We start from the raw sequence: 72,089 nt of genomic DNA, 5'->3' as shown, positions 1-72,089 counted from the left end.
ATTTAAAATGAGCATCCATTAAAAGAAAATCGTTTGAAAATAGTTATTATTTAATAAATTCTCAGTAAAATATAAGCGTAAGTTCATAAACTGGATTGTATATAGGATATATTATATGCAAAATGCTGCGTATTACATATTTTTTCAACCCCAAAATGCTTTGCACTGGTCAGGAGGTACTCGGCTGAAAGAAATATTTCCCAGGGGTTACATAACTCAAAAAAGGTTGAGAACCATTGCTCTTAGAGGGGTATGTGATATTTAAAATATATATATTTAAAATGAGCATCTATTAAAAAAAAATCCTTTGAAAATTGTTATGAAAATAGAATTCTTTTAATGATATATTATATGCAAAATGCTTTTTTCAACCCCAAAATGCTTTGCGCTGGTCAGGAGGTACTCGGCTGAAAGAAATATTTCCCAGGGGTTACATAACTCAAAACAGATTGAGAACCATTGAACTAGAGTAAAGAGTTATAACACCCTCTGATGTCAGTTTACCATCATATAAACCTGTATAAACACTTTGGGACGCTCTGCTGGCGTGACATGCCACCTACTGTAGACGGTGAGCTTGACGGGCGTGCTCCTCATGCTGCTGATGAGGTTCTCCACCGTGCACACGTACACGTCATCGTCCGACATCACCACGCGCGACACGGTCAGCACCTTTTGGTCGTGGGAAAGCTGCAGACGCGTGTCATTGGCCAGCACCTTGCCGCCCTTCAGCCAACCGTAGACGGGCTTCGTGCCGTTGTCGTGGGAACAGTGGAGGTGAAAGTGCTCGCTGTACTCCAGGACGGAGGAGGCGATCATCTGGATGTACGGTCTGGACACGGGCACTGAGGAAGGACGACAGGACGGACCGCTCAAAAGTTTGGGGCCACTTCGAAATGTCCTTATTTTTCAAAGGATAGCATTTTTTAATGAAGATAACATTAAATTAATCAGAAATACACTCGAATCGCCTCAGAAGACTTATGGATGATTAGAAAACCCTGGTGCGATGACGTGAGCGCAGCTGAAAACAGTTACGCTGGCGAGAGAAGATATAAAACTAGCCTTCCTCTGAGCGACACGTTTGAAGCGCAAAATTAATATTTAAAATAAAAATTATTATTTCTAACCTTATCAACGTCTTGACTATATTTTTTATTCATTTTGCGATTCATTTAATAAATAAAAGTCTGAGTTTTCATGGATAACACAAAATGATCCGGGTGACCCCAAAACTTTTGAACAGTATTTAGAGACAAACACATGGGCAGCTTAACAAAAACATGACGAGGCAAGGCCAGATAACTGTATTTTCAACCTGCATTGATATTTTCTTTTCGCTCATGACTCCTCACAAAGGTCTTTCTGCGTACCGTCCACGGTGAGCCCGATGTAGCGCTCCCCGGTGAAGGTGTCATCGGTGATGGAGATCTCCACCTCGTAGGCCCCTTCGTCCGACAGCTGCAGGCTGTGGAGCAGCAGCGAGCCGTTCTCCAACACCAGGATGCGGTTGCGGTACTCCGGCCTCAGGTTCCCGATGATGTCGGTCCCGATGGACTGCACCACGGTGATGGGTTTCTCTTGGTCCCTCTTGAGCTGCCACTTGATCACGGGCTTGTCCGCGCTGCTGCTGGAGTAGCTGACGGACAGGAGGGCCTCTTTGCCCACCGTGCCCCTCACCACCTGGGCGTGGCTGGTCACGTTCACCCCGGACGCCTCGCCTGGGGAGAAGAAAAGGCCCCAAAAAAGACGGCAGTGAGGTCTTGAAGTGAGAAGAACTTAACGCGATGAATAAACAGAACTAAAGTTTACTTTCAAAACAAATCCTCATGACTCATTTGGCTTGATTTTGAGTGAGCGGGTCAATGTGACCCTACACAGCACCTGTCTCATCATTTGTTTAGATCATCCCATTAAAAAAATATATTTAAAAATACAAATAAAATTTAGGAGAAAATACATGTTATGGTAGATGAATGAAATTTAGATTTATATTTTTCCAATGTACCTAAAGAATTGTTTGAACTTGTATTTTTTATTAAAACGAGTGAGTTCTCCTGATTGAACTCTGACCTATGAAGGGGTGAATAACTCCATTCCACCAACAACTAATTTAATTACCAGTAATGGTGTCGGTGATGAGACACAAAATATATTCCTGTTTTTCTGGGGGTTTCTGACAACTTTTGGAGGATTCGACATTCACCACTTAGGGTTAAGGGGTCATTTGGGGTCCCTTTGGGGCCCGTGATGCTCCAGCAGCCAGTAAAGATCATGTGAATCACTCCAGTATCCACACTTACGCGACCCTTTTTCACTTTTAACCGATAATTTAGCCTGTGTTATATGTTTTATTTATTTTAATTTATTTTAAAATGTCCTGTTTTAAATTAGAAATGTTTTGACCTTACTGATGAGTCGCCAAATTAATTTTGTTGTTTGTTTTTACAATGTCAATAAACTTCCTTACCTCCTTACCTCCTTACTTCCTTACCTGGACACAATGGAGTGGATACATTTACAGAGTGTAAATACAACATTAAGGAACTTAGCTCCTAATGTTAAGACCTCACAGCTTCCACCACTGTTGAATTACAGTCTGCATTAGCGTTTGTACTTTTTACTCTATTTATTAGATTTTTTCTTATTTATTTTCACACGTTCATTTTCCAATTTTGGCTCAATCTGCAAAACTATTTTGTTACAACAAGCTCGAAATGTGTCCCATATTTCTTTTGAGGAACTTTCTTGTTTTGACTGTTTTATTTAGTCTTAATCTTACATGCTGATGCATCCATTATGTTCAAAGTCAATCCTATTTTATTGTTCTTTGCTGATTTACTTCAATGGTTATCTTTTTTAACAAAATCATAACACTCAGGCCTTAATGCAAAGATGCAAAGAAGGTCTAAAACATACCATGTGGAAAACTCTGCACCAACGAGGTCCAACGAAAGCATCTAATTTATTGATCTAATTTTTAACTTGCGTTCAACCTGAGTGGGCATTGAGTTCATGAAAACATTGCTTTTCCAGTAGATTTTCCACCACTGCTAAAAACGTCATATTAAGTATAACTTTATGTGTAAAAATCTACTGTTTTTTTACAATTTTTACATTCCATGCTTATCATGTACAAACTGACTTCATAGAGGTGTACTTTACATTTTTACATCCATAACTGCACTCATATGTGTTGGATGTTTTCTTCTTGGTTGCAGACTGGAACTCAGATGCATTACACTAAGGTAAGGAGGTAAGGAGGTAAGGAGGTAAGGAGGTAAGGAGGTAAGGATGTTTATTGTCGTTGTGAAAACATTCACCGAAATTTAATTAGCGACTCATCTGTCGTATTCATTGAATGTGTTTATGTGACTCTGTAACGCTTCATTCTGGTCACATGACATCTATTGTTCTGTCCATCCTGGAGATGGATCCTCCTCTGTTGCTCTCCTGAAGGGTTCTTCACTTTTTACCCTGTGAAAGTTTTTTTTCTTTCTATTTCTTGGGAGTTTTTCCTGATCTGATGTGAGGTCAAAGGTCAGGGATGTCGTACGTGTACAGATTGTAAAGCCCTCTGAAGGGGGATTGTAATTTGTGATATCGGGCTATACATAATAAACTGAATTGAATTGAAACGTACAGCAGTAACAGGTAAAAACACGTACACTACCGTTCAAAAGTTTGGGGTCATCCAGACAATTTTGTGTCTTCCATGAAAACTCACTGTTATTTTTCAAATGAATTGAAAATTGAATATAAAATATAGTCAAGACATTGACAAGGTTAGAAATAATGATTAATATTTGAAGTATTAATTTTGTTCTTCAAACTTCAAGCTCAAAGGAAGGCCAGTTGTATAGCTTATATCACCAGCATAACTGTTTTCAGCTGTGCTAACATAATTGCACAAGGGTTTTCTAATCAGACATTGGTCTTCTAAGGCGATTAGCAAACACAATGTACCATTAGAACACTGGAGTGATAGTTGATGGAAATGGGCCTCTATACACCTCTGGAGATATTTCATTAGAAACCAGACGTTTCCACCTAGAATAGTCATTTACCACATTAACAATGTATAGAGTGTATTTTTGATTCATGTTATCTTTATTGTAAAAACAGTGCTTTTCTTTGAAAAATAAAAACATTTCTAAGTGACCCCAAACTTTTGAACGGTAGTGTATAAAAAACAATATCAAGACATTTTAAGATAAATAAAACATGGAAACACAGCCATCAAAGGCTTGAAAGTGAAAAAAGTGTCACGTTGCTTTTCACTAATCTCTGATCTCTTTCTCACAAACACCCCCAGGACCTCTCGCCGTGAACAACTAATACTCTAATTTTGATTTGTGCCCCCCAATTATTCCCCATAGGGACTCAGGGCTATACGGTAGTACAGTGGGGGGCCACATTTCATCTTTTATAACAGAGCCGTGTCCTGGAAACCGAACGCTGGCGAGGCCATGACGTCCCCAGCGGAGGTTTCCTATAACTCAGCTGTTGGCCGGACACATGGAGCTCTGAACATTGGCTGCATCCCACTGTTAAGGCCTCAGTGATGGAGAGATCAACCTAGAGGAGAGGGAGGAGACAGAGGGTCTGCACTGTTCACTATTCTCTCTGCGGAGTTAGCAGGGCATCGCCTCATTGCCGCGGTAACCATTGTGTTGCCGAGGCGATGAGACAAAGGGCCCGATTGTTGGGACTAGCTTTCCTCCGATTGAAAAAGAGGGAGAGAGAGAGAGAGAGGTCTTTGTGACCGGTGAAGTTGGAGATGGACACTGGATCAAGTGATTCTACCTAAACGGACCTGGTTTGTGTAAACTGGTTAAACTGGGTACGTGATACGGTCATTAAAATGTAATAAATACTTTTTTTTAAAAATAAAAATAATCCCCCACATGCTAAACTTCTTAGCCCTCAAATGGACTCATCCCAAGAAGCTGGCCGTGCCCTATTCAACCTGATGTCATCACACTTAACCTACACGCCCCCCCCTCACACGCCTACAATGGAGGCTCCGGGCTCCTTTGAGATGAGGGTGGGGGCCCGATGGAGAGCACCACCCGTGAACTCATCCATGATGTCGCCAATCGAACACGAGAAGGAGAAGAAGAAGAAGAAGAAGAAGAAGAAAGAGGAGAAGAAGAAGAGGAGGAGGAGGAGAATAAGAGGAATAGGAAGAAAAAGAAGAAGAAGTAAAAGAAGAAGAAGAAGAAGAAAGAGGAGAAGAAGAAGAGAGAGGAGAAGAAGAAGAAGAAGAAGAAGAAGAAAAAATTGAGATGAATTTAACCTGGATTAATTTGAACGAGGATTAGATTTTCTTTTTTTACAAGATGAAAGTCACCAAAAAACTTTAAAATAAGGTCAATTCTAATAAAAAAATGTTTTAAATAATAATTACGAGGCAGTCAGGTTTTTTTTCTTTCATAATTTAACAATTTGATTGAAATGCATTTGATTGGTTGTCTTCTGAATTGATAGCAGAGGGTCAGGGGGGAGAGGGAAGGGGGGGGGGATTTTAAATCTTCCAATCGAATGTTTGAGCTTACCTGTGAAGAGGAGGAGGAGGAGGAGGCCAACGGGCGTCAGTAGAGGAGGAATGTCAGTAAAAGCGTTGCGTGAAGAGGAGGTCTTCCTCTCCACCTTCATCGTGTGTCCTGGGCAGAGTCTCTCTCCCGCTTGGCGAGCATGGTGTATCCACCCCGGGCACGTCTCCGCGGCTACAACCCTTTCCCCACCGCCTGCCTGCCGGCCTCTGCCTGGTCCCACTGAGCCCCGCTCGCCTCACAGCACCCCGTCACACAGCCAACAAACAGCCAACTGTGTGTGTGTGTGTGTGTGAGTGAGTGAGTGTGTGTGAGACAGAGACACAGTGTAGATGAACCCCTCTCTCTCTCTCTCTTTCTGCTGCGAGTTGCCCTTTTTCAGAAAGTATAGCTCAAAAGAAATAGTGTGATAGCTTCTTTTTTTCCTATTTTTGGGTCATGATATTTATATATTTTTCTTTTTTGGTTGTTTAAAAATAAAAAAGCTTTATGGGTCAAAAATTACAAAAAATCTTTTTTTTTCTTTCTTGTTACACATTACAAGTAAACCATTAAGAGGTTACAATGTGTTATTGGCCTTCAGCTACTTTGCGAAAATTCCTATTGGTGGAGAGAAACGACTTCAGCTCTGAGAGGAGAGCCCTCTTAAAGCGGCCAAACGTCTGAAAAACAACCCCCCCCCCTCTTTGTCCCACTTTTGTCACATTGTCCAAACTCCTCTCTGCACTGGAGCCTCACAATAAACTCAACAATTTGTTGCCGGGGCAACCAAAACCTCGCTGTTGACCCCACACACACAAGCATGAGCAGCCTCGAAGACCCCTTTATTTTTTTTGGAGCCGGCCAGGTGCGTATGATCCATAATCCATACCTGCAGGTGAGAGCTACACTGACCTTATTGCAATAAAGATATATATATATATATAAAGATCTATTATTATTATGAGGAAAATCCCAGTTCATTTGTGTTGTGTAATTGATAGTAAAACGAGAAATATAAAATAATTAGACACAATACTTTACTGTTGAAGAGTAAAGATGTAGGTGACGTGTTATTGTAAAAGCTATACTGTTAAAACAAACTAATATTAACCTTTCATAACGAAAACAATAAAAGGAACAGAACGTGTTGTTCATACTTTGTCCTCTAGGTGGTGCACGTGCTACATTCAGAGGGAGACAATGTATATACATGTTTATTCTTTGTAATCAAACTGTGTAAATGAACATATGAATATAACAACATTTCCATGACTTTTTCAAAACTTTAGGGATTACATTTTTTTTCACCGACTTTTCCAGGCCTGGAAATAACCATAAAGAAATTCCATGACTTTTCCAGGTTTTCCATGACCGTACGAACCCTGCATTGTTTTGACTTATCTACCATAAACATGTCTTATTATATCCGACACGATGTTGACGTCGTCCGTCACTGTATTTTTTTTCTCGCATGCATTGTTAACAAATCATCTCTCCCACTTCAGGAAAGTCTTTCATTCAGTTTTTTTTCTCTCTTTTTAAATTTTTTAAATATTTTGTTTGACGAACAAAGAGATGTTTTATGCAGAGGAGGAAGCATGGATGGATAGAAAAGCTCCAGGAATGTGGGAACAGATTGTTCCACCACCACTTACTCTCCAGGCCTCAGACTTCTGTGTAGCCCTTCAAAGCCTCCACCTCTCACCCTCCACCTCTGCCCTCGATAAAAAGCAGCGCCTCCCTCTTCCTCTCATCTTCTAACGCACTTTAAATCAAGGCAGGACTCTTTTACAACGGGGCCTGTGTGTGTGCTCGTGTTATGACAGAAACCGTTCACCGTCAACCGGAGTGATGTCATCCTTTGTGACTCAGACGTACAGATTTGACTAAATGTACACTACCGTTCAAAAGTTTGGGGTCATTTAGAAATGTCCTTATTTTTCAAAGTAAATCACAGTTTTTTTCAATGAAGATAACATTAAATAAATCATAAATACACTTTATACATTGTTAATGTGGTAAATGGCTATTCTCTGCTGTTTAATGAAGTCTCTACATAGGTGTATAGAGGCACATCTCCAGTGTTCTAGTGGTACATTGGGTTATCGCCTTAGAAGACGAACAGAGGGGTAGAAAACCCTTGAAAACCCTTTTTATGTGAGCGCAGCTGAAAACAGTTATGCTGGTGAAAGAAGCTACAAAACTGGCCTTCCTTTGAGCCACAAGTTTAAAGAACATTAATATTTACAATAAAAATAATTATGTATAACCTTGTCAATTTATTAACTATATTTTCTATTAATTTTTCAATTAATTTGATAAATAAAAGTGTGAATTTTCATGGAAAACACCAAATTGTCTGGGTGACCCCAAACTTTTGAGCTGTAGTGTACATTTACAATGTGACATCACATCTTTTAAATGTGCCTCGTAATTGGTGAATTGATGGTAATAAATTAAATGTGGTTTATTTTAATCCTCTCATAACCTCCTTGGATGACAGTCAGTGGCCGTAACCGTTGGAAAGCAGCGCCCCCTGCTGCTCGGCCATGGCTAATTCATCTCTAATTATCACCCAGGAGACCAGAAGGATATTATTGTTTCTTCTCTGACAAGCTTGTCTGAGAAAAGAGCATCAAACCCACCGAGCAGATGTGTCACGTGATCTCCTCCTACAATAGTCCATCCACAGCTTAATTACAAGTCACATGACTCACGTGAGGATCAACTAACACCCGAACAGCTGGATTTTCTCAGGGTGTATTTATTTCTGTGTCTTCACTCTCAGAATTCAATTTAAAGCACAATGGGTGTTGCGCAATGTCTGTGAGGTCTGAGTAGAAGAAAAGAGAGTCAGTCTGTCTACACAAATAAATACAAATAAAACCCAGAGAGTATGTTTATGAGAGCGTGGCGGAGGAGGAATGTCAAGCTGAGGAGGAAGTGGCTTTTACAAAACACCACTGATGGTGTATCGACAGTTTGTGACACAATCAACAACGCCTGTGTGTGTGTGTGTGTGTGTCGTATGAGTGACTTGAGTGGGATCTGTTTTTTTTCTCCCGACATGTAGAGTTGGAGTTAGTGCTGAGGCTCAGATGTGCGTAGGTGGGCTGAGTGGGAGCGCTGGGACACTGAAGATGTGCTCGAGTGTTTCTCATCAAGAACAAGACTGATGAGCCAAGGGAAGGGAACAAATGTGCATCAGGCGTATTGCAATAAAGGTATAGAGACCCCAAAAAAAGACAGAATAGTTGCACATCACTCAAGGTTCAAGGTTCAAGGTCGTGCGTAGACCACCAGTCCAGACACATTGGACTTGTGCAGGGGTAAAAACACACGATAATTAGATTATATTAGATTAAATATTCCTTTATTAGTCCCACAGTGGGGACATTTCAGGATCACGGCAGCGAAAAATAATAAATAATAAGAAAAATAAGAAAAATGTAAAAACACACAATACACAAGGTGGCAGTATTAAATACAGTTTTAAAAACAGGTTCTTAACATTTAAAGGGAGATCTTAATAAATAGGCTCGTCCTCATGCTGTTCCTAGCTTGTGAGAGAAAAGAGGGGGAATGGGACAGTCATGTGGGGGTATTGCACATTTAGAGAGGTGGAGGAAGGTCATGTGAGGATACTGCACAGATTGGAATATTGCACATTTTTCACAGATAGTAATATTTCACAAAAGCGAGCTGAGGTGGTGTTGGGTTATTGTTTACACTTTTTTCAATACTTTTGTTTTGCCATCAGTCTGACTGTGAAAAACCAACGTGTTCTGTGGGCGGCGATGCTGTCTGCGGCTCAGGTTGTGCGTGTGCAGTGTGTGAGCTGCTGGAGTGAGTCTCCCACGGTTCCCTCTGCTCTCCTTCTATGGGAGGAAGTCGTGTCCCCGTGGTTCTCTCCGCATCCCTTGTGACTCTTTGTCCTCCTCTCTGCCTGTGTGGTGTCACCGTACCAGACAGTGATGCAACGACACACTACCTCATTATTTATATTGGCCCTGACTGTTATTATTATTATGAGTAAAAGCCCAATTAATGTGTCTTGTGTAGTTGTCAGTATACAACGAGGAATACGAATGAATTCTTAAGTCACTTTCTTAAACTTCTTAGACCGTTGCACTGTTTGTTTTGTACTGCACTGTTTTGTTTCCTTCGCATTGAAAATGCGGAAGGTTATGTTTTGATCGCCGTGTATTTATTTATTTATTTGTATGCGTGTTACTCGCATAACTCGAAAATTCTGAAACCGAATCGCATGAAATTTAGTGGGATGATTGGTTATTATCCGCGGACCATTTGATTAAATGTTGGGATTGATCGGGTCAAAGGTCAAGGTCAAGGTCATGAAAAGGTCAACATCTTATTTTTACCGCACGGTCAATTTCTATCCAATTGGCATGCAACTAATGCCAAAATGTTAGTTCAATGCCCAATCTTGTGATATGCGAAGGTATGCGCTCTACCGAGTGCCCATTCTAGTTTTTGTTTTGTATTGTATTGTGTTGTCATTTTGTGTAAGCACACTGAGAGTCACTTTACCAAGTCAAATTCCTTGTTTGTGCAAACTTACTTGGCCAATAAAACCTGATTCTGATTCTGATTATACACAAGATTTATTGTGCAAGAGAGACACAAATGAGAGAAAACATTGGGATATGATGACTTGAGTCTTAGTTTTAGTTTGACTCATGCTGTGATTTCAAAAACATAATATTCTTTTTTTATGGTCTATCACTGTTTTATGTCGTTAAACTATGTTTAATGTGCTATACTGATGTCTCGGCCAGGACACTCTTGTAAAGGAGATTTTTTAAAATCTCAATGAGGCTTTTCCAGGTTAAAAACATCTCAATAAATATATAATTCTGCTTTATGGGAACTGCCCTCTCCAATTAGCATCCCTGCTAATGTAATAAACACAAATCATAACTTTACTCTTGAAGAATACAGATGGAGATGACATATTATTATAAAACTGTTTAAAACAAACACATACTTAACCTGGATTAGTGAAGTTCAAAAACAAGACATTTCACTGTATAAATTTAAGATTTATTTATTTGTATGAGGACATGATAAAGTTCAGCGAGGTGCTGTATTCAATTAGATTTAAAGAACGTATCTGCAGACTTTAAATATTTCACACATCTGATTTAACACATTTCAAAAACCCACCAACACGACATCCGAGCGTATGAAGCAATGTCTCATGAAGTAACGCTGTACTAAATGCATCTGGAGACGTGTAAATTAAGTGTAATTACGGCATGCTTACTGTTTCTGCAAGATCAGATTTATAGAAAAAATGCTTGAAAAATTCTAATTTTGAAAAAAGATAAATCGAGGCTAATGCAATCTGAATTACACCTCGTACGAATAAATAGAAGATCATTTTTATAATTTTTTGTAAGCAAGTCAAATAGTCAAGATGCATGCACACCGTGAACAAAGCAAAAAATAACAAATAATTTAAGCCGTTAAATATGCAACAGTCTAATGCTGATGCGTACACGGTTTTATACACAGATGGTTATGAACTGATCCATCAAAAAAGAAGAAGAAGAAGAAGAAGAAGCCCTGTTTAGCATTTAGAGGACATTCATTTTCACGTTCACAGATTAAAAACTAGCACGCCACCAGACAAATGTCACAAGTACATGCAGTGAGTTGCAAATTCTGGGTCAAAGACATTCGTACTGATGAGAGTGTTAAAGTTCACAAGTTTCACATCACGCACCCTCAAAAACTCTCTGTTCATCTTTCACTGCTAATGTGGTTTTCGAAGAAAAAGAAAGAAAGAAAAAGACTTCACGAGGGTAGACGAGGTGAAAGCCGGCCCGGCCCATCTAACGCCAGCCGTCCCCCTCAATACCTTTACGTCGCCGCCTCTCTCTCTTCATCCAGACGCGTGTCCTCCCTCTACTGTCCCTCCTCCGGTCTCTAGAAACATAATTTTTTTTATTCATGTATTAATCTGTTAGATAAACAACAGTTTGGGCACTCTGGTTTCTGCCTACTCACCAAATCCTTTTGTCATTTTTAATTTCTGTATTCATTGAACTTGTGTGATGTAATGACTGTGTAGTTACTGTGTAGTAGTGATGCAGGTGTGTCTACAGTGTGTTTAGGTACATATGTAGACGTCTGGTGACCTCTTGTTATCTATTTTTTATGTATTTATTGTCCTGTACTCTAGGTGGGTGTACCAGTGGGTGGGTTTGTTCTCTGTTTGTATACGTCAACAAAAAAGATGAAAACAATGGAATTGGAATTAAACACTGCGTAGCTTGGAAAAGTATTGTCCTCAGAGGGCTTTACAATCTGTACACATGCGACATCCCTGACCTTTGACCTCACATCTGATCAGGAAAAAAACCTTTCAGGTGGAAAACAGTGAAGAAGCTAAAAGAACAAACAATTCAGTTGTGGAAACGGGGTCTACCCACCAAAGGGAGGGAATATATATATATATATATATATACAAACATATACATAAGTATATATATATAAATGCTGTATATATATATATACAGTATATATGAATATATATATATATATAAATGCTGTATATATATACAGTATATATGTATATATATATAAATGCTGTATATATACAGTATATATGAATATATATATATAAATGCTGTATATATATATATACAGTATATATATATATATATATAAATGCTGGATATATGTATATACAGTATATATATATATATAAATGCTGTATATATATATATACAGTATATATATATATATATATATAAATGCTGTATATATATATATATATATTTACATATATATATGTGTGTGCTGTACCTAATGCACCGGGCGCTATAAATACTGTACATCTCCTTCAAAGGATGCAAGGAAGCCAAAAAAGTGGGTTAGGGAGATTCACTGACGAGCATCCCGTGTGTCAGAAGACAATAGAGCTTTGTTTTTGAGAGAAAGGTGAAATGTTGAGGGAAAATAAACCTGTTTCAGAAAAAACTATTTGGATTTGAGTGGATATCTGATGTCAATATGTGGAGTTGTGAGTAAAATATTCTACTGTTAAAAAAAGAAGAAGAAGTAGTCATCAATTAGACATTTACATGGATGTCTTTCCGACAATTGACATTGCATGTGCAGATTTTTTAGATGATGCTCATTTTAGTCATACATAGTTATACTAAGAAGTGTACAACATAGGATAAACAACAACAAAAGAGACAGAATTTTAAAAAAACATAAAGAAAACAACATTTAAACTAGGGAGTCATATATCCTCTATTGTACATTCATTCATTTATGAAAATAAAATCAGGTCTATGAGGTGTTGCATATGTAACCCATTTATTCCCCATTATATACCGTTTAGTACTACGAGGACTTTGTTTGATTTTATTCATTTCAGAGTAAAACAACTCAACATCTTATCGAAGTGCAACTTTCGGTGACATTTTGGGCTAAAAACTGAATTATGAAACCATTTTCGTCTTCGTAGTCGTATGAAATACAAACTAGGAAAACACATGTTTACCATGGAGAGAACTTTCCAGGTCAACTGAAGATTTATATTAACGCGAGCGTCTTTTCTCTCTCGTGATTTATCAGAACATGCACGAGCAGATCCATTAATAACTCCAACAGGAGAATTAAAATGAACGGTTTAATCATCTGTTGCACGCAGAGCCGACGTGGTAAGTAAATGAGTCGCAGTTATGCGTTGCATTAATCACACGTTGGATAACCCACGGGGGGGGGGGGGGGGCTCTAATAGGTGTATTTAATTATGTTTGACTTTTAAATGGCTTCTTCTCCATGTGTGTATGACGGATAATTAGTTTATGTTCTCGCGTGATGCCTTCGGCTCTGGGAAAAAGCTTTTAGTTACAACAAATATGATAATAACATCTTAAAATAGGACACCTGAAGAGGTCTAACTTTTATCTAACTATATCCTATGTGCATATATATATCACAGGATTCATACACATTGGATTTCCAGGACTTTTCCAGTCCTCTAAATTAAATTTCCATAACCAAACATTTTGTGAAATCTCAAGTTTATACATGAAAAAGTGACAAAATGTCATATTTAAAGTAACAATCTCAATTCTAAAGCATATCATATATATATTGTGTAAATAAACATCTGAATATAGCAACATTTCCATGACTTTTCCAAAACTTTTGGGATTTAATTTTTTCGCCCAATGTCTTTTCCAGGCCTAGAATTAACCATTTAAAAATCCCCTGACCTTTTCCAGGTTTTCCATGACTAACATTAACTTTACGTCAAATGAGCAACGGATGCTCTCGTTCACTTACCTTACACCAGCCTGTTGTCATCCCTACAGTCACTACCCATAATGCCTTGCATGTGACCTATAGTCTTATCCCATGGTTCTACACCGCTGACCCCCCCCCCCCCCTGCCATTGAGCTGCTCACCTCCTCCGCTTCCGCTTTGTCCTCCGGCTTCATCTTCTTGCGGGTCATGTGACCACGGAAACCCGCCTGGATCTTGGCGGCGGCCCTGTTGGCCTCGGGGTCGTCCAGGGGGATGTCCATGATGTCCTCCTCCTCCTGGGGCCGGCTGCACTCCTTCTGCACAGAGGGACCACAAAGGCAGAGTCACGGAGGGCGTGGCACATTACATGATCATCGGTGGAAGAATCTATCCCTCAGCGGATTGTAAAACCATATTTTGATAACTGTATACACGACATCGCTGTTGTTTTTCGACGGTGAGGGGATGAGTGCTTGTTTCCGAGTGTCTTACCCCAATTAATGACTTCACCGAAGCTCTCAGGGGGTCACTAACCCACATTGTCTCCTTTTTTTACTCGCCCCGTCTCCTCTCGATGTTTGAGTCGGCCTATTTTTTTGTAATGAATCAACATCTGCTGTCTTATTTTCTCATTTCACCATGGAAAATAAATATATGTTTTAAAAGCCAGAAAAGAGCGTCGGTTATTTTTCATGACACAAAAATAAAGCACTTTTTTTTTTTAGGGTTAAAATGAAAATTCCTTCATTTTCTATAATGTATTTAATGATAATACTTCTTCTTTCACTGAGAAAAGTATTCATTTTTGAGTGATGAACTAATTTCGGCCCCCCCCCCAAAAAACAAGCAGGCGAACATGTAGACAACACGAGAAGCTGATTCACTGAAATCACAGCGAGGAAACATGAGGTGGGCGGAAGAGAAAATCTGGCTTGTCATAAAGTGTCATGAGAATAAAAACACGGTGGAAACATTTCAGCTACACACCATTGCTTATATATAAATATATATATTTACAGATTGGCATCTCGCGCAAAAGGCGACCCACTGAACGAGCCTCTCCTGTCATCCCACTGTCGTCTCCAGTGAAACCCCTCCAGTGTAGGAGTGAGACCACCCACCTGTTCAGCCGGCATTCATTAGCCCGGCTGTCTGACTGCTCGCCGAGCGGGGGTGGGGGGGGGATCCCAATACATGTCTGTGTGGCTACACACTCTGTCAGGGGGGGGGGGGGGTCTTCATCGTCGCTCATTTTCTCAGGGTCCTGACACACATTTATTTTGAAATATTCCAATATTTATTCACTTATGAGGGCGAAAAAGTTTGAATTTGAAGTATAACGCGTGAGCCTTAAATTATTCAAACGGTGAACATCATTGGAAGCTTTTAAAGGGCAACACAAAATGCTCTTAAAAATGACCGGTAACTACAAAAAAAACCCTGTAATAACCAATTAACTGATTCAAAATAAAGAATTAAAATCATAATAGTCATTCAAAAAGTTATTGTGACGCTTCTACTCACAGTGTGACAGTCCATGTCTTACTCTCAGAGAGGATTTCAGTCTTCAGGCGATGCTGACCTCTTTAAAATGAGTCTCCGGTATAATACAGATGCCTCACTGGCTCTCACTAACAGTCCCTGTGTATGTTCAGTAACAGTGAGAGAGAGACATACAGTCAGAGAGAGAGAGAGAGAGGGAGAGAGAGAAAGAGGGAGGGAGGGAAAGAAAGACCTCCTACAAACATGACAGCATGCGTTCCATCTTTTCTGTCCCACTAAGAGGCTGCTGACCTATAAGTCCGAGGTAACGTTCGCCGAGCACAACCCCCCCCCCCCCAAAAAAAGACTGAAAAACAGGCTAAATATGAAGATTGTTTCATTGATTTTAAAGTTTTTGACAGTTTTGAAACGAGTGAAAATGATGAATCTGTCAGATGTAAACATGGGAAACCACAAAGTGACCAACGCATGCACCACATGCATCATACACATTCACACGTGTTGGTGTTGCAACAACAAACTCCACGAACGAAAAAAAAGAAAAAAAGAAGAGATGACTAACAGAAATACTATGTAAAAAGCCAGATGGTCATAAAACAATCAATCGCTGACTTTCGGATTCTACTAATAGCGTGAAAATAAAAAAAAACCCTGTGTGTGTCAGCATCTTGGGTTGTTTTACACTAGTGGGTGTTAAACATTTATTAGAGGCAGAGTGAGCTAACAACCCTCTCTCCATCCCTCTGATCCCAGCTGGTATGGCCGCCCACACTCTTCTGCCAGCCTCAGAGACAAGACGGAGGGAGAGAGAGAGAGAGAGAAACAAAGAATATCCATTTATCTGAGTTATATATCGGACACACAACGCAGTGATATAAAATGTCAAATTGTCCCCTCACACCTAATTTCACAAAGCTGACGGGCTTTAAAGATCAATTCACCGCTGAGGGAACGATAACTCCAGAGTAAATTAATGCGCCGTCGTCAATCACGGTTCGGATATAATAATTTATATATCCAACGCACTATTTATTCTCCTACGCGGAGAATAAAAGAACAACCTTGCAGGCATGTTCGTTAAAATAAAAAAAAGACACCTGACATACGTACAGATGGCCTATTTATTGTCGTCGTGTGGTAGCTTTGTTTCAGTGGAAGCAACTTCTGCCACTGAGCAAGGGCACGACGAAACATCCCTCTACTGTGTGCATAAATTACTGTGTAATCACTCCTTTAAAAAACAACAACTGCTTTTAAAAGGTAGATTACTGACACAGATGGTGCCTAGCAACTATCAGCATCGCCGTCTCCTATTAATTCCATGACGACCCAAAGAGAGAGAGAGAGCAGGATGGCGAGGGGTTACCATGGTAACGTCCTTAGTACCCCCTTCCGACACTCCAGACGAAATCAGACGGGGCTAACGGTGACGGCAGGAAAAACAAATGTTAAAGGTCCTAATTTCGCGAGACAAATTGTCCGGTCTGTCTTTTTTTTAATGATGACGGATGACTGAATCGACTTTCAATCTGCGGAGGCTGTAGCGCCTCCCGAGAGGAGAGAGAGAGCGGATACAGCACTAAAAAAAGCTCAGCGTTACAGTTTGGTGAGCATGCGGCAGAGCAAAGGCCTCAGACTGCATCTCCAACACAAGACACAGCTGTTGGTGGAAGGAAGACGCTGGAACAACAGCCCCCCCCCCATGCACCAACGGATGAGCACACCGGGAAGATATTTGGTAATATCCTTTATTTATATATCCTGTGCCTCTGCTCTCCTCTCGGTCGCTCCTCAGTTCCTATACGGCTCCTTTATGGGGACAAACACACACACATCGATTAGCCCGAGCTGCGGCTGATTAACAATTAACCACCAGCTGAGGCCGATTAGACCTGGTCCCGACGCCATTCCCTGAACCCCACCCCCCCCCGCTCCACCCTCTCTGCAGCCGAGCCTACCCCCCCTCGCTGCCACAATGACATTGAAAGTTTATTGGAGCAAAATATGAACTATTTTTGGGGATATTTTCTACCACCTCCCCCCTGGAGAGTCCAAGGGAAGAAACTGAAGGCCACTGTAGATCGGACTTGTCCTTGAAGGGTTGTACTGCGTGAGACAGGAATGAGAGCAGTCTGAACTCATGGGGTGGAGGAGATGTGGTGAGATGCAACAGCCTCAATTAAACTGCCTGTGTGTCTTTATCATGCGGAAAAGTTTCGGAAAATACTTCTCAGGACTTCCTGATGATCAGAACGGAAATGGAAAAAGGGCTTTGTGTACTCAGCACCTTCTTCCTGGAATATGTTCCAGAATAATACATTTAAAAAATCAACGAACTGACACCTCTTACTGCTTTTAAATATAAAATGAAAGAACTGGAGGCAGATTCCCAAAAAATGTCACGTTGTAACAGTTTAGCTCCACGCCTTCCTTTTACTACTAGTTGTTTTCATCCTGTCTCACGAACTATCACGTCATTCCAGATCCTGCTTCCCATCTCGTCAGTCCAACTCCCTTCACCTGCCTCTGGTCACTCCCTCGTTAGTCCCTCATTACCTTCACCTGGTCTTCATGCTCATCTCACCTGTTGCCCATTCCCTCGTTAGTCCCCGTCTACTTAGGTTCCCTCACTTGTCCTCTGCCAGATTGTCTTGTGTTTTCATGCCAAGTTCTCCAGTGTTATTAGAGTATATTCCGGACCTGCCTGTTCTGACCCTGCCTGCCTACCCTGACCTCTGACTCTCTGCCCCGCCCCTTTTTGGACTTGTTTGCTTGTTGGACTGATCTCCTGGTTCTGACCCAGCCTGTTTTCAACCAAAGACATTCATCTTTGTTACTCCTGTCTGAGTCGTGCTTTTGGGTCCACTCTAATAGCACCGTGACACACGTCTTTTAAATTTTAGTTTATTTTAACTCGTCTTGTTCCTGTGTTTTGTTTGTAACTTTCTTGTGTTTTTATGTTTGTGACTATGGGTTTCATATGTTTTTTAGTTTGTGACTTTCTTGTTTTTTTAGTTTGTAACTATGTGTTTCATATGTTTTTTTAGTTTGTGACTGTTTTTTTTAGTTAGACTTTCTTATGTTTTTTTAGTTTGACTTTCTTAAGTTTTCTAGTTTGTAAATATGTGTTTATGTTTTCTAGTTTGTAACTGTGTTTCTTATCTTTTCTAGTTTGTAATTGTTATGTTGCAGCTCGTCTTGTCCAGGTCATCCTCGAAAAAGACATTTTCAATCTCAATGGGACTCACCTGGTTAAATAAAGGTTTAATAATACAAAACAATAAACTAATATCATACAAGCCCCCGGCCATGAATGTTAAACAATCGGATCTCTGTTCTCACAACAAAAAAAGTATCATCTTTAATGTTAAGCGATTTCAAAATGTGTGCAATATGATGCATCACTGGTTCATATATTCCGTATTGAGAGGAATGCTTACGGGTATATTTACCTGGCCTTCAGTCTCCGTGGAATCCTGTTGACCTGCAGCCGGCTGACCTGAGCTCCCAGTGGGGATGATGATGGTGCCCTCTTCACACATTGCATCCCTCTTCTTTTCTATTCCAGAATCAATCTTTCCTTCTTCCACAAGGTCCTCTGGTTCTGAACTTCTCGCCCTTGACGTGGCGACCTCCGTTTCTACCGCCGCGGCCCCCGGCCGTGACTCGACGGCTGTTCTCTGACCCTCCTCGGTCTCCTCTCGTAGACGTCGGGCCTCTAAAGTTTCCCCCTCCGTTGCAGAAGTTGATACATTTGACCCGGTGACTCGTGACGAATGACCTCCCCCCTCGCTATGACCTTCTGCCCCATCGTCTCCTCCAACCGTGTCCGTCGCCTCATCTTCTTTGTAGTCAGGGTTGTCTGACTTTGACTCGTCTTCAGAACCCTCCTTCTGGTGAAATGTGCCTCCTCTTATCTCCTCGTTATCTTCATTCAGATCGTCTTCACCCTCTGGGTTCTCTTCATCTTCACAATCTGGGTTCTCTTCGTCTTCATCCTCTGGCTTCTCTTCATCTTCACCCTCCGGTTTCTCTTCGTCTTCACCCTCTGGCTTCTCTTCGTCTGCCTCGGTGGTGGGTTGATGTGATGAGCTGGTTTTAACACCTTTGCGCTCCTCCTCCTCCTCCTCTTCATCATCATCACTATCATTTAAATTTAAATAATCTATTTCATTCTGACTTTCCTCCCCTTCGGAGTGAACTGCATTTTCATCTCCCGTACTTTCAAGTTCATCTTGGTCTGTTGCCACACCAGTAACCTCTTCAGAGTTTTCCTGTTCTTCCATTTCTAATATCTTGCTCTGTGAGACCTCTCCTGAGCCCTCTTCCTCTGGCTGTTTCTCATCAACCATTTGTATCTGCTGATCCTCTGGAACATCATCAAAGCTGATCTCAACCAAGGAATCCTTCGTGGGTATAGCATTGCCGTCCAAGCCACCCTTAATATGAGCAGAACTTTCATTTATTCCTCCAGGGGAAGCCTCGGTCTCCGTTGCTTCCTCCTCTTTTGCTTTTTCTACCTGATCTTGATTGTACTCAGGAGTTTCAGATTCAGACCAAGTTGATTGTGCAGCAGTTTCCTCCGGTTGGAGGTTTGAGCTATCATCCTCATCTTCATCAGTGGCTCCTTCATTTGTTCTTTCTGTCGCTCCAAGCTCTGCAGCAGACACGACCACACCTTCTGAGTCTACGTGCTCCTCATCTAATCTCGCAGTCTCTTGTTGATCGCCTCCTTCACCCTCTGCCGTTCCTAACTCCTGAGCACACACATCTACATTTCCAATTGCTCTGAATGATGAGTCCGTGGGCTCTAACTCAGACTGATGCAAATGTCGGTCCGAAGCGGAGCCGCTGTCTTTTCCAGGAATAGCCTTTTGGGTAAAAAACAAACAACAACAAAGGTGTAATGGTGAATAAATGGAGAGATCTAACAGAGAGCGATTTGGAGGAATGTTGAGAGTATAGTGACTTTGAATTATTACCCAAGTAGCCTGAAATGCATTGTTGTTATACATGTCTTTCAGTTTAGCTTCCCACTCAGCAGGGTCCAATCCACTATCTGAGTTACAAGCAACACAATCAATCGATTACGTGACAGCCAATGGCAATGTGTCTACATTTCCACAAATGTGACGTTGCAGGTAGTTAGTTACCCTCTCTCTGTTGGAGAAGAGCGTCGAAATACTGTGCGGCATATTCAGGGATGTCTTCGGGCTGGTCTCGCAGGACTTCCCTGGTCAAACCCTCCAGGACGGTACCGAGTCCTCGCGGGACCCGCAGGTAAGCGGTGGAGAAAGTTACGGACATGTTTGAGCATACAGGTGGGGACGGTGACTCCTGGGACAGCGAGGGATAACCGAGAGAAGTCGGACGTTTTTATCAGTTATTTACTTGTTATTTAGAGTAAAAGAGGGCGGAAGATAACGTTAGTCAGTGCACGACGTGTCTAACTAACGCTAACAAACACTGGGAACTTTAGAATATAAGCTAACGTTGCTAATGATTAACGCTAGCTAAACATGACGTCACACACGCATTTAGATAGCTTTAGTTAATATATACATGAGCACGTTTTAGAAAATGTCAACACGTTAGTCATTGTTTACACCTGTTACCTTAAATGAGGTGAACTCTATCCATCTTTTATGGTTTTGTTTGGTTGACAACTGTTGCTAGGGAACGGTTATAACTACGGACACTGACAAGGCTCAAAACGTATAGCAAATAACGTCTTTATTGACTATAATAGCGGGTCCATATTACACGTCGGACATACATTTCTAAAAAAACAATATAATTGGTTAACACAAAATCATTGTTAAAAAATTGAAATATATAACGTTAAACGTAGTATCTTGACTACTTCCTGTTCAGGTAACTGTATAGTGATGACGTCACCAAGACGCGCGAATTACTGCTCGGTGAAACAATAAAGATGGACGCGCCGAGCCCAATAAGACAAGCTAGTATCAAGTGTTTTACTAAGACAATTAACTGTCAGTATACACATAGTAATACTACTAAATATATATAATAAACTCTGTTGTCCTCTCCATCCAGCAGCATGGGCCTCAGTCAGCCATATGTGATGACTGCATATTCAGAGTTGGTGTTCATCCTGCGGCTGACCTCTCTGGGCTGGGGGACGACGAGAGGCCTGCAGGTGAGTCATCTCCCCACCACTGGAGGAGAAGCAGAGGAATAAAGCTCATGGGATGTCAGCAAGGTGGGAATAGCGAGAGTAGACTGTCTCAAAACTAATAAGCGGGCCTCTTGCAGTTGGGTATTAACTTTGTAATCTGCAGATGTTTAAAGAACCAATATTGAAATCAATAACAATACGTCATTAACTTGATTACTTGTTAACATTAAATGCAATTTTCAGTTTATTTGGTACATCGACTAATTCAAAGACCACTTTTTTAGAGAGGTGTTGTTATTATTATTATTTTGGAGGCTGTAATTTGTAGTGGTGTTACATTATATTGCGATCTATTGAGCAATGGTTCAATACCTAATAAACTGGCAAATGACTTATTGTTTATACAATTTCATGAATTGATATATAAATGGAAGAAGTGTTAAATTAGAGCAGACGCCCACATTTCTTGTTTGGCATTCTTATAGTGACTGATGCTCACGGTAGCTCCTTACTCTTCCTTGGACTCGAATTGTCTGTGAAATATAGCCACGTATCTGCTCATTCGTTAAACTTGAAGCTATTGTATATTGTGGGTATTAATTCTGCCTCTTTGTAAACCAATATACCACCAGAATAATCCACTATAGCGATGCAACACAACATCGCATTTACCTCCTTTGAATTCATGAAGTCTAAATTATCTATAGTCTCTTACATGAATAGGAGAATAAGATGTCCTATGAATTTGGGATTTGGTAAGATTAAAATTGACACACATTGATTCTGAAGCCACGTTTCTCACATTCCTTACCTCTTTTTAAGTCCGGTAGCCAACCTGAGTGAGCTCTGGTGTACTGACACCTCGCACAGTGATGAAGATGTCAGCGTATGGTACTTCAGTATCATTATCTAGGACAAAGAAATTATTACATATACGTCATTTATTTCAGTCTTTGTATTACAGACAGGGATTCTGTTGATCCAGAGATTGTCTTACCTGCTGTGGAACTCCTCACTACTTCACTCTGTGTTGACCCTGGGGAATATTACAGGAGGGAATGCTAACTGGATTTGGAGACTGACAATTCTTGCATTGTATATTTTAAACTATTTACCCTTTACTTGTGACAGGGCAATGTGAGGAGGTAGCGGCGAGCTTAAACAAGATATATATATATTTTTAATTAACAAATAAATAATGTAGCAAATGTATTATTGTTTCTTTTTAAAGGTAATTAAACATATTTTCCCAAATAATCATTCGAGTCAATTCTACTCACCCTGACCTGGAAACAACGGGCTCTTCTGGAATGTGTGACATTATTAACACAATATTATAAACACATTTTTGAATTGTTACATTACACAGAAAGTGTGTGTACATATTGTAATATTTCGTAATCATCTTTAACATTCCGGGTCCGTCTGTTTCGGCTCAGGCACAGGTAGACGGCTAATGCTGCAAGCATCGTCGCCACGGCAACAGTGCCTTTTGCTAAAACCGTAATACCATTAAATTCCCCTGTTAACATGTAAACAACAGTATTCATGAACAAATAAATAATTATTAATAATTTGATTTTTACAGCTCCACACATAGTACCGGTCAACGGGTTTTTAGCAAAGTAACTGCTTTATTTCTACAATAGATGTAAGAATATTGCTCGGAAAAGTTGTTTACAACACTCGCAGAGATTCCCGTAATTGTGTTGCCTTTGTGAGCCATTTTGTTTGTTTTTGTTTGGTTGGACCTCCCACCAGTAGGGGGCGGAGGGCCACTGTCAATTAACCTTTAGGGTCATTTGACCGAATCAATATTACACCTCCCCGCCTTAGGATTAATTTGACCCCATTCAATGTTTAATGTCGGTGTTCTTTCGGTAGTCAACAAACAAACATAAAGTGCCTCACACTTAAACTTGGAAAACAATATTAATTCTAATAATTTTCTGGAGGTTTTAATTGCTGGCGTCAAATTGAACCCAAAGGGTAAAATATGTTAGTAAATATAAAGGTAACAGGAGGGTGAAACATTGAATCGGGTCAAAATGACCCAAAGGCGGGGGGAGGGTGTAATATTGATTCGGGTCAAAATGACCCTAAGGCAACACAATGGTTAAAACAGAGGCCTGGGGGGTTGTTAGATTGGCAGGAGCACATACACTGATAAAAATGTCCTGCTTGATCTACTTAATAAAATTGAGGCAATATTTTGCACACATTTATTGCATAAAATAAACAAAGCTGTTTTTTGTATGAATTCCTTAAACTTTTTTATGCAAGAAATCAATTTTCTAAGTTAAGTCAACCTAATCTGAAGTCCAGCCAACTTAATTCTGAAAGTCAATTCAACTTAAATTTACAAGAAAATTTAAGTTAAAAAAAACTTACTACATTAAGTTATTCAGCTTAAATTTACAAGCACATGCATGCTAAACTAACTTACAAAACTAAGTTGACTTTACTGGAAAGTTTAGTACACCTTACTTGCAAATATTAGTTGATTTAACCTACAAAATTAAGTTAGATATACATTAAAAGAAGAGTAATTAATACAAAAAACAGCTTTGCTTCTTCTACAAAATAATTTTATGCAAAAAGTTGCCTCGATTTGGTTAAGTAGATCAAGCAAGATATTTTTTTGTCAAATATATCAAGTTACTATAGTCACATAGGTGTTTGACCGTGAGAGAACGGGTGACAATGTGTTTTTGATTTCTTGCATTTTTTGGGATCATGCAAATGGGTTTGGACAAGGGACGTATATTTTGGTTTGTGTTGGAAGCCATAAAACTCGAATAAATAACCTTTTACATTATAAACCGGACATTTCATCCGTAAACATGTCGAAACTAAACCTCCAAGCCACCACAGTGACCTTTAAAAAAACAGCAACGGGGTCCCTACAGCCTTGCTTTCACTCTTCGGTCCAGTTCATCCCATGAAGGTTAAAACCCATGTGGAAAAGCGCTATATATCTTAAATGTAGTCGTAGACCCTCTACAGGAGGGAGGTCAACCTTCTGACCACGTGGTGCGGAGCCAACAACCTCCTGCTCAACAACAGCAAGACCAAAGAGATCGTTGTTGACTTCCGGAAAGGCCACACCCATCACCCACCACTGACCATCAACGGTGCGGACATTGAGCAGGTCAGCAGCACCAAATTCCTGGGGGTGGAAATCAGTGAGGACCTCTCGTGGACAGCCAACACTACATCGCTGGCAAAGAAAGCACAGAGGCGCCTCTACTTCCTCCGGAAACTGAGGAAAGCAGGAGCCCCCATCCATCATGTGCACCTTCTACCGCGCACCATCGAGAGCATCCTGACCAACTGCATCACTGTGTGGGCGGAAGCTGCACAGACCACAGCAGGAACGCCCTGCAGCGCATAGTGAAGGCAGCTGGAAGGATCATGGGTGCCTCACCCCTCCCATCCCTGCAGGACATATACAACACCCGCCTCACCGCAAAGCGACCTCGATTGTGAGTGACCCTGCCACCCTCACACGGTCTCTTCAGCCTCCTGCCCTCTGGGAGGAGGTACCGAGCCTCGGGCTCACACCGCCAGGCTGTCCAACAGCTTCATCCACCAGGCTGTCAGGAAGCTGAACTCTCCCCATCCTCCCACTCCGTCCTCTTTCAGACTCACATGTCTGAATGCTGCTAGCACAATTTATGTTGTCTATATGTTTACATGTTTCTTACTATTTTTGCACTTTATGTTGTCTATGCACTTTATGTTGTCTATATGTTCACAAGTTTTTACTATTTTTGCACTCTATGTTGCACAATTCACTTTATGTTGGACAGAAGAGAAACGCAATTTCGATCTTCTGTATGTTTGCACATATGGAAAATTGACAAATAAAACTGACTTTGACTTTGACTTTGACTTTGATACACAAATGACAACTTGACTAACTTGTTGAAGTAACTACATGTGCACTTGTGTTTTTATAGTGCAACGCATACATTTTGCACACCTGGCAGATGCATCACTGCAGCTCTCTCTGCTCAGAGGATGTGCCCGGCACACTAACATCAAGACATTTATTTTGAAATCGTCATAATTTAAAGAGAAAAGGGTACTTTGGCGAGTGGATTCATTGAATTAATTCCCAATGTATCACACATACGTCCAATATTTGATATATTCTCTTTATAACCGTGAAATAAAACACACAGGTAACATGAATAATTGAAGTAATCCACTAACGGACACAATATCTCGGTTAGCTCGAGCACACACTCGTGCATTATTGAAGTGGAAGGTACAGTGGAGAGCCGTCACCTGGGACTCACATTTCATGTTCTCTCGTTTCACTTTCAGTGACCCGGGGCCATCTCACTTTCATCAGTCTGTCCTGAGTCTTGAGTGATAATATACACATACACACACAAAACAAATGGAACAACTGTGGATTTGAATTATTAGATTTAAGTAATGATGAGGTCATGGACAGTAACGCACCTGTTCTGTTTTACAGCGTCGTGGATTTTTCCGCTGCTGCCACAATGTGGACGCGCCTCAGGTAAGAGCAAATTGAGCTTATTTAAGAAGAAACTCGACGGTCTTTCTTATTATGTCTCTTCTAACGTCCTTCCTGCAATGAAATCTCCGTCTAAGAATCCTCTGAAGGCAGTGCAGACGTCTCCCTCGACGTTGATCAGTGTCCAGAGGGGAAATACTTCTCCCACCAGCTTTGCTTGGAATGTCCCTCTGGTCATTTGTAAGTCTTCAACTTCCACTTTTTATTACTGGCCTCAGGGTTCGTCCGGTCATGGAAAACCTGGCAAAGTTCTGACATTTTGAAAATGGTTTATTTCCAGGCCTGGAAAAGCCCTTTAAAAAAAGAAAGTTATCCCAACATTTTTGAAAAATCATGGAAATTTGTCATATTCATATATTCATTTACACAGTTTGTTTAAAAGAATAACATTTATATTAACATTAATTCTTTTAATTAAACTATTTTCTCTCATTTTAGGTATATACTCGTGTAAACACCGAGATTTCATAACATGTTTGCTCATGGAAATTTGGTTTTAAAGTCATGGAAATGCATTGGTCGACATGTGTTTGAACCCTGTGACCTGCATACCTATTGCTATGTACACCATGATAATACATATATATATATTTATATGTGTGTATGTATTTATATATATATATATTTACATATATATGTATGTGTATTTATATATATTTATATATTTATATGTATGTATATATATATACAGGACTGTCTCAGAAAATTAGAATATTGTGATAAAGTTCTTTATTTTCTGTAATGCAATTAAAAAAAAAAAATGTCATGCATTCTGGATTCATTACAAATCAACTGAAATATTGCAAGCCTTTTATTCTTTTAATATTGCTGATTATGGCTTACAGCTTAAGAAAACTCTAAAATCCTATCTCATAAAATTTTAATATTTCCTCAGACCAAGTAAAAAAAAAGATTTATAACAGCTGAGTGTTTGTCAAGGCTCAGGAAACCCTTGCAGGTGTTTCGAGTTAATTAGACAATTCAAGTGATTTGTTTAATACCCTACTAGTATACTTTTTCATGATATTCTAATATTTAGAGATAGGATATTTGAGTTTTCTTAAGCTGTAAGCCATAATCAGCAATAAATCAGAATAAAAGGCTTGCAATATTTCAGTTGATTTGTAATGAATCCAGAATGCATGACATTTTTGTTTTTTTAATTGCATTACAGAAAATAAAGAACTTCATCACAATATTCTAATTTTCTGAGACAGTCCTGTATATATATGTATGTATATATATATATATATATATATTTATGTGTATTTATATTTATTTATATATGTATGTATGTATATATATATATATGCAACCGATACTAAAACGACTAATGAGACATCTAACTTTAATTTACAATGAATTCATATATTTATGTTGTATAGTTGCCCCGGCGATGTGTCTGCACCTCGGAGATGTCCGGCAGACACGTTCAACCTCTACACGGGAAAGAGCAGCGTCAGCGACTGCAAGGTGAACGGCGGCTGTCAATACCAGCACTTTATCACTGTTGGTGTTGTCATGCCCTCATACCCTAAAACTACCAACTCAGCAAGAGTTTTTCAAGCCTAATAGTCAAATTTTACTTGGATAATTATTTTATTAGTTCTCAATCTTTTTTTAACTTTTTCTTGACTTTTTTTTAGTTTTTCTGAAAATAACCATTTGATTTATTTTCGAGTCCTTTTTAAAAAACTTTTAAAATATCCGCCGACGTGATTTTTTAAAAACAAGTCTGCAAAACGAAGTGACTAAAATAATAGTGAAACTAACCCACTGGTTAGTAGCCTGCCAAGTGCCCCCTGATCATTGCACTTAATTTTGGGTTGAGCGGAATATGTAATACACAGCGTTGTGCCATCAATGTCTGATTTAATATAGAATATATACCATTCCCTTAATGAACTTATAATGTATTGCATATTTATTTAATAACTATTTTTAAAGGATTTTTTTTAATGGAGGCTCATTTTAAATAGATGTTTTTTTAAATCTCACGTACCCCCTAGAGTGCCTTTACGTACCCCCAGACAATCCATCCATCCATCCATTATCAATACCGCTTATCCTCATTAGGGTCGCGGGGACCCCCAGACAAATAAAAGAAAATACCTTTTTTTCCCCACTGCAAATATTTAAATTTGTCATCTCAGGAAAAAGCACAGTTGGAACTAAAAAGATTAACAAGCATTTACTGGGATGCAATGCAGAAATTAAAGTAATGTCAAAGTTAAAATAATCTCTATTGTCAATTTTGCATTTGTGGAACATACAGAAGATCGAAAATATGTTTGTCTCTTATCCGACATAAAGTGAGTAATAGTAGTAATTAAGTAAATAAAGTGCAAACAACTATGAACATTTAGACAACAATTATTTATAAATTAATGACTAGTCACACCTGTGTTTGACATGCAGATCAAATTTAAAAAAAGGTAAATTCGACATAAACTTGAGATATGTTCCCCCCTCATGCGTGTCTATATCTGAAACCTTAAATATTGTTGTTGTGTGCCCAGCAGTATTGTTGTCGTTGTATTGTCTTTACTCATTTCGGTGTGTGTTGTCAGCCTTGTTTTCCAGGTCTCATCAGTTCAGAGGACAGAGTGGACTGTCGACTCTGTCCTGCAGGTTTCTCACGTGATCCAGCCAATGGGACGCTTTCTTTATGCCCCCCGGGGCAGCATTCTCCCGAGGGGGTCCTCCAGTGTCTGACATGCCCTGTAGACTCTGTCTGCACCTCTGGATTTCCCACAACGGTAAATATCCCAGCAGACTGTGACGTCCTTACAAGGTGGCGTATCTGAGCGAGGCGATGTCTGGTTTGCATTTATTATTATCTTTATTTAAAAGGGACTATGACCATGTACAGTTAAAATATACATGTCACCATTTGATGCACTGAACCAGATTGTAGCTACACAGCTACTTTGCATCTGTAGTCCTTTGACAGACCATAATAAACATAAAACAACAACAAACAGTTCAGGATAAGACACACTACTACAGTATATGTGGTGAGAGGAACACAAAATACACACAATGCGAAGCTACAGTACAGCACATTAAAAGAAAGTAATAAAAAACATTAAAAATAAGTCATAAAAAACATTAAAAGTAAGTAATACATACTATTAAAAGTAAATAATAAAAACCATTAAAAGTAAATAATACATACTATTTAAAGAAAGTCATAAAAAACATTACAAATAAGTCAGAAAAAACATTAAAAGTAAGTAATACATACTATTAAAAACCATTAAAAGTAAGTGATGCATACTATTAAAAGTAAATAATACATAACATTAAAAGTAAGTAATACATACTCCTAAAAGTAAGTAATAAAAACCGTTAAAAGTAAATAATACATACTATTAAAAGTAAGTCAGAAAAAACATTACAAATAAGTCAGAAAAAACATTAAAAGTAAGTAATACATACTATTAAAAAACATTAAAAGTAAGAGATGCATACTATTAAAAGTAAATAATACATAATATTAAAAGTAAGTCATACATACTCCTAAAAGTAAGTAATAAAACCATTTAAAGTAAGTGATACATACATCTAAAACAAAGTAGTAAAAAACATTAAAAGTAAGTAAGTAACACATACTATTTAAAGTAAGTAATAAAAACCATTACAATTTAATAATACATACTATTAAAAGTGGTAATAAAAACCATTAAAAGTAAGTAATACATACTATTAAAAGTAAATCATAAAAACCATACAAAAGGTTGGTAAAGTTTGCCTTCAAAATTGAATAAATACATCCAATACATGTGCTCTTTTCTCCCTTATATGTGCCTTACAGTGTGGACCTGGCAAAGAGCCCAGCCCCGATCACACTGTGTGTGACGGATGTCTCCCGGGCTTCTACTCCACCGCGTGCACCATCCGGTGTCTGCAGTGTCCAGCAGGTATAGAGCAGGAATAAAAATCACTGTTATCTCATCTGTACCCTCAATACAGCAATAGACACACACACACACACACACACGCACACACAGAACGGCTTCTTCCCACTGGCCGTCACTCTGATAAACACTTAATCAGACACATCCACATACTTGCACTATTACTTTCTTTCTACACTAATATTCCAAAGTCATTGTCACTGTTTTTTTTAATTTTTATGTTTTACCCACACTACCGTTCAAAAAGTTTGGGGTCACCCAAACAATTTGGTGTTTTCCATGAAAACTCACACTTTTATTATCAAATGAATTGCACAAGGAATAGAAAATATAGTCCAGACATTGACAAGGTTATAAATAATGATTTTAATGTGGAATATTAATTTTGCTCTTCAAACTTGTGGCTCAAAGGAAGGCCAGTTTTATAGCTTCTCTCACCAGCATAACTGTTTTCAGCTGCGCTCACATAAAAAAGGTTTTAAAGGGTTTTCTAACCCTCCGTTCGTCTTCTAAGGCGATGCCATTAGAACAGATGGGCCTCTATACACCTCTGTAGAGATGTCATTAAACACCAGAGAATAGTCATTTACCACATTAACTATGTATAAAGTGTGTTTATGATTAATTTAATGTTATCTTTATTGAAAAAAACAGTGCTTTACTTTGAAAAATAAGGACATTTCTACGTTTTTTCTTCTTCTCAGTGACCCCAAACTCTTGAACGGTAGTGTACATGTTGCTATTCTGTGGTCTTCAATGTATTTTTATTTGTAAATTACATTGTATGACGAGAGCCTACGTGTAACCAGAGTCAAATTCCATGTATGTGAACACATACACGGCTAATAAAGCTGATTCTGAGTCGGTAGACTTTAAAAACAAATCAGTTGCTTCTGTGTCCTCTCTGTCCACTGCCAACAGGAAGCTACTGTCCAGACGGTGGGATGTCCCAGCCGCTCCCCTGTCCTCCGCGTACGTCCTCCACACCCGGACAGACCGGCTGTAACTGCAGCGACGCGTCGTCGCCGTGCGTCGGAGCCGAAGCCGCCCGCTGGAGCCCGCCGGGCCACAGGTCCGGCCAACCGATCGGCTGCCGGCCGGGAACATACAAAGAAGCGAGGGAAGAGTCGGCGGCGGCGTGTGTGGTCTGTCCGATAGGTCAGGAGTTCACCTCTGCACGCTGATATTTACATTCACAGTTTACTCACCTCCATCTGTCTCTGTTGGACAACGTTTAATTAGTTATCTTGTTTTCTCGCCCTCAGGTCACTACTGTGTGGGAGGTGTAGCTGCTCCTTGTCCTGCAGGGACGTACAGCCCTCAAGGAGGTCTGCAGAGGTTGAGAGAATGCACAATCTGCCCTGCAGGTACAGTATTGATTGACAGTGGTTAACCTTTTTAAATGTTATACTCCTAGTTCTAATTTCCGACAGAACACATACCCTAAAACTACCAACTCAGCGAGACTTTTTCAAGCCTAATAGTCTAATTTGATTTGGTTAATTTTTTTGTAAGAATGACCATACATCAGTGGTTCTCAATCTTATTTGGACTTTTTCTGGACTTTTTTTGACTTTTTCTCAAAATAACCATTTCATTTATTTAAAAAACTTTTAAAATATTTATTTATGAAACAAAACTGCACAATGAGTGCACATTTTGGGTTGAAAAGAAGATGTCATACACAGCGCTGTGCCATCAATGTCTGATTTAATATAGAATATATATCATGAATAAACTTACACTTATATTGTATTGCATATTTATTAAATAACTATTTTTAAAGGATTTTTGTTTAAATGGATGCTCATTTTAAATATAGATTTTTAAAATCTCACGTACCACCTGGAGTGCCTTCACGTACCCCCTGGTAAAAATAAAATAAAAATCACAACAGAGATAAATGAATATTTTAGTGCAAAAAGAGTCAAAAAGCCAACTGGGCTTATTTAAAGCCTCCACCGATATAATATTTAAAATTTTACAAAATTACTAACATCAAATGAAAAATGCATAAGATGGGTGACAAAAGATGGAAAGAAAATGATATTCTCCATAATATTCCATATTAATGAATCATATCTTTCTTTATGTATTCATTTAAAATGTAAGACTTCCTTTATGTACGTGTACAAATCCAAATAACCTATTACAACGCTATAATATATTTATATTTTCTTTAGGGTTTTACTGTCTGGAAGGCAGCTCATGGAGACCCACCTCCCAGTTCCTGTGCCCACAGGGCTATTACTGTGCAGAGGGCACCGGCAGCCCGCATGGGTCCCCTTGCCCCGCTGGTACAGCCGGGGAACAACTGGGTCAGACAAGTAGGGCGGCCTGCACGAGATGCAGGGAAGGACGCTTCTGTCCTGCAGGTACGTCGAGGCACCAGTACACTGACCTCAATGGATGTGTCACACCAAATGTGTCACTGGAAGTAACTACAACCAAGAAAAGAACGTGAAAATTGCTTGATTTTTGTGTGTGTGTGTGTGTGTGTGTGTGTGTGTGTGTGCACAGGCTCGTCGGGTCCCGGCCTGCCGTGTGCTCGAGGGAAATACTGTCCTGCTGGCACCTTGGAAGAAGTGATATGTCCACGAGGCACCTTCACCCCTCACCAAGGAGCAATAAGTGAATTTATGAACTGGATTATTACCGTTTTACACTCACCACTTATTAAGTAATATTTCATATGCACAGTCATTGATTTTTTTTCTTTTCTTCCCTCTCTTTGCATACTGGGCAGAGGCCATGGCCTGCATTTATTTGACAGGGAAATCAATATTCCCTCCAGTTTCCTCAGCAGCTCAGTTTATATTCATATGGAGCTCCAGCAGTATATCACAGCAACACCCCAGTGATTATATAAAAGTATAAGTGCTGTTTTGTTCCCATGACGAAGCGCAATATATATAGATGAGAAATTGCAACAGATGGATGTCGAGAGGGCGAAGAGAAAAACACATTTTTAAAAACACAACTGTCAATCACGAGCTGGAGCTGTCGGTAGAGATGAAACGGGTCAACGGATATCCAAATAAAACTTTAATATAAGAGATATTCTAATGGGGTAGGCGACAGTGTATTTACATCACATACATCGAGTGTCTATGCCGCCTCCAGGTGTGAAGGACTGTCTCAAGTGCCCGGCTGGTTTCTACTGTCCCGAGGGGAGAAGCGACCCCGAGCCCTGCCCCCCGGGCTCCTTCAACCCCTTAGAGGGCCAGGACGAGCCCAGCGACTGCAGGGAGTGCCACGCGGGCAAGGCCTGCACACAGGTGGCGCTGAGAGCCCCCGATGTGGACTGCATGCAAGGGTAAGAGGAGGTGCTCTGTGACGCACGCTTCAATGAGACGGCCAACGCGTGTTCTTGATACAGTCAAGATTTTTTTGTAATTCTACCCTATTTTTTTCCTGAATCTTTTTTTAAAAGTTTTTTTTTTTTACACTTAATTTTGTGTCTTTTCATCATAGATAGAACATATATATATATATATGTATATATACAGAAATTAAAAACAAATAATAACAAGCAAGAGAAATAAAAAAGGGTGTTTGCTCTGTCCCCCTATCTTTTTCCTGAATGTTTTTTTATTTTTTTTAACACTTAATGTTTTTGGTTTTTCACCACAGATAGAACGCATATATACAGAAATTCAAACCAAATAATAACAACCAGCAAGAGAAATAAAAAAGAAATAAAAAGGGGTGCTTGCTCTGTCACCCTATTTTTTTCCTGAATCTTTTTATTTTTTCGAACACTTAATTTGTTGTCTTTTCACCACAAATAGAACACATATATACAGGGAAAAAAAACAATAAGCAAGAGAATTTGTCATGGCGGGTGGTGCGACAGTAAACAATAACATTAACAACAATTAACGATAATCAACAACAGTGTGAGAATTAAGAATATAAATATAAAATGAAGTGCACAGACGGGCAGGTTTCAGAACTTTAACGAGTGGATGTCAGTTTAAAGTGTATTTAAAGTGAAGAGTTACTTGTATTCAAGTGTACTTAAGTGAATAATTAAGTGGTGTGCAGTGGAGTGACTGGAAGGAAATTATCCTGGGGATGACAGGGAATCAAATTATATTTTTCCAACAATGTTCTCTCCAAGTTCGAGTATTGTTGGACCATATTGTTTTGCCCTGAATCTCGACAGGTTCGTGTGTCCCCCCGGTTCCTCGAAACCGAACTCGCCGGCAAGCGCCTGCCCGCCGGGGACCCTGAGCGACCGCACCGACCTCACCGACCGCTCGCAGTGTCAGCGGTGCCCGGCCCGCTACGCCTGCCTTCGAGGTGCTGCTTCTCTTTCAGTGTGATGCACATGCTCAGTTGGACTGTCTCAGAAAATTAGAATAAAGTTCTTTATTTTCTGTAATGCAATAAAAAACAAATGTCATGCATTCTGATTCATTACAAATCAACTGAAATATTGCAAGTTTTATTCTTTAATATTGCTGATTATGGCTTACAGCTTAAGAAAACTCTAAAATCCTATCTCATAAAATTTGAATATTTCAGACCAAGTAAAAAAGATTTATAACAGCAAAACAAAATCAAACATTTGAAAATGTGTTTCCAGGTGTTTCCAGTTAATTAGACGATTCAAGTGATTTGTTTAATACCCTACTAGTATACTTTTTCATGATATTCTAATATTTAGAAATAGGATATTTGAGTTTTCTTAAGCTGTAAGCCATAATCAGCAATATTAAAAGAATAAAAGACTTGCAATATTTCAGTTGATTTGTAATGAATCCAGAATGCATGACATTTTTGTTTTTTAATTGCATTACAGAAAATAAAGAACTTTATCACAATATTCTAATTTTCTGAGACAGTCCTGTATATATATATATAATTATATATATGGCCTTGGAGTCAACATATATATATATACATGCATATATATATATAATAATTAGGGCTGTCAGCGTTAACGCGTTAATCTATGCGATTAATTTGGCCGCGTAAACGCACTAAAATATTTTAACGCAATTAACGCAACTTTGTTTTAAATTATTTTGAAGTTTTTACACTCAAACCGAGTGTCAAAATGCGGCAGTACGGTTTAACACTGTTTCCGTTTTTAAAACAATTATTTTCCCGCGAAAATAAGAAGCAGAAATCATTTTAAACTCGTGGATGAATCAGTCGGGTTTCCTCCTGCTCCTCCTTCCTCCCGTCTCCCCCTCTGATACACAGAGGAACAGAGGGGCGACGTGTCGGGGGACGAGGCGCAGAAAGAACTCGTCACACGAAACCTTCAACGTGATTGGTCAATCCGTTTGTCTGTCAACATTTTGGGGAAAAAACAACCAATGAACACTCAGTAAATCACAAAGGACCTCCCACCTCACGGGTGAGGCTCTATAGCAGCCTGTCAGTCAGAGAGCAGAGGACACGGCACCAGGACAATGAGCCTCATTGAATAGAGATGAGATTGTTCTGGAATGTTTGATGTATAACACGTGGGTATGTGTCATATGCAAACACCTTTAAAAGGTGAATTTTGTTGTTGTTGTAAAATGTATAAAATGCCCCCAGCCTCCAGAGGGTTAACGTGACATATCTGAATGTCAGTCAGTCACCAAGGCCACTGGTTCTGCTGTTCAGTGTTAAAGATGACAGGACCAATGGGGTCTCAATATACTTCTTTTTTTTTACTAATCTGATGTTTCACTGAAGAAACAATTTATCATCCACAATATTAAATACCTCGCTGGCACTTTATAGGTAGGAGCCTCTTTGAAACACAGCTCTGTGTGAAGTTTGGTCTTTAAAAAGAATGAACTTTTAACTTTTAACTTTTAATTGCGATTAATTAATTGCAATTTCAAAATGTGCGATTAATTAATTAATTTTTTTAAATCGATTGACAGCCCTAATAATAATATATATATATATACATACATATATAAAATTGTACATATATATAACATTTTATATATATATATATATATGATATAGCTTTAATGTGTTTTCCTAGACAATAAGGGTGCATTGAGGATGTCATGTGACAAGCTTACTTGACTTCTCTAGAGATGTAACATTTAAAAGGAATTAACGTCTCTTAAGTTCATCCCTACGTCCACGTTGATAATCATTTACTTTCTTGATGTTTTATTGTGTGTAAACAAGTTCAAACTATTGACACATTATATCACTATACGGGTATTTAGTTGAAGCTATAGCGATGTTTAATTGTGTCAATATCCCCTAAACCAGGGGTCGGCATGTGGCTATGGATATTTATATATATATAATTATATATATATAATTAATTATATATATATATATATAACAATGTATTTTTTTCTTCTCCTCTTCATAAGAGTTTGATTTTGTTATAACCAGTAAAATAGCAATAGTGTCTTTATTCTGGTTCTATATTAATTTCATAAATACAACACACTATAGTTATTGTAGATATAATATGACTACATATATATACATACAACTTTATAAGCTGTGATATCAAATAGCTTTTGTTGCTACGGACACATGTTTCTTGGTGTAAAATATGGCTCTTTGGATTGGAAAGGTTGCCGACCTCTGCCCTAAACCTACTTTATATCAATAAAATCTATAGCGTGCATGTTTTTCCCAACACTTGAGGTCTGTGTTATTTATGCTTTCAACAGGAACCGGTGGTATCCAGAGACCACCAATCTCATGCTTCGCAGGCCACTATTGTCCCCCTGGGACTATGTTCCCCACCCAGTACGAGTGCCCCGTGGGGTCCTGGAGTGGTCGGAGTGGGCTGGAAGCTGAGAGCGAGTGTGGGCCGTGCCCACCGGGCTGGTACTGTCTGGCCGGATCTGGAGCTCCGTCGGGTCGATGCAGTTCTGGACACTTCTGTCCCGAAGGTACACATGAGCGCAGTGTCGGGAATACACGGGGGCAAAGGGCAAAACTGCCCCTAAGAAATATAATTTTCCCCCTGATCTCACTAGGAGGGGCAAAAAATGCCCCCATAATATCCTCTAATAATTTAATAGCATTTTATTTTTGTTGTGTGTGTATCTGTATTGCCTGTACTCGGTAGGTACACACACAAAAATCAACAAATCAAATTTTTTATAATAAAAAAACAAAGAAATAAGTTATAATTGTTAATAGTTGTTTAAAAAATTTAATAAAAATACATAACCACAAATAAATAAGAATAAAATTGAATATGATCGTCTGATTTATTTTTTCTGTTTGTTTTTTGTTCAAAACAAATCTAAGAAAACACTTTGAATATGTAGACTACTGCTTAATAGTCTTATTGTTGCCATTTTTAGGACAATTGCTCATATCCTGTAAGCCTAAATAAGCATATTTATTATTGTTTAACAAAAGTTAAATGTTATTTCACAAGTTTCAAAAAGTGCCCCAAATTTATTTTTAAATGCCCCTGGATTTTAATCAATGGGGGTAAAAATTGCCCCCTAAAAAATATGTAAATGTCCTCCCCTGCATGAGTGTGACATACGTGATAATATAGAGGTAGCATCTACATTAAATTATTAAATCTATTTATTTCTACTTTCTACTGCTTTCCATATGAAATGTATTTGCTAAAATAAGATTTTCTTTTTCTTTTTAAGAGCTGCAATATTTTTTGGGGATATTAATATTTTTTATGTTCACCAGGGACTGCGTATGGAACCCAGTTCCCGTGCCCCGCGGGGACGTACAGCCTTCAAATGGGCAACAGATACAGAGAAGACTGCCTGGTTTGTCCTAAAGGCTCATTCTGTCCAAAGGGAACCTCCAAACCTTCACCGTGCCCTCTGTAAGCAGGCAGTGTGGACATATGGAAACTATTAGCTATATGTATGATGATAATGGATTAAGCTGCTGTCATTTACTTTGGTTTTATTTGATAAGGGGACAGTCACATTAATAAAAAACACTTTTTGTCAATGTGCCAAGAGGCTATTTTTTTCATCTCTAGTCCCGAGAGGCAGATAGTCACAAAACAAACCGATGAGATATACAATATATACACTACCGTTCAAAAATTTGGCGTCACTTAGAAATGTCTTTATTTTTCAAAGAAAAGCACTGTTTTTTCAATAAAGATAACATTAATCAAAAATACACACTATACATTGTTAATGTGGTAAATCCCTTGAACCCGGGCCCGGGCTGACCCTGCTCCGCGGGCCGCGGAAAAAAGTGAATAAAAAAAAATATAAATAATTTTTTTTTTTTTTTTTTTTTAAATTTTTTTTTTTTTAAATTGAAAAAAAAAATTTTTGTGTACGTCTGCGTTCAGAGTGCGGTCAGAGCCGCGTTCGGTTTATCTTTGCAGGCGAGTTTCACGCGCCGTCTCCTCTGCGCACGGCACAGTAAAGAATCTTCAAATTCAAACAAATTCAATCAATCTGTCACTTCAGGTCAATTTCCGTTTTGACACACATGTTTTTCAGTTGGGCTGCGCTGTCGCTGCAGGGCGAACAACAGAACAGCGGAACAGACATTGATGACGTGGACTGTGAGGAGGCTTTTTAAGAGTTTGAGCGGTAGTACCCACCAAAAAACCCGATTGCAACAGAATAGACCCAAAAACCCATTTGTAAACAACGTAACCCAGTGAATCGAGCCAAGAAGCAGCAAGAAAAAAAATGATGACGAGAAATGACGTGGGTGGACTTAAGGGACATTTCAACAACTCTGCTGTTTGTTCTAATGACAGCAGAAAGAACTCGGTTAGGAGACCAACCACAACACTGTGTCTGTCGCCGGCTCGTTGGCAGTTGCAGGCAGGTAAACGCACGCACACACACACTAATTCGGGCGATGAGTTGAGGTTTGGGCACTTTTCGTCTTTCGTTGTGTGTATGGTCATGTGTGTATTACGTCATTTATATTGCCGGTCCGTGGAAATTATTTCTGACACGGAACCGGTCATTGGCTCAAAAAAGGTTGGGGACCACTGTGGTAAATGACTATTCTAGGTGGAATTGTCTGGTTTCTAATGAAATATCTCCAGAGGTGTATAGAGGCCCATTTCCATCAACTATCACTCCAGTGTTCTAATGGTACATTGTGTTTGCTAATCGCCTTAGAAGACTAATGTCTGATTAGAAAACCCTTGTGCAATTATGTTAGCACAGCTGAAAACAGTTATGCTGGTGATATAAGCTATACAACTTTTGACGCTTTTTAATGGGTGCACAAACAATTAATAGGGATATCCTCATTCAGGAGACTCTTAGACGTTGTCAAGTAATTACAAGACGTGCAACACAGAGGCTCACAACTTCAAAACACACAGAGCAAAATAATACAAGAGACAGAAATATATGTTAAAATGGACAGAATAAAAAAAACATCCATGTCGGAGACACAGAACATAAAAGCTTGCAGAGTAAATGACATATATAAATTGAGGGCCGTAAGGAGCAGTTACGTTCCAGTGCTGACACAGATGGGTACTAATTAAGAAGTTCTTCAACTGAGCTTTTAATGAATGTTTGTATGTATAAGAATAAGTTTGATTTGAGGATATTCTTTTCTTTTTTCTGTCTTTTCTCCAGCTCCACATTTCGCCATCTGAAAGCAGGTCGGCGGCTGGAGGACTGCTCCGCTTGCCCCGCCGGTTATTTCTGTCCCCACTCGGCCACCGTCAACCCCAGAGTGTGTGGAGCTGGCAGCTTCTCAGTAAGGCCTCGTCTTTATAACCGCGGTACACTGGGAGAACCGGTGGGAACCGGCTGGGGCATCAATCACGCCCATAAGTCTGTTATTATACCAGCATCTCGCAAGTTTCCATCCTCCTCTTCCTCGTGTTTTCAGTCTCTTTTTTTCTTTCTTTTTCTCTTTACCTCCCTTATAACTCTCATAGTCTTTCCTTCACATCCTCGTCCGTGAAAAAGAAGGTGCCATCTGGAACCGAAGATGGTTCTTCAGAGTGATGCCATAGAAGAACCATTTTTCATTCCACAAAGAACCTTTCAAACCAGGGTTCTTTAAAGAACCATTTCCTTAAATAGTTCTTTAAAAAAAACTAAAGGTGTCTCAAATAACCTTCAAAAAATGGTTCCTTAAGGCACCATTTCTGGTTCCACAAAGAACCTTTCAAAATAGGGTTCTACCATTCCTGAAAGACTTCCTTAAAGAACCTATAAAGATGTCTCAAAGAACCTTCAACACATGGTTCTTTAAGGCAACATATCTGGTTCCACATGAACCTGTTAAACCAGGGTTCTTTAAAGAACCATTTCCTTAAATAGTTCGTTAAAAAGACCTTTAAAGGTATCTCAAAGAACCTTCAAAACATGGTTCTTTAAGGCAACATATCTGGTTCCACAAAGAACCTTTCAAACCATGGTTCTTGAAAGACTTCCTTAAAGAACCTATAAAGTTATTTTAAAGAACCTCATGGTTCTTTAAGGCAACATATCTCAAAGAACCTTTCAAACCAGGGTTCTTGAAAGAACCATTTCCTTAAATACTTCTTCAAAGAACCTATAAAGGTGCCTCAAATGAAAAAATGGTTCTTCGTGGAGCCGCAAAGCCTTTTAAAGACCTATTTAAGAACCATAATTGTTCTGTGTGTAGGACGAGGGTTCCGCCGAGTGTTCTCCGTGCCTGCCGGGCCACTACTGCAGTAACGAGACCACCAGCCAGGAGGCCATGCTGAGCGTCATGGTGTGTCCGCCGGGCTTTCTCTGCTCTCGGGGTTTGGCCCGGGACCCCCGGCGCTCCGCCACCCTCTGTCCTCGAGGCTTCTACTGCCCCGGAGGAGGCGTCGTGAGTCAGAGCGATGCTCACAGCATCGGAATAAACACACTACCGTTTAAAAGTGTGGGGTCACCCAGACAATTTTGTGTTTTCCATGAAAACTCAGACTTTTATTTATCAAATTAATTGCAAAATAAATAGATATTGACATGGTTAGAAATAATGATTTTTATTGTAAATATTTATGTTGTTCTTCAAACTTGTCACTCAAAGGAAGGCCAGTTATATCGCTTCTCTCACCAGCATAACTGTTTTCAGCTGCGCTCACAAAAAAAAGGGTCTTCAAGTGTTTTCTACCCCTCCGTTAGTCTTCTAAGGCGATAACACAATGTACCACTAGAAACACTGGAGATGGGCCTCTATACACCTCTGTAGAGACTTCATTAAACACCAGAGAATAGTCATTTACCACATTAACTATGGAGAGAGGGTATTTATGATTAATTTAACGTTGTCTTCATTGAAAAAAACTGTGTTTTTCTTTGAAAAATAAGGACATTTCCAAGTGACTCCAAACTTTTGAACGCTAGTGTAAATATGTTCCCTCTTTTTATTCACGTAAAGCACTTATAGTTCATTAAACTACTCTCCCCCCTCTTATAGGATCCGAACCCCGTTCCTTGCCCCAATGGCACCTACAGTGCCTCTCCTGGTCTGCGTGACCTCACAGAGTGTGTCCAGTGTCCGGAGGGGAAGTACTGTTACTCCCAGCAGCCTCAGGAGCAGCCTATCACCAGGCCCGTAAGATGCCTAAGATATATAGCATTTTAAGATGAACACATTTAGTAATGTGTGTTTTGTAGTTCATTTGATCATAGCGATTACATTACTTACTATACGGTGAAAATCGGAGCACAGAAATATAGATGGGGACTTAAAAAAAAAAATTCTAGCTGAAGAATGCACCGACACAATTATTCTGTACGCTGCAATATTTCAGACGGCCGTGTGTCCTCATGGTCACTACTGCCCCGAGGGGACCGGCCACCCCGGCTCCTACCCCTGTCAGGCCGGCCGCTATCGGAACAACACACTCGGTCACAGCGGAGAGGCGTGTGTTTCATGTCCATCCGGGCGTTACTGCGACAGGCTGGGAACCCACGAGCCCCTCGTCTGCCCTCAGGTAGGAATACACACCACTTTGTTGTGTGTGTGTGTCACAGCGCTATTAGAGTGGACCCAATAGCACGACTCAGACAGGAGTAACAAAGAATACTGTCTTTGGTTGGAAACAGGCTGGGTCAAAACCGGGAGGTCAGTCGAAGAAGCAAACAAGTCCAAAAAGGGGCGGGGCAGAGAATCAGAGGTCAGGGCAGGCAGGCAGGGTCAGAACAGGCAGGTCAGGAATATACTCTAATAACGCTGGAGAACTTGGCACAAAAACACAAGACAATCTGGCAGAGGACAAGTGGAAGTGAGGGAGCTAAATAGTGAGGGACTAATGAGGGGATGGGCTGCAGGTGAGAAGGGCGTGAGGACCAGGTGAAGGGAATGAGGGACTAACGAGGTGATCAGAGGCAGGTGAGGGGAGTTGGACTGACGAGATGGTGTGACAGGATGAAAACAACTATTACAAAAAGGAAGGCGTGGAGCTAAACTGTTACACTGCGTTGTAGCCCCTCCCATCATGCCAAGTCATGTAAAAGTGATTTGATTGGTCGGATGTACAGTTCATTGACCATGTGACCATTTCTCCACCCGTCACAATATGAACAGGGCTTCTACTGCGCGGAGGGCACCTCGAGGCCCACCCCGTGCCCCGAGGGAACCTACAGCGCACGTCCGGCTCTCACCGACGGGTCCGAGTGCTCCCCTTGTGGCGGAGGCCGGTATTGCAGCGGCGTCGGACTCTCCGAGACTTCTGGAAGCTGCAGAGAGCGCTTCTACTGCAGAGAGGGAGCAACGTCTGCAGTACGACCATCATATTTAAATCCTTTATTAAAACATCAGTTTTATTCCCGTCTTTATATGACTTAAAGGTCACTTTAGTGTCACATGAAGCCAGTTTACACGTTCCGATGAGTGTAATGATGAAAATATGATGAAACATTCTGTTATGTATAACATTAAATGATAGGTATTTAAGGAATTAAATGACCTTGCGACAGTATCATTTGGATTTTCTTGACCTGTATATATTGTGTCCAGACTCCCGCGGATGGACCGACAGGAGGTCTGTGTCCAGCAGGAAGTTACTGTCCTCTCGCATCCTCCTCTCCTTTCTCCTGTCCACCCGGCACCTTCAGCAACAGCACCGGCCTCAGCGGACCTGAGGAGTGTATCAGTTGTCCACAAGGGTAATTATATTCTTCCTCACGACACGATTATTATTCAGATATCAGCGTATTTATTTTTCGGAGGACAATCTGAAATATAGATAGATAGATAGATAGATAGATAGATATATACTTTATTAATCCCCAAGGGGAAATTTGTCGTCACAGTAGCAGTAAAGTATACAAAGTAAAATATAAAATACAAAATAAAATATATATGTATACACAATACAATACTAATGACTGCAGTGTAAAAATTAAATTAAATATAAAAATATTAAATATAGACAGAGTGTGCAAAATGCAAATTGTGTGTATGTGTGTATAAACCTATTCCTTGCGTCAATATTATTTTCTCTTCCCGTCAGTTTCTATTGTTTAGGATCCAACAACACCTCCCCGTCGGGTCCTTGTTTCCCTGGTTTCTACTGCACGGGCGGCTCAGCTTCGCCTGTCCAGAACGAAGCCGAGGAGGGTTTTTACACTCTGGAGGGGGCGGCCGGGCCACGACCCTGTCCTCTTGGGACTTTTCAGCCCGTAGGAAATAATAATCCATACATAATTCTAACTCTAAGTGCTGTTTTACTGAAAATGTGCTGTTAAAAAAATTACGTAATGTCGAGAAAGGTTTAAGGTTATTTCCCCTCGTCAATTCTTCCTCCACAGCGTCGAGGTGGACGGTCCTGTGTGGAGTGTCATGGAGGCCGGGTGTGTAACCAGACAGGCTTGTCCCGGCCACCTCTCTGTCCCACAGGACACTACTGTCCTCCGGGGTCCTCCGGGGCTCGACCCTGTCCTGCAGTCAGTATCCGTGTGTGTTTTTACATCTGCAATGTGTGTGTGTGTGTGTGTGTGTTTCTATGTAGCCGCTTGCTCGTCTCCTTCTCATCTTTGTCTTCTTCATGAATATGGTTGACCCTCATTCAAAGTCACACGATCGATATTGTAACCTGGTGTTATCTGATGACCCAGGGCTCTTATTCGGACCAGCCCGGTGGCGACGCCGTGCGGTACTGTCGGCCGTGTGAGGCCGGCTGGTTCTGCAGCCGGGCCGGTCTCTCGGGCCCTGAGGGTCTCTGTGATCCGGGACACTACTGCACCTCTGGAGCCTCCACTGCCTCTCCAGTAAGATATATATATATATATATATATATATATATATATATCATCATATGTCCAGCTTATGCAAGAATGAATTTATGTTTTAGTGGAAACTAAATAGTGTGACATTTAAACTACATATACATACACACTGAAAATGAATGGTTCTTAAATGGTTCTTTAAAAGGCTTTGTGGTTCTCCGAAGAACCATCGCCTACTGAAGAACCATTTTTTTGTTTGAAGCACTATTATAGGTTATTTGAAGAACTCTTTAAGGAAATGGTTCTCCAAAGAACCTTGTTTTGGAACCAGAAATGGTGCGTTAAAGAACCGTGTTTTGAAGGTTCTTTGAGACACCTTTATACGTTCTTTAAGGAACTATTTAAGGAAATGGTTCTTTAAAGAACCCTGGTTTGAAAGGTTCTTTAAGGAATCAGAAATGGTTCTTCTATGGCATCCCTCTGAAGAACCATTTTTGGTTTCAGATGGCACTTTCATTATTCTGTGTGTATGTTTAATAATTTTTTTTTCGTATGTGCTTTAAGTGTTTTGTGACATTTAATATGAACATAAATGTCGGGGAAATAAATAATGTTATTTGGATAAGCGTCCGATAGTGTGGGAAAGGAATGCCGGCTCCCCACAGCTTTAACTTTAAAAGTTCTAACTCTACACGAAAGCCAAAATGAAACAACGTTGTCATATTCCGCTGACTGCACTCCGACATTCCCTCAGGTGGGCGTGGCCTCTGGAGCCGTATGTTCCGCAGGCTACGTCTGTCCACGGGGGACCGCGTTCCCCCAGCAGCACCCGTGCCCCATAGGAACCTGGAGCAGCATCGTGGGAGCCCAGAACCGGTCCTCCTGCCGGCCCTGCCCTGCAGGATTCTACTGCAACAGCACCGGCCTGAGCCAGCCATCAGGACTCTGTCACGCAGGTGTGGGAATTAAAAATATGATACAATACAATGGAGAGAAAGTTATTTAAAAACATTCTTTGATATTATTTTAACAGTTTAAATAGAATAACATTATGTATTAGTCCACTGGCCACCAGACTGTCTACAAATTAATTTGTATCTATTGATTTATAGGTCATTACTGTTCAGGAGGCGCGGCGTCCTCCGTGCCCTCAGACGGCGTGTCGGGGGACCCGTGTCCAGTTGGACACTTCTGTCCCACGGGCTCAACTTCTCCCGTACTCTGCCCCGATGGGACGTACTCCAACACGACGGGTATGGAACAAACAAAAAAACATTTTACTGAACTGCACGACATAAATAAAGTAGCAACATTTTTAAATGTAAAATCCAGGTGTTAATTACTTCAATTAAATTCAGTTTATTTTATATGGCCCAATATCACAAATTCAGAATTTACAATATGTACACATACGACATCCCTGACCTTTGACCTCACATCGGATCAAGAAAAACTCCCAAGGAATAACTTTCACGGGGGAGAAAGAAGTGAAGAACCCTTCAGGAGAGCAACAGAGGAGGATCCCTCTCCAGGATGGAGAGAACAATAGATGTCATGTGACCAGAATGAAGCGTTACAGAGTCACATAAACACATTCAATGAGTATGACAGGGTGTATGAATAGCTCGTAGTATAGGCATGGACCACGGTCCAGAAAGGGGGGGGGGGCAGGAGGCATCCGACCCAGCCAGGTCCAATGGACCCTCTGAGACGGGAAGTCACAAAGACTCCGGAGAGGAAGCAGAGTTAATAATGCGCGATAGAGAGATGTAAATTCATCCATACTTCACTTCTCCCATGTACTTTTTCTTGGGGGATGAAGGGTCAGCGGAGTGCGCCGACTGCCTCTCGGGGACCTACTGCCTGTCGGGAGAAGGCGTCCAGCCCTGTCCGGCCGGACACTACTGCCTCGGCGGCGGCGTGGAGGGCATCCTTCCCTGCCCTCCCGGCACGCACAGCCCTCAGTTGGGCCTCAGCCAAGTGGAGCAGTGCCTCATGTGTCCAGCAGGTGGGAGTGTTGCCACACGGTCGTCTTCAGTGCTCTGGAAAGACACACAAGTCTTTCCATTAAATGTTTAGTGGGTTGTCCTTCATTCCCTTGATGTGGTGGAAATAATCAATAGAGATAAAAAGGCTTTAATATCATGTTTTAGCACATATAATTAGAAGACTAGAGAAGGCACATTATTTTATGATTTTTGGATTCCCATGCCTTGGTACCAGCTGTGGTATTTATTTCATATTGTGTGTGTGTGAGTCATCATAACACACCTTCTGTATCAGAAACCTCCACTGAGGCGGTTTTGAATAGTTTGCCAGATGGTTAATGTGATAAGGGCGACTGTGGGTCAATGGTCAGCAGGTCCGTCTTTCAATCAGAGAAGTTGACGGTTCAATCCCCGCCCTAGTCGATGTGTCCTTGAGCAAGACACTTCACTCTGAGTTGCTCCCTGTAGCTGTGTCTATGGTGTATGAATGTAACATGGTTATAAGTCGCTTTGGATAAAAGCGTCAGCTAAATGACGTGTGATATTTCCAAACATGTAGATGTGATGTAATAACATAACATAGCATGTTCCATCCCAACATTCAATTCAGTTTATTTTATATAGCCCCATATAACCAATTACTAATTTCCCTCAGAGGGCTTTACAATCTGTACACGCATAACATCCCTGACCTTTGACCTCACATCGGATCAGGAAAAACTCCCGAGAAATAGAAGGGAAAAAAAACTTTCACGGGAGAAAAAAAGTGGAGAGCAACAGAGGAGGACCCCTCTCCAGGATGGACGGAACAATAGATGTCATGTGACCAGAATGAACAGCGTTACATACATAAGATGTTCTCCAGTTGTTCTCCAGTTGTGATCACGGTCTTGTTCTCTAGTTGTTACATTTTCAATTCTCTTCCTGATCGTCTCCCAGGGTTCTACTGTGAGGACTGGGCTCTGTTTGGACCTACTGGACCCTGTGCAGCCGGTTACTACTGCATAGCAGGTACACTGCATGGAGGTCTGCTCCTGTACAACATGGACCATGGTGTTGATATAGATACATTTAACAATCTAAATCTTAAATGTGCTCCTCCTCAAGGTGTGAACTTTCAGAACCCAGATGGTAACTTCAGCACAGGAGTGGGAGGGGCCTGTCCAAAGGGCAGGTACTGTCCCGAGGGCACCGGTCTCCCACTGCCCTGTCCACCAGGAACCTTCTCCAACAGGTGTGGTGGATCCTTTTTTTGTTGTTGTTTTTGTGTGTGCATTGTTTTAGTAACTGCACATGTGTGTGTGTGTGTGTGTGTGTGTGTGTGTGTGCATGTGTTGTAACACGCGTGTGGTCGCAGTCTTCACGTGACGGGCGTCTCCGGCTGCAGTCCGTGTCCCGCGGGTCGGTTCTGTGGCGCTGCAGGTCTCACTCGTCCATCTGGACCGTGTCAGGCGGGATTTTACTGTCCAGGAGGAGACGCAGCATCTACAGGTAAAATATTGAGTTTTTATTTTATTCATGAGAAGTTAATTTAATTTGTGCTTGTAGGATAATGACATAATCACCCAATTCTGCAGGATAAACCCAGTTTGACTACCTTGAAATATCAACACAAAGATGTCTCGACTAATTAATGAATGACTATGAATAATTTTAAGTTCATACACGACATGAAATAGTGGCAAACAGAGCTAATGTATAATGTGTGGATAGCAGAGAGATAACTCTGATGAATAAGCATCAGATGGAGAAGAAGCAGATGCTGATAAATGCAGGAAATCTGAATATGTGAGGGTGTTTTGTTGGAAGAAGTGATTCCTGCATTAATCAGGGTTTATCACATTAGATTCATCACTTTAAGATCTTAGCGCTCAGTAATTCGCCACATCTTCTTGTTTTTTCTCTCCTCCTCGAGGCTCAGACGGAGGTCCATGCCCACCGGCTCATTACTGCCCCGAGGGTGGTGCAGGCTCGCTGCCCTGCCCGGCCGGCGGCTACGCCAACCTCACGGGCCAGTCGGCGTGTTCCCGCTGCCCGGCCGGATACTACTGTCCAGAGAAGACCGATGACTTCACCGAGTTCCCCTGCCCGCCTGGCTTCTACTGCCCAGATGGTAGAAACACACACAAATACTTTTAGTCACAGTTGCATTAAAAAAAATCTAAAAATTAATTTATCCCAAAAACACCATCTACACAGAGAAAAATGAAGGTACCATCTGGAAACCGAAAATGGTTCTTCAGAGTGATGCCATAGAAGAACTGTTTTTGGTTCCACAAAGAACCTTTCAAACCAGGGTTCTTTAAAGAACCATTTCCTTAAAGAGTTATTCAAAGAACCTTAAAACATGGTTCTTTAAGGCACCATTTCTGGTTGCATAAAGAACCTTTCAAACCAGGGTTCTACTATTCCTGAAAGACTTCCTTAAAGAACCTATAAAGGTGTCTCAAAGAACCTTCAAAACATGGTTCTTTAAGGCACCATATATGGTTCCACATGAACCTTTCAAACCAGGGTTCTTTAAAGAACCATTTCCTTAAATAGTTCTTAAAAAAAACCTATAAAGGTGTCTCAAAGACCCTTTAAAAATGGTTCTTTAAGGCACCATTTCTGGTTCCACAAAGAACCTTTCAAACCAGGGTTCTACCATTACCGAAAGACTTCCTTAAAGAACCTATAAAGGTGTCTCAAAGAACCTTCAAAACATGGTTCTTTAGCACCATTTCTGGTTCCACAAAGAACCTTTCCAACCAGTTTTCTTTAAAAGAACCATTTCCTGAAAGAGTTTTCCAAAAAACCTATAAATAGTCCTGCGGCATAGCAGACCAATTGTTCAAATTGTTCTAAAAGCACCAAAATTGGCACACATGTAGATTAATATATTCTAAACATTTTTGGATATGGAAGCATTCAAGATAAGCCCTGTGGAAGATATGGCGGCCATTGTTCAAAATGGCCGCCATTTACCATTAGCGTCATTACATAGACTTCATTATGTGTCGTTAGTATGGTGCTAGATGGGCCAAAATTCCTTTTTTTTACATCAGAATTAACATCAATAAGTGTTTAACATATATTTAGATGAATCTTCTCAAAAATGGCCCCCAAACTGGCCGCCATTTTGTGGAAAAAGTGGACATTTGATGAAGATTCCAATACTCAATGACATAATACCTCTAATAACCAGTACATGATTTCAGGAACACACTTTAATTGCTCAAGTTGCTTTTTATTTCAAATTGCTGGCAAAATTGCAATGGAATGGTAGTCAAAATAATACACAGAGTACGGGAGTTTACAGTATGGTCAGATTGTAGTTATATAGTCGACCAAAAGCCCAGTCTCTAGGCACAGTACTTACAGTTATACATTTATGGATAGATCTAATATAAATGAACAAATCTAAGTGGCTTCAAGAAGAGGACACAATAAACAGTTGCCAATACAATAACTTTCAGTATTGTGTAATCCTGCAGTACATACATGTAATACAATAACGTAGATTTTGCCACACTATGTTAATTATGATTCTGAACTTTTCAAATCTGGTCACCAGGATTATGAATGTCTACAGATCATAATGTTGGCTAGCAAGTTTTCTGTCCTAATCTACTGGCATTCGCCTTCACAGAAACACAGACCCGTGCATTGCAGTGAAGCCTTCGTGCACTTGCAGCGGTTTCTGCAGCCTTTCTTGCATCCGCAAGACACCAGCTCATAGCAGGTCTTGGATGCCTCAGGGAGTGTGGTCCAGAGTGGTGTGTAGGGCCCATCATCACTCCGATGCCAGCCCCAGTCTGTTGGTGGAGGGAGCACGGGCTCTGGTACCAATGCCTGGCCCCAGACATGACCACCCTGAAGGGCAGATCTCTTCACATGCTGCTCCAGAGCAGCGTAAGTTGGCGGGATGTTCTGAACAGAGCTCTTCTTTGCAAAGAGCTTCTTTCTCGCCTTGTTGACGCCCTTGCATTTGCTTGTGCGGTCATACAGGAGTATTACAAACCTCTCGATGACATGCATTGTATCCTCTTGGATGCTTGTGGGTGCATTTGCCAGACTCAGCAGGGCATCAGTGAGTTCTGGCAGCGTGTTCCATGTTGCCCAGGCAGATTTCTTCCCATGTCCGACGAAGGCTGACACAGTATCACACCCTGTGATGGCATGAAACATTGGAAGAGCACATGTCTTCTCTGGACCAAGGGAGGAAGCTATTTCATGGCTGCAATGTAGCGGTAGTTCTTGCCTGTCCCAAAGGCTACCCAGAGTTCGTCTCCAGCTGGTAGTTTCTGGACTACCATCACTGCTAGGACCACAACGTCAGTGTCTACTGTTCGAACCTGTATCTGGTGGTGACCATGTTGTGCAGCATGTGCTACATGTAGCATCATGCGAGTGTCTGCCTCTTCTTGGTTGCATGGTGCGAGTGAGTTGATGTCCTCTTGCTGTGGAACACAGATCACCTGCTCCCCATCAGTGACCACCAGTTCCTTGCCTTCTTCTTGAAAGGACTCTGCAAGCATGGTGGAGAGGTAGCTGAAGAGCTCCACTTTGTTGATATCAACTCGCAGGAAACTTTGCCAATTTCCTGGTATGACTGCCGACGACAACACGACGCATCCTTTCCACGCTGTTTGACGGTTGAAGGAATCAGTCTGTAGCTGTCCCACAAGGTCAAGACGTGATAGCTGTTCTGGAGCTGTTGTACACGTATGGGATGAACACTTGCTCATACGTATTCTCGAACGTGTTGGCAGTACCCGGCTTCAACATCTGTACGATTACTGCTCCATCGAGGACAACAGCAGTGACAGTAGGCGCTTCAGACTGAGGCTCAGCATGGCCTTCAAGGCACACCAGCAAGTCACTCTTGCTCCCTAGGTACAGTCTCCCTCCGTCAGATAAAGCTGGAGGGCATTGCTGATTTTCATGCCTGAAGAACTCTTCTAGATTCCCATCACGGGTCTGGCAGCTGATATATACTATTACTGCAGCCGCCAACACTGCCACCACCGCTGCCGCTGCAAAGTAAAATTCATTTTTCTTGTAAAATGGTAGCCATTTTATTTGGTAAGCACACAAGTATGTGTAATTGTACACTACTTATCACCTCTAGCACACTTATCACCTCTAGCATCCACAAAAAGACAAATTATGGTACATATTCAATGACGCTAATGGTAAATAGCGGCCATTTTCAAAAAATGGCCGCCAAATGTGCTACGGGGAGAATCTTGAATGCCTCCATATCCAAAATTGTTCAGAATGTATTAATCTACATGTGTGCCAATTTTGGTGCTTTTAGAACAATTTGAACAATTGGTTTCGTATTTTTTACTATGCCGCTGGGCTATAAAGGTGTCTCAAATGAAAATATGGTTCTTCAGTAGGTGATGGTTCTTCGTTGAACCACAAAGCCTTTTAAAGAACCATTTAAGAACCATTACTGTTCTGCGTGTAGGAGCTTCTTGTTGTCCTCAACACCACAACACTGACTCGTCATGTGTCTCGTGTGCATAGGCACCAGGCATGCCACCCAGTTCCCGTGTCCTCGTGGCTATTACAACCCAGAGCCCATGACTCAGAGCCTGGACAGCTGCCTGCCGTGTCCTCCGGGACACTACTGCGACCAGGAGAGGCTGACCCGAGTGTCTGGGAAATGCAAAGCCGGTCAGTCTCGTCTTCGTCTATTTATTTCTTCACAATCACATCCGTACAGCCGGGTTTCTCCGTAGCAGGAACTTCTCTCTGTGTGCCAGACGTGTTGCATCTCTGGCAGGGTTCGTACGGTCATGGAAAACCTGAAGAAGTCATGGATTGATAAAAATGGTTATTTCATGGCCTGGAAAAGTCCTTTAAAAAAATGATATCCCAAAAGTTTTGTAAAAGTCTTGGAATTTCTTTCAATCTTTTGTATGTTCCACAAATGGAAAATTGACAATAAAGATGACTTTGAAATATGTATCGAAAAATATATATATACAGCATTTATATACAGGACTGTCTCAGAAAATTAGAATATTGTGATGAAGTTCTTTATTTTCTGTAATGCAATTAAAAAAACAAAAATGTCATGCATTCTGGATTCATTACAAATCAACTGAAATATTGCAAGCCTTTTATTTTTTTTTATATTGCTGATTATGGCTTACAGCTTAAGAAAACTCTAAAATCCTATCTCATAAAATTTTAATATTTCCTCAGACCAAGTAAAAAAAAGATTTATAACAGCTGAGTGTTTGTCAAGGCTCAGGAAACCCTTGCAGGTGTTTCGAGTTAATTAGACAATTCAAGTGATTTGTTTAATACCCTACTAGTATACTTTTTCATGATATTCTAATATTTAGAGATAGGATATTTGAGTTTTCTTAAGCTGTAAGCCATAATCAGCAATAAATCAGAATAAAAGGCTTGCAATATTTCAGTTGATTTGTAATGAATCCAGAATGCATGACATTTTTGTTTTATTAATTGCATTGCAGAAAATAAAGAACTTCATCACAATATTCTAATTTTCTGAGACAGTCCTGTATATTAGTGCTGTGAAAAATAACGCGTTAACTCAGTTAATTCAATTACAGGTTTAACTAGTTTTGGGTTTTTTACGCATTTAACGCATGCGCAGAATGAGCTTCCAATCCGTCTGTCGTTGGTCGTCGGGACGAAAAAAAAGTCACTTGCAAAATGAGCTTCCAATACACCACTTCAATCTGAACTCTGTCCGCTCTCATGCAGACGGTCTGTTCATCGGTAATGATCCTTCCGCAGGTTCACCTCCGGAAACCTTGTTACGACTTTTACTTCCTGTAGATCAGGGTCTCAACACGTTGATCGCGACCTGCCAGTCGATCGCGGCGTAGTGTCGGTAGATCGCATGACATTAAAAAGATTGGCCCGCCCCCTGACATGTTCTCTATAGCACGTCTTTGTTCTTTTATTAAACTAAACGTCTGTTGTTGATCGTATCTCCACAGCAGCATGTCATTTCTGTCTCTTCGCGTTGCGTTAACACTTATCGATCTCCGTCTCGCGCCACAGAGCTCCGTGCGCGCGCATCGACCGAGCAAAAAAGTCACTTGTCAATCTGTCCCGTGTCCGGGCCGGTGAGGTTTCAGCTTTGCAGCGGTGTCCCGCCGTCCCTTTCATCACGGCCCAGTTCATGAAGAAAACCCACACAGTCAGTTTGCCTCAGCAGCTGCTAGAGGAAGACTAGAGGCCTTTAGATTGTATCATGGTGGAGTTAATGGTTGACAAACAAGAGGAAAATGTTCTGTTTAACCCTCCTGTTACCTTTACATTTACTAACATATTTTACCCTTGGGTCAATTTGACCCCAGCAATTAAAACCTCAGAAAATTATTAGAATTAATATTGCTTCCCAAGTTTAAGTGTGAGGTACTTTATGTTTGTTTGTTGACTACCTAAATAGCACTTTAAATAAATAAAAAAGTTGATATTTCTGATATGTTTGACACAGTGAAAATAGCCTGGGGTCAAATTGACCCCAAAGAACACCGACATTAAACATTGAATGGGGTCAAATTGACCCGAAAGGTAACAGGAGGGTTAAACATTCTGTTTAGGATGAAGATGTATTAATGTTCCATATGGAAGAAAACTGCTAAATAACTGCTGAGTTGCAGCACCATTGTATAGAAGAATGTATAAATGTATATATCCGTCTTTTGTCATAAATCTCTATGTTCTCACAAAATATACCGAGAATATCGGTAATATGTGATTAATCATGATTAATCCACAAAAACCTGTGATTAACCCGATTAAAAATTTTAATCGTTTCACAGCCCTAATATATATATATATACACAGTATAAAATAAATATATTTATATAAATATATATATTAAAATATATATATTTATATATATAAATACATTTATATATATATATATACATATATAATTTTTTTTAAATATATTTTAATATATATATATATATTTTAATATATATATATTTATATAAATGCTGTATATATATATATATTTTTAATACATATATCAGTCATCTTTATTGTCAATTTTCCATTTGTGGAACATACAAAAGATTGAAAGAATGTTTGTCTCTCAACATAAAGTGAGTAATAGTAATAGTAAAAAAGTGTTAACAAAGAATATTTATTTGCAGTTTGATTACAAGAATAAACTTTTACATAAATATTTATTCTTTTAATCAAACTATTGTCACATACATTTAAGGCAGTGGTTCTCAAATTGGGGTACGTGAAGGGACTCCAGGGGGTACGTGAGATAAAAGAAATATATATTTAAAATAAGCATCTATTAAAAAATCCTTTAAAAATAGTTTGAAAGATTGAATCTCAACAACAGCCACGTCAGTTATTATTTTACTTTTTCTCTTCACATTCTGGCAACAGCAGCAGCTTTCAGATGCTCCCTTGTAGTATTCATGTATAAAGGCGCCACACAGCCCGGATCAATATGAGCCAAACCACCTCCATGCACTCAAGACTCGGATATGAGAAGCATGGCGACCTGGTTTACTCTCATCGGTGACTCATCTCTTTTCACCTCGACTCGCCTCAATTCAGTTTATTCTATATAGCCCAATATCACAAATTTACAAATGTGCCTCAGCGGGCTAGACATATGACATCCCTGACCTTTGACCTCACATCGGATCAGGAAGAAACTGCCGTCGACTCTGATTCAGGAGTGTTTGTACGTCAAGTCAAAACACATCGGTTCTTCACCTTCTACTTTCAGGTTGGTTCTGCGTGACCGCGGCGTGGAACTCCCAGCCTTTCGATCTGGACAATTACACCAACGCCAACTGTCTTTGTCCAGCCACGTCCACAGGGGGGCGCTGCCAAGCGGGCTTCTTCTGCCCCTCGGGTAGCTCGGAGCCCGTGCCGTGTCCACCTGGAGCCTTCTGTAACATCTCAGGTATTTTTATTCAGGACACGAAACCTCCTCATGCGCACTAAGCCACTACAGTCCTCAGTCAGTACATCAATGGTTCAATAGAACTGGTTCTCCACGTCGGGCCTCAAGAAGGTACTGGGTTTTTCATTCCGACCAAATAGATGCATCTTATATCGCAAATGAGTTCGATAGATGTTGTACGTCGCAATACAAAGTATGTTTAAAAGCAGGACGCCAAAAATACCAGGATGTTCGACTCCACCTGGTCGCATTTTGCAGTCTCTGGCTATTCTGACCCACAATCCTTTGCACAGCAGATATATAAGCAATAGGGTCGAAGTTCAAGTTGCCACGTTTAAGGAGGGAGCTTATGTCCCAATTGAATCCATACTTCATGCAAGAGGTCCAAAGCCAGAAAGAAGAAATTGCTGTTCATGGTGTTTTATATTCACCGATCTATCATTATAACACATACAGAGACTTGAATGATAAATATAGTGCAATTCAACATTTATTTGAATGCACAGAAAGATGAATTGTCATTTTCGGCCAATTTATTATATTACAAAATATATGACTGTGTGTAAAACAATATTTATATATATATATTTTTTACTAAAGTAATACTTTGTGTCAAATATAGCATAATATATTCAAAATATATTGTAAAATGTAACAAACAGTGTTGTACACGCAGTCATATCTTTTGTAATATAATGAATTGGCAAAAATGACAATTTGTCTTTCTTCTCATTCAAATACATGTTTAATATATAGACTGTTTATATATATATAGACACAGTCATATATTTTGTAATATAATGAATTGGCAAAAATTACAATTTGTTTTTCTGTGCATTCAAATGCCTGTATGTGTATATATATATATAGTGCATGAATTGTTCTACAGTAGGGGATGTCAGTCTTGAGGCATATTCTAAATACAATTTTTGTTGTTTAAAAAACACACAACATATGTATTTATGTTGTTTTAAAAGGTTTGGCTCTGCCGATGGCGCCCTGCCTCCCTGGGTATTACTGTGTGGGCGGAGCCACGGAGGCCAGGCCAACAGATGGAGAGACGGGCAGCATCTGTCCACCTGCGGCGTACTGTGGTAAGCTCTGCTTTACGGCACTGCAACGGTTTTACTACCGAACTTACCAACAACGTTTTTAACCCTATTTATGAAATAGAGAAAAGTAAAGTCCTGTAAATGGATGGCACATTGGGTCTTCATTAACCGCGGCAGAATGCTTAATTGTTATGATATGTGAGTTTGATTGGAGGATTAATCGGGGTTCGTACGGTCATGGAAAACCTGAAAAGGTCATGGAATTTTAAAATGGTTAAAAGAGGAGTGGGAGAGGGGTGTAAACTCTCAGCCCAGAATCGGTATATGGACATGAATGTACGGCTGAATTAAAAAGACTAATTCAACTCTTCCTCTCTCCAGTTGAGGGCTCTGGAGAGCCGGAGTTGTGTCCAGCCGGTACTTTTTCCTCAGCGCCGGGTCTGACCAGCGAGGCCGGCTGTCGGCCCTGTACTGCAGGTTCCTACTGCGCATCAGCAGGGCTCAGGACTCCGACTGGACCCTGCAGCCAAGGCCAGTCCATCCGCTGATTACCTTCGCATTGAAAATGCGGAAGGTTATGTTTTGATCGCCATTCATTTATTTATTCATTTATTTGTATGCATGTTACTCGCATAACTAAAAAAGTATTAAACCGAATCGCATGAAATTTGGTGGGATGATTGATTATTATCCGGGGACCATTTGATTAGATTTGGGATCGGGTCAAAGGTCAATGTCAAGGTCAACATTTTCTTTTTACCATGTCAATTTTTATCCAATTGGCATGCAACTAATGCCAAAATGTTCATAATTCAATGCCCAATCTTGTGATATGCGAAGGTATGCGCTCTACGAGTGCCCGTTCTAGTTTATTGGTGTTATACAACTACACTCGCATTTAAAAGTTTTGGGTCACTTGGAAACGTCGTTATTTTTCAAAGTAAAAGCACTGTTCTTTTTAATGAAGATAACATTAAATAAATCAGAAAGGCACTCTATACATTGTGAATGTGGTAAATGGCTATTCTCTGGTGTTTAATGAAGTCTCCACATAGGTGTATAGAGGCCCATCTCCAGTGTTCTAATGGTACATTGTGTTATCGCCTTAGAAGACTAACGGAGGGGTAGGAAACCCTTGAGAACCCTTTTTATGTGAGCGCAGCTGAAAACAGTTATGCTGGTAAGAGTAGCTATAAAACTGGTCTTCCTTCGAGCGACAAGTTCGAAAAACAACATTAATATACACAATAAAAATCATTATTTCTAACCTTGTCAATGTCTGGACTGTATTTCCAATCCTTTTTGCAATTAAATTGATAAATAAAAGTCTGAGATTTCATGGAAAACACCAAATTGTCTGGGTGACCCCAAACTTTTGAACGTTAGTGTATTATTCGTTGTGTGTTTTCAGACATTTATTTGCACACTTTAACCGTACGGTGTGTCTCTTGTGACCTCGATAGGCTTTTGGTGCCCTCCGGGTCGGACCGCGGCGGCGGCTCTGCCGTGTCCTGCAGGACACTTCTGCTCACAGGGAAGTGCAGCTCCCTCGCCGTGTCCATCGGGAACCCACCAGGACCGAGAGAAACAGGCAGCCTGCGTCGTCTGTGAGGCGGGTAGGAGACCCCGTTATTAAAAAAAAAAAAATTCAAGGCAGAAGCAAATATTTCATGTTTGACCATTTTGCTGAACAGGCTGTTATGAAACGGCCCTCGAGCAAGTGTTTTATTTATGAAGTCGATCCCTCGATTCAATCGCAGCTGTTACATTTATTATGAACACTTTGCTGTGTAGTTTGTTGAGCAGGAGAATAAAAAGATAACAATAAGTGTTTAATATTCACCCGACAACGTCAAGACTGTCTGCTGTTCTGGCTCCTTATGGTATTACTTATAGTATTATAGTATTACTCATGGTATAACTTATAGTATTACTCATGGTATTACGTATAGTATTATAGTATTACTCATGGTATAACTTATAGTATTATCGTATTACCCATGGTATTACTTATGGTATTACTTATAGTATTATAGTATTTCTCATTGTATTACTTACTGTATTACTTGTGGTATTACTCATGGTATTACTTATAGTATTATGGTATTACTTATAGTATTACTTATGGTATTACTAATGGTATTACTTGTGGCATTAATTATAGTATTACTCATGGTATTACTCATGGTATTACTTATTGGATTATTTATGGTATTTTTGTAGTTTGTCTTTCTTGAAGAAATGTTACTTTCTTGATTCTTGTTGCTCTGAGTTTGTCCTCGTGGTTGAATTCACTTATTGTGAGTCGCTTGGATAAAAGCGTCTGATAAATGACATGTGTTGTCATGTAATATAATATGACATGTCATGTCATGTAATATTCCATTATCATGTTATTTTCCCCCCTGGCAGCTATTTTCCCCCACTGGCAGTGCGAATTAAAATAATAAATATATTTCTCTTCTTTCCAGGGTACTACTGTGATTTGAGACTCTCCAATGTCTCTTCTCCGAGGCCTTGCCCTGAAGGACACTACTGCCCTGCAGGCACAGCCCGGCCCAACCCGTGTCCCGCCGGGTCCTTCAACTCGAGGCAACGCTTAGGCGGCGTCTCGGGCTGCACGCCGTGTGCCGCCGGACGCTACTGTCCCTCCGCGGGACTGTCAGAGCCGGCGGGTGGGTTAGAAGTTCTTCTCTCTCTCTTTTTCTTACATTTAAAACATTTGGAGGAGGTATACCGCTGTTTAAGTGATTATGGAAAACACTTTTTTTAATGACCATGTCTGTTTTGGGGTGGCTGGGGATCAGAGGTCAGCAGGTCCGTCTTCCAATCAGAGGATCGGCGGGTTCAATCCCCGCCCTAGTCGATGTGTCCTTGAGCAAGACCCTTAGCCCTGAACTGCTCCCCGTAGAGGTGTATACATGTATACATGTAACATGTAAAGTGTCTTTGAGTACCTTAAAAAGCGCTTTATCAATTAAATGGATTATTATATTATTATTACAGGTATAAAACTTGTATTCATACACTACCGTTCAAAAGTTTGGGGTCACTTAGAAATGTCTTTATTTTTCAAAGAAAAGCACTGTTTTTTCAATAAAGATAACATTAATCAAAAATACACTCTATACATTGTTAATGTGGTAAATGACTATTCTAGGTGGAAACGTCTGGTTTCTAATGAAATATCTCCATAGCTCCATCTTCCATCAACTATCACTCCAGTGTTCTAATGGTACATTGTGTTTGCTAATCGCCTTAGAAGACTAATATCTGATTAGAAAACCCTTGTGCAATTATGTTAGCACAGCTGAAAACAGTTATGCTGGTGATATAAGCTATACAACTGGCCTTCCTTTGAGCTTGAAGTTTGAAGAACAAAATTAATACTTCAAATATTAATCATTATTTCTAACCTTGTCAATGTCTTGACTATATTTTCTATTCAATTTTCAATTCATTTGATAAATAAAAGTGAGTTTTCATGGAAGACACAAAATTGTCTGGATGACCCCAAACTTTTGAACGGTAGTGTACATTCCCATGCTACGTTTTTAATTGAGACATTTCATTGTATTTCCAACAAGTTTTCCACAGTCTTCCATATGTTATAAATTATGTGTTAGATGAGATGGTTTGTTCCGAAGGAGGTTACCTTGTGTCTGTTTTACATAATTAAATTTAAATGAAAATAAACATTTCCTAACTTAACTCTAGTGCACACAGCTTGGAAATTTAAGTAGGTAAATGAGTAAGTAAAGTTTATTTATTTTGCACTTACCACAGACAAAGGGTATGTTTTATGATGATGTAATGTTATATTTTTTTCCTTCCTTTAAAACCATGCAATGCTGGTTATTGGTGCAGAGAGGGAGCGTCCTCTCCCAGCCCATTATTTAATTATGATGATTATTTAATTATGACGATGTAATGTTGTAGTCATGGTGCTTTATCTTCCGATAGGACCATGCAATGCTGGTTATTGCTGCAGAGAGGGAGCGTCCTCTCCCAGCCCACTGGATGGACTCTGCCTGCCCGGTCAATACTGCCCCACAGGTGACCCACTCGTCCTCCATTAAGAAGCAATCAGCTGCTCCGCGGGGTTGATGCCTGACATGGATCAAGTTGCAGGCAGTTCTCATTTTAAAAATACATTTAATAGTTATTGCAGTCCAATGCTGATGCAGCTTTATTTTATAGACTAATGCATCCAAATGTATACAGCACGAAGCTCTTACACATCCTACCCTCTTATATCCGAGGGCTACTACGATGTTTTATTCATGCTAATTACCATGCGGCGGCCTCCAGAAAGAACGGACGGCATTTGTCTTGCAACTTTGTAACAGTTATTTTATTCAAATTAATTTGTACACTCGTTCTTCCTGACATGGGGGGGGGCACTGACCCGTGCTTTAAAGATGTTGCCGTGGGCGTAAACTCTGCCTTTTCCTGAGCCGCTTATTTAGTTGCACTTCAATTCAAAAACACTGTTCCTTTTCTTCATAGAATATTGTCTTGTCAAATCCAATAATGGCATTGTTACCTTCGAATTGAAAATGTGGACGGTAATGTTTTGATCGCCGTGTATTTGTGTGCGTGCGTGGGTCTTATTCGCATAAGTCAAAAAGTATTGAACCAAATCGCATGAAATTTGGTGGGATGATTGGTTATTATCCGAGGACGATTTGATTAGATTTAGGGATCGATCGGGTCAAAGGTCAAGGTCAAGGTCATGAAAAGGTCAACATCTTCTTTGAATCGCATGCAATTTGGTGGGATGATTGGTTATTATCCGGGGACCATTTGATTAGATTTTGGGATCGATTGGGTCAAAGGTCAAGGTCATGAAAAGGTAAACATCTTCTTTTTACCATTGCACGGTCAATTTTGATCCAATTGGCATGAAACTAATGCCAACATGTTCATAATTCAATGCCCGATCTTGTGATATGCGAAGGTATGCGCTCTACCGAGTGCCCATTCTAGTTCTTCATATATCTGTCATTGTTCTTCTTCTTTTTGTTGTTGTATTTTTGTATTTGGAAATATAACACATGTATAACATGTACTTTAACTGATATTTGCATTGTTTTTCATCTTTTTGTTGACATATACAAACAGATGACCACCCCACCCCTCCCACTGGTACACCCACCGAGAGTACAGGACAATACATACATACAAAATAGATACTAAGAGGTCACCTCATTTCGCTTAACCAGATGTCTATATACATATATACATACACACACACTTGTCATCTTTTAATAATATACATATTTGTTTCCATTCTCCTCTGTTTACTTAAATTGAAAAGTGAGTTGAAAGTCTGCGTCCTCTTTTCCAGGCACCACGGCCCCCGGGTCCTGCCCCGAAGGAAGCTGGTCCAACTCCTCTGGCCTGCGGAACCGAGAGGACTGCCAACCCTGTGTGGGGGGGTTCTACTGCAACTCTGCCGGTCTCACCAAACCTAGTGGACCCTGCAGTGGGGGGTACACCAGGCTGTCTGAAATATACACTTATATACAATTAGATATATTTGTTTATTCTTGAAAAAAATTTGAAAGTAGATATAAATTAGACGTTTACAGATGTCTTTCAGATTATTGACATTGCATGTGCAGATTTTTAGATGATGTTCATTTTAGTTATACATATATTTAGAGCAAGAAGTGTACAACATAGGAAAAACAAAAAAAAAGAGAATTAATGAAACAAAAAAATAAAAATAAACAATGTATAACTAGGGAGTGATCTATTCTCTATTGTACATTCATTAATTTATGAAAATAAAATCAGGTCTATGTGGTGTTACGTATGTAACCCATTTTTTTGTTATTTTATTTATACATATTTTTAGTCAGTTTAGTTATACATTTTTATTCTAAGAAGTGTTAAAACAAATAGAATAAACAACAAGAAAGAGACAAAATGAAACAAAAAAAACTGAAAGAAAACAACGTTTAAACTAGGGAGTGATATATTCTCTATTGTACATTCATTAATTTATGAAAATAAAATCAGATCTATGGGGTGGTACGTATGTAACCCATTTTTAATAAACTTCCAGTTTGAAATATACTTTACTGAGCCCTTCTTCATTGTTCATCATTGTGTTATAGCATTTTCAAGCTCTTGTTGTTGTTTTCTTATTGCAGATATTACTGTGTGGAGGGAGCCGTTACATCCACCCCGACCGATGGCGTGACGGGGGGATCTTGTCCCGAGGGGTTCTCCTGCCCGGAGGGATCGGTTCAACCCGTGCCCTGTGACCCAGGGACGTACGCTGCTGTCACACATGCTGCTCAGTGTGAGCCCTGTGTGCCCGGCTGGTACTGCGTGTCCGGCTCTCTGTACTTGTGTCCTCCAGGTGTGTGGTTTTCTGTTTGAAAAAACATAAATATACATTTAACCCTCCTGTTACCTTTCGGGTCAATTTGACCCCATTCAATGTTTAATGTCGGTGTTCTTTCGGGGCAATTTGACCCCAGGCTTTTTTTCACAAACATATAAGAAATATCAACTTTTTAAATATATTTAAAGGGCTATTTAGGTAGTCAACAAACAAACATAAAGGACCTCACACTTAAACTTGGGAAACAATATTAATTCTAATAATTTTCTGGAGGTTTTAATTGCTGGGGTCAAATTGACCCCGAGGGTAAATTATGTTCGTAAATGTAAAGGTAACAGGAGTGTTAAAGCATTATTTCTTTAACTTTGTTTTACATTTTTTATGCTTCACTTTTTCAAAGTCAAGCTTTGCAGAGAGACTGTTCACACATTGTGCTTTTGTCTGGGTTAGTTTAGACCTCTGCTCTGCATCCTTCCAAGAGATAATCATCCTGAAAGTGCTTTTTTTCTTTCTAAGCGAACCTGAAACTTCTATTTTAGCAATGATTCATCTTTATTTACACTTAACCAGAAACATATATTCTAATATGTACACATCTGAACAAAACCTCACATGTGTTGCCTTTATTATAACACCAACACTATTAAAAAAGCCACTGTGGTTGCAGAGATACCCCCTTTTTAGTTTGGGTATGTTATTTCGAGCAAAGACCTAAAAAATAGGTTGTTTAGAAAAAAAATTAAACAAAATTCAAAATGGCTGATGCATGTCGCTCCTCTTCAATTAAATTGTACCCTATTGCTTTTTCAGCATTTTCTTTTGTTTTTCTCTGTGTCCTGCAGGATTCTACTGCCCCGACAGAACTGGATTTGACGTGAGAAGCTGTCCAGAGGGGACGTACGGTCCTGACCCCGGCTACTCGTCCGTCGCTCAGTGCAGGCGGTGTGACGGCGGCCATTACTGCCCTTCCATGAACGCCACGGCTGTCACTGGACCGTGTCAGGAAGGATATTACTGCACACATGGAAACACGTCTCCAAAACCCTGGTCACAGGATGCGGGTAAACGTGGACTGCATGTTTACACCTTTAGGAAATGCAGTGCCGTGTCTGATAATACCACATTCCTGGGTAATTGTCGGCCTTGTAAATGACTCGAGGCGGCAGGGGTTCTCCATCAGTGTGGAGGCCGTTGACAAATGGGCAGCTTTTGTTCTCTGTGTCTCCCTCCAGAAAAGGGCGGGCCGTGTCCTGCCGGTCATTACTGCCCCCAGGCCACTGCTCATCCTCTGGCCTGTCCACGTGGAACGTTCTCTAATCTCACCAAATTAGTGTCCCAGGTCACTACGACTCAATATTTGCACTCGCGTGTCTCCTTGACAACGATCGAGAGTCTTTCTCATTCAGAAAACGGTTTTGGGGAATAGAGAAAATAGCGAAAAATATGATGTTAATGTAAAAAAAATAGAAATGAAGGATTATCTCACTTTTACAGTTATATTATTTTTTGCATATATTTATTATTTATGTATGTCATTTGCTTCATTTGGAAGATGAGCATGAACAGTCTGCTAATATTCTGATAATAATATTCCCAGCTGGGTCAAACAATATGTTATAAACTTTCTTTTGACTAATTGTATATGACCTATAACATTTGTATTTCATTATTTGCTATAACTGTTTATGACACTGTACTTATAACACCAGACCTCTACTGTGTACACAGTAACTTACAATGTTTTCTTTGTCTTTCATTGTGACAGCCGATCAATATCTAATCCCAAATCCATACTGCAGTAGGGCTCTCTCTCTCTTTTTCATTCTCTCACAGCCTGTCTCTCTCCCTCTCTCTTTCTCCCTCTCTTCATTTCAGGAGGATTGCCAACAATGTCTCCCCGGTTACTACTGCGAAGCCGCGGGTCTCTCGGCGCCTTCTGGAAAATGCCGGGAAGGTTTCTTCTGTCTGGAGGGTTCGGATCGACCCGACCCCACGCTGAGTGATGGGAAGGGAGGACCGTGCCCAAAAGGTGACCAGAAACCCTCTCGCCACCTGGAGAGAATCATAAAAAAATGTTAAAAAAACAAATGAGAGAAAAATGTGAAAATAAAATGCATGAAGAAAAAAAAAAAAAAAATAATTCAGGATGATGTAATCGGGTTTCTGTTGTTCAGACAGGTAACGGGCAGCGAAAAAAACTATACGTTCCTTGGCATTGTATGGTATGCAAAACGATAAATGAATTGTGAAGTCCATAATTTGAAAGTGGCACACATGCATAAGCCAAAAAAAGCTGAGTGAACGTGAATAGGTTTAAAGATCAGAAGCTGCTCTGTTGACACTGGAAATCAAACCCTGTCCCTGGTGAATTGTGTGTGTGTGTGTGTGTGTGTCTTGACTCTTGCCTTCACACAACCAGGGTATTTCTGTTCTGAGGGCTCTGCGGCTCCCCAGCGCTGCCCCCTGGGAGCCATCAGTACAGAAGACGGTAGCGCCAGCTGCAGTGCCTGTCCTCAGGGGTAAACACACATATAAACATGATGGATTATGAAACACACAGTACATGTTGTTGATGTGTTTATACATATATATATACACCTGCACAGACACAAGTATATTAGTATTACTGCCTCATCGCCACGATCAGAAGCCGAGAAGTGAACTTATTCCACTTTCTTTTTCTTTTTCGTCTGCATAGTTTTTATTGTCCCGGCATACGTGACGGCTCTCGGTCTTGGACCTACGAGTGTCCAGAAGGTCATTACTGCCCGTCCGGGACCTGGTCCAAAGACCAGTACCCGTGTCCAGCTGGATCCATCAACCCCCACACGAAGATGGCACACGCTGAGCACTGCTTGCCCTGCCCTCCAGGTCACACACACACACACACACACACACGCACACACACACACACACGCACACACACACACACACACACACACACACACGCACACACACACGCACACACACACACTCATTTACTGCTGATGATTATGACTTTTTCTTGGAGGTTAAGTAGTTGAATCAGAGTTTAGGACGACCTTGTCAGTGAATGGTAAATTAAACCAAATATATGAACAAAATAAGTGTACTTAAAAAAAGCAGCTGTTACATTTTTTTTTTACCAAATGCAGCAAAGATATTCCTAATTATAATAATTATCATAGAGTAAAGCAAACATTTTAAGGATTCAGATGCCGTTTAATGATGCCTTCAGAATCTTGTCATAAGTTTGGGTAATGTTCCCACTTTGCATGCTGTGTTGAGGAATGTTATATACAAATTCAAATGTCCATTAAATGACTCAGAAAATGTAATTTATAAAAGTTTTAAGTGAGCCAACAACTGAGTGATACGAGGTGTTTTTCTTTTTTCTGGAAACATTGGAACAAGTGTTTGGATGTTTTTTTAACTGTATTCTCGTATTGTATTTTATATGATAATTTTGTATTTGTGTTTGTTGCTTTATGGACTCATGAGTCTGAAATAAAATAAATATATAATCAAATTTAAGATTAAATGAGATTAATACAATTAGAGGGTCATTTTACATTCCACTTAATCCTGTTTCCCTCTCCTTTTTGAATCAGGCTACTTCTGTCCGTCCCCGGGGGCGAGTGCTGCAGCAGGCCAGTGTGACGCAGGGTACTTCTGTCTCTCAGGGGCCCGGTCACCCACACCACAGGATGGAGGGCCGACAGGTGACGGATGTCCCGAAGGTCATTACTGCCCCCGGGGGTCGTCGGCCCCACTGCCCTGTCCCACAGGAAGTTACAGCAACACAACCAGAAGCGGTTACCTCTCCGACTGTCGGCCTTGTCCTGCAGGTTGGAGGACATTTATATTTCCATATTCTGGGTGTTTGAATAGGCGTCTTATTTTATGCCTGAAGATAAAGCTTCCGTTACATAACTTGAATTATCAAGAGATAATCTGTTTGCACCCTATTGTTCTAGACCCTTGAATTGTTCTCGACCTTTGATTTGTTCTGGTCCCTTGATTTGTTCTAATCTAGACCCTAGAAGTTTTCTAGACCCTTGACATGTTCTAGACACTTGACTTGTTCTAAACCCTTGACATGTTCTAAACCCTTGACATGTTCTAAACCCTTGACATGTTCTAGACCCTTGACATGTTCTAGACACTTGACTTGTTCTAAACCACTGACATGTTCTAGACCCTTGACATGTTCTAGACCCTTGACTTGTTCTAGACCCTTGAAGTGTTCTAGACCCTTGATTTGTTCTAGACCCATGAAGTGTTCTCGACCCTTGATTTGTTCTAGACCCATGAAGTGTTCTAAACCCTTGACTTGTTCTAAACCCTTGACATGTTCTAGACCCTTGACATGTTCTAGACCCTTGACTTGTTCTAGACCCTTGAAGTGTTCTAGACCCTTGATTTGTTCTAGACCCATGAAGTGTTCTCGACCCTTGATTTGTTCTAGACCCATGAAGTGTTCTAGACCCTTGATTTGTTCTAGTCCCTTAAAGTGTTCTAGACCCTTGACTTGTTCTAGTCCCTTGAAGTGTTCTAGACCATTGGATTTTTCTAGACCCTTGAAGTGTTCTAGACCCTTGAAGTGTTCAAGACCCTTGAAGTGTTCTAGACCCTTGACGTTTTCTAGACCCTTGACGTATTCTAGACCCGTGAAGTGTTCTAGACCCGTGAAGTGTTCTAGACCCGTGAAGTGTTCTTGACCCTTGAAGTGTTCTAGACCCTTGACGTTTTCTAGACCCTTGACTTGTTCTAGACCATTGGATTGGATTCAATCTATTGTCATTGCACAGAGTACAGGTACACAGGCAACAAAATGTGTTCTCTGCATTTAACCCATCCTTAGTTATTAAGGAACAGTGGGCTGCAGTGATGATGTCTTCTAGACCCTTGAAGTTTTCTAGACCCTTGACGTTTTCTACACCCTTGAATTGTTCTAGACCACATAGGCCTACAATGACATAGATAATCCTCCCATGCTGGTTTTCTCTTGCCTCCCTGTGTTCGGTCTGTGCTCTGTTTTTAGGTTTGTTCTTAACATCAGCATCATTTGGACTACAGATGAAAAATAGCCTATTGGCTAACTCTGGCACATTTACTGAAATGTTGTTATCAATGTGCACTGTCCCTTATTAAATAAACCATTATACTGCAATGTTCCTTTCTTTTTCTTTCTTCCTCCAGGTCTCATGTGTGTCACCAGAGGGCTATCTTTCCCTTCTCATATCTGCCCAGCTGGTTCTTACTGTCCGGGCAGAGAGAACAGCAGCCAGCAGGCCTCTGCACCTTGCTCACCTGGACACATGTGTCCACCTGGATCCGATAGACCGGTACCCTGCTCGCCGGGGACCTTCCAGGATTTACCCGGACAGGTGTGGAAGATGAGAATAAACAGTCTGCTAATATTCTTTTTTTGAATTTTGGATATACTTATAGGCACATAACACAGTAAACATATAATTTAACTGATATTTCCATTGTTTTTCATCTTTTTTGTTGACATATACAAACGGATAACAAACCCACCCACTGGTACACCCACCTAGAGTACAGGAACATAAATATACATAAAAAATAGATAACAAGAGGTCACCAGACGTCTACATATGTACCTAAACCAGTAGGCAGAAACCAGAGTGCCCAAATTGTTGTTTATCTAACAGATTAATACATGAATAAATAAAAAAAATAAAAAATATCAGGATTTAGGGACGAGACCAGGGGCGTCAAACTCATTTTCACCGTGGGCCACATCAGCATCATGGCCGCCTCTTAAAGGGCCGGTGTAACTGAAGCAGTGTATAAACTACTCCTGAACATATTGTTAAATAACTCTCTTTGCATTTGATTATTGTTTATTCGAGAGTAGAAATATTGTACAAAAGAACATTTCACCAATATTATAACACAAATCCATTTAGTTTGTAACCTTCAAAATAAAAGCACGAGATATAAAGGTGATCATATGTCTTTCAAGTCGCCGGGGCCGCATAAAATGACGTGGTGGGCCGTATTCGGCCCGCGGGCCTTGTGTTTGACACCTGTGGACTAGACAAATAACACCGCTTGTCTGCTAATATTCTGATAATCACAATCCCAGGCAAGGTGCACCTACTACACAGCTTAACATACTGGGTCAAACAATATGTTATACTCTGACTAATTGTACATAATCTATAAAAGATGGATTTCTAATTGTATTGTGAGGCATTCTGGGTAAAGTTATGGCTCTCCTAAATGCATCTTCAGCATCTGTGTGAACTTTTAGTTTGATCTGTAATCATCCTCCAACACAAAGTGCTCATCTCTGGTGATGTTTACGAACATCTGTATGTGCTCCACCCTCTGCAGGCCGAGTGTGTTAAATGTCCGGCCGGATTTTACTGCGCCGGCCCAGCGGATGTTGACACTGGGCACTCTCCCACGGCGTGCCCTAAAGGACACTACTGCCCACAAGGTAATATAAAATAATGCAGTTATTCTAACACATTTATACAACGTTATCAGACAATGTTATTAATGAATATAGCGCTGTTTCAGACCCAGTGAGATGGATTGCATGCGGTACATTTATTGAATATGTCTGGTTTTGTGTGTGCTTCTGATTAAATGGCTGTATTAGTAAATGGATTTCAAATTATGCAAATGGTAAACAAATTATATAATCAAGATAAGGACGGCTTTTCACAAATTGTTCTGTGATGTTTATTTTTTTCCGAGGGACCATCTGGAGATGTTATATGCACTATTTATCTGCAGGAGCGCAGTCTGGTGTGGCGTTCCCGTGCCCAGCTGGCGCCTTCAGCGGGCAGATGGGTTCGTCCAATCAGTCGGGCTGTGAACTCTGTCCTCCAGGAAGATATTGCGCTTCCTCTGGACTCGCTGCTCCCACCGGGGTCTGCTCTCCTGGGTAAATGTTCACGATGTAACATCATCTTTCTGTTTCATTCTATCGCCCCTTCTATCTGTAATTAAACCTCTTTCTCGTCTATTACTTCCTTTTCTTTCCACACCCCCCCCCATCAACATTTCATTTTCATTTACACTACACACATACACACACTTTGCATTTTGCACAGTCTATATTTAATATTTTTATATTTAATTTAATTTTAGTCATTAGTATTGTATTGTGTATGCATATATGTTGTATATATACATATATATTTTATTTTATATTTTACTTTGTATACTTATTGTATACATCTATATCTTTCATCCCTGTTTTTTCCTATATTTTATTTTTTATTCTCGTGTGTTTAGTTTATTGGTGCTGCTACTGTTACGACAAATTTCCCCTTGGGGATTAATAAAGTATTTATCTATCTATCTATCTATCATCATCTCGGTCTCCATCATCTCGCTGCCCCTAGTTACCTCTGTATCCATGGTTCGCTTTCTGCCCGGCCAGAGGAGGGCCCGGCGGGAGGCCGGTGCTCCGCTGGGTCCTACTGCCCCGGGGGTACCAACTACATGGTTCCGTGTCCGGCGGGAACCTTCAGCTCAATACACGGTAACACTGGAATAATTACCCAGAAACCCTTTTGGTCACATTTGAACTTAATGGGGCTGACTTAAATGAGGTTATAAGCACTGTTGTTGTGAATTTTTGTTGTCATCAATTACATAATTCATTAGAGAAACAAATTACTGAAAACAGGAGAAGTGGAATTATTTTATCTGTCTTATTATTTAAGTTTTTTTATTTGCCATTTGTGCCTGGACCAACAGTCCAGACACATTGAAATTGTTTTGCAGAGCTCTCCGAGTCAACAGAGGTGCAAACACACTATAATAACTAGAATGGGCACTCGGTAGAGTGCATACCTTCGCATATCACAAGATTGGGCATTGGATTATGAACATGTTGGCATTAGTTGCATGCCAATTGGATATAAATTGACCACGCTATGGTAAAAAGAAGATTTTGACCTTTTCATGACCTTGACCTTTGACCCGATCGATCCCAAAATCTAATCAAATTGTCCCCGGATAATAACCAATCATCCCACCAAATTTCATGTGATTCGGTTTAATACTTTTTGATTTATGCGAATAACACACATACAAATACACGGCGATCAAAACATTACCTTCCGCATTTTCAATGCGAAGGTAATAATACAAAATATAAAAAACACTGTACCTAAGGTGGTAGAATATACAGTGTTAGGTACAGTAAAAAAAGAAAAAGGTTATGAACATAAAAAAGGAGAGGGCAGAGGTTAATAAATAGATGAATAGCCTAGTGCTGAGTGCTGTTCCTAGCTTGTGAAAAGAACGAGGGGGAAGGGGACATTTATATGGGGATATTGCACAGATTGAGAGGTTGGGGAAGGTTATGTGGGGATATTTCACAGATTGGAATATTGCACATTTTCTCAGAGTTAACTCAATATGAGGTGTATTTGTTGTTGTTCCAGGGGCAGTTTCTATAGAAGTGTGTCAGTCCTGTTTGCCTGGCCATTATTGCTCTGAGGCCGGCCTGTCCTCCCCGTCTGGGCCCTGCAACCCAGGCTTCTACTGCACAGAGGGGTCCAGAACGGCCACACCTTGGGGGAACACCACAGGTAACAGGCGGAAAGAAAGTCATGACAACATGGACGACCAGTTGTTACCTCTTTCAGAAGGATCAGGCGATCGGTCGCTTGTGTGCGTTTCTGAGATATATATATATATATATAAATATGTATATATTTATATGCATATATATATATATATAATATATGTGTGTATATATTTATATGTATATACATGTATATATATGTATGTGTATATATGTATGTGTATATATATACAGTATATGTGTGTATATATGTGTATATATATATATATATTAGTGCTGTGAAAAATAACGCGTTAACTCAGTTAATTCAATTACAGGTTTAACTAGTTTTTTTTTTATTAACGCATTTAACGCATGCGCAGAATGAGCTTCCAATCCGTCTGTTGTTGGTTGTCGGGACGAAAAAAAAGTCACTTGCAAAATGAGCTTCCAATACACCACTTCAATCTGAACTCTGTCCGCTCTCATGCAGACGGTCTGTTCATCGGTAATGATCCTTCCGCAGGTTCACCTACGGAAACCTTGTTACGACTTTTACTTCCTGTAGATCAGGGTCTCAACACGTCGAACGCGTCCTGCCACTCGATCGCCGCGTAGTGGTGGTAGATCGCATGACATTCAACAGATTGGCCCGCCCCCCGACATGGTCTCTAGAGCACGCCTTTGTTCTTTATTAAACTAAACGTCTGTTGTTGATCGTATCTCCACAGCAGCATGTCATCTCTGTCTCTTCGCTGCGTTAACACTTATCGATCCGTCTCGCGCCACAGAGCTCCGCGCGCGCAGGGACCGAGCAAAAAAAAGTCACTTGTCAATCTGTCCACCTTTAGATTGTATCATGGTGGAGTTAATGGTTGACAAACAAGAGAAAAATGCTCTGTTTAACCCTCCTGTTACCTTTACATTTACGAACATATTTTACCCTCGGGTCAATTTGACCCCAGCAATTAAAACCTCCAGAAAATTATTAGAATTAATATTGCTTCCCAAGTTTAAGTGTGAGGTACTTTATGTTTGTTTGTTGACTACCTAAATAGCCCTTTAAATAAATAAAAAGTTGATATTTCTGATATGTTTGACACAGTGAAAAAGCCTGGGGTCAAATTGACCCCAAAGAACACCGACATTAAACATTGAATGGGGTCAAATTGACC

The 72,089-nt window shown here is 40.3% G+C and overlaps 3 protein-coding genes and 1 long non-coding RNA gene across 4 annotated transcripts in view; 2 read left to right on the top strand and 2 right to left on the bottom strand.

Moving 5' to 3' along the window:
- The window catches only part of hepacama (hepatic and glial cell adhesion molecule a), a 9,751-nt gene extending 3,957 nt beyond the window's left edge, over positions 1 to 5,794 (bottom strand). Inside the window, exons 1-3 of the mRNA XM_056441577.1 lie at positions 5,559 to 5,794; positions 1,374 to 1,721; positions 564 to 845 (exon numbers count right to left, since the gene is read on the bottom strand). Coding sequence (XP_056297552.1) covers positions 564 to 845; positions 1,374 to 1,721; positions 5,559 to 5,658 — 730 coding nt within the window. The 5' untranslated portion in view covers positions 5,659 to 5,794. The remainder of the gene's footprint in view (positions 1 to 563; positions 846 to 1,373; positions 1,722 to 5,558) is intronic.
- A 4,795-nt stretch (positions 5,795 to 10,589) lies between these two features.
- On the bottom strand, positions 10,590 to 20,639 carry spa17 (sperm autoantigenic protein 17). Its single transcript, XM_056441573.1, has 5 exons — positions 20,486 to 20,639; positions 20,315 to 20,391; positions 18,785 to 20,203; positions 13,991 to 14,146; positions 10,590 to 11,489 (listed from the first exon to the last, which is right to left on the bottom strand). The coding sequence occupies exons 1-5, from the start codon at positions 20,637 to 20,639 to the stop codon at positions 11,469 to 11,471; spliced, it is 1,827 nt and encodes a 608-aa protein (XP_056297548.1). The 3' UTR covers positions 10,590 to 11,468.
- A 21,898-nt stretch (positions 20,640 to 42,537) lies between these two features.
- LOC130211017 (uncharacterized) lies at positions 42,538 to 43,454 on the top strand. Its single transcript, XR_008834911.1, has 3 exons — positions 42,538 to 42,606; positions 42,844 to 42,992; positions 43,340 to 43,454. It is a non-coding gene; the product is annotated as an uncharacterized LOC130211017 (long non-coding RNA).
- A 19,973-nt stretch (positions 43,455 to 63,427) lies between these two features.
- On the top strand, positions 63,428 to 71,532 carry LOC130211329 (multiple epidermal growth factor-like domains protein 10). Its single transcript, XM_056442068.1, has 10 exons — positions 63,428 to 63,433; positions 64,248 to 64,390; positions 65,071 to 65,243; positions 65,963 to 66,199; positions 67,554 to 67,741; positions 68,721 to 68,826; positions 69,129 to 69,279; positions 69,743 to 69,882; positions 70,793 to 70,939; positions 71,483 to 71,532. Exons 1-10 carry the CDS (start codon positions 63,428 to 63,430, stop codon positions 71,530 to 71,532), a joined length of 1,341 nt encoding a protein of 446 aa, XP_056298043.1.
- The last annotated feature ends 557 nt before the right edge of the window (positions 71,533 to 72,089 follow it).

The sequence above is a fragment of the Pseudoliparis swirei genome, chromosome 20 (genome assembly GCF_029220125.1).
Source record: "Pseudoliparis swirei isolate HS2019 ecotype Mariana Trench chromosome 20, NWPU_hadal_v1, whole genome shotgun sequence".
Taxonomy (NCBI): domain Eukaryota; kingdom Metazoa; phylum Chordata; class Actinopteri; order Perciformes; family Liparidae; genus Pseudoliparis; species Pseudoliparis swirei.
This window is presented reverse-complemented; position numbering and strand designations above follow the sequence as displayed.

What these genes read in the sequence shown, in the direction of transcription:
- spa17 (XM_056441573.1), bottom strand. Translation starts at nt 20,639, where the DNA reads ATGTCCGTAACTTTCTCCACCGCTTACCTGCGGGTCCCGCGAGGACTC. An exon ending in TCTTCTCCAACAGAGAGAGG is followed by an intron (nt 20,392 to 20,485) that starts GTAACTAACTAC and finishes CTTGTAACTCAG; the next exon opens with ATAGTGGATTGGACCCTGCT. An exon ending in ATGCATTTCAGGCTACTTGG is followed by an intron (nt 20,204 to 20,314) that starts GTAATAATTCAA and finishes TTTACCCAAAAG; the next exon opens with GCTATTCCTGGAAAAGACAG.
- LOC130211329 (XM_056442068.1), top strand. An exon ending in CTGCTTGCCCTGCCCTCCAG is followed by an intron (nt 65,244 to 65,962) that starts GTCACACACACA and finishes TTTTTGAATCAG; the next exon opens with GCTACTTCTGTCCGTCCCCG. An exon ending in TCCAGGATTTACCCGGACAG is followed by an intron (nt 67,742 to 68,720) that starts GTGTGGAAGATG and finishes CACCCTCTGCAG; the next exon opens with GCCGAGTGTGTTAAATGTCC.